The sequence below is a fragment of the Mustelus asterias genome, chromosome 11 (assembly GCF_964213995.1).
Source record: "Mustelus asterias chromosome 11, sMusAst1.hap1.1, whole genome shotgun sequence".
NCBI classification, from domain to species: Eukaryota; Metazoa; Chordata; class Chondrichthyes; order Carcharhiniformes; family Triakidae; genus Mustelus; species Mustelus asterias.
Window position 1 is genome coordinate 419987 of NC_135811.1, and position 57398 is coordinate 477384.

At 48.0% G+C, this 57398-nt stretch overlaps 1 protein-coding gene and 1 long non-coding RNA gene across 3 annotated transcripts; both read left to right on the forward strand.

Moving 5' to 3' along the window:
* Nucleotides 1-1508: 1508 nt before the first annotated feature.
* aldh18a1 (aldehyde dehydrogenase 18 family, member A1) lies at nucleotides 1509-39492 on the forward strand. 2 transcript variants are annotated; one of them, XM_078222971.1, is made up of 15 exons: nucleotides 1509-1654; nucleotides 7206-7310; nucleotides 7446-7598; nucleotides 7903-7993; nucleotides 11225-11349; nucleotides 16987-17131; nucleotides 21496-21569; nucleotides 22223-22322; nucleotides 23346-23566; nucleotides 25169-25306; nucleotides 27611-27806; nucleotides 30696-30817; nucleotides 31257-31443; nucleotides 32068-32163; nucleotides 38181-39492. In XM_078222971.1, the coding sequence occupies exons 1-15, from the start codon at nucleotides 1535-1537 to the stop codon at nucleotides 38354-38356; spliced, it is 2049 nt and encodes a 682-aa protein (XP_078079097.1). In that variant the 5' UTR covers nucleotides 1509-1534; the 3' UTR covers nucleotides 38357-39492. The 2 variants fall into 2 exon arrangements, with proteins under 2 accessions (XP_078079097.1, XP_078079098.1); XM_078222972.1 differs by having other exon boundaries at nucleotides 1511-1654; nucleotides 7900-7993.
* Nucleotides 39493-40301: 809 nt separating this feature from the next.
* Nucleotides 40302-45186, forward strand: LOC144500300 (uncharacterized). Its single transcript, XR_013498961.1, has 2 exons — nucleotides 40302-41276; nucleotides 43983-45186. It is a non-coding gene; the product is annotated as an uncharacterized LOC144500300 (long non-coding RNA).
* The last annotated feature ends 12212 nt before the right edge of the window (nucleotides 45187-57398 follow it).

A 57398-nucleotide genomic window follows, 5' to 3' on the forward strand; every position in this document is an offset into this window, starting at 1 on the left:
GGAGATTGATAAAGGAGATTGAGGGGAGATTGATAAAGGAGATTGATAAAGGAGATTGAGGAGAGATTGATAAAGGAGATTGAGGGGAGATTGATAAAGGAGATTGAGGGGAGATTGATAAAGGAGATTGAGGGGAGATTGATAAAGGAGATTGAGGAGAGATTGATAAAGGAGATTGAGGAGAGATTGATAAAGGAGATTGAGGGGAGATTGATAAAGGAGATTGAGGAAAGATTGATAAAGGAGATTGAGGAGAGATTGATAAAGGAGATTGATAAAGGAGATTGAGGAGAGATTGATAAAGGAGATTGAGGGGAGATTGATAAAGGAGATTGATAAAGGAGATTGATAAAGGAGATTGAGGAGAGATTGATAAAGGAGATTGAGGGGAGATTGATAAAGGAGGTTGAGGGGAGATTGATAAAGGAGATTGAGGGGAGATTGATAAAGGAGATTGATAAAGGAGATTGATAAAGGAGATTGAGGAGAGATTGATAAAGGAGATTGAGGGGAGATTGATAAAGGAGATTGATAAAGGAGATTGAGGGGAGATTGATAAAGGAGATTGATAAAGGAGATTGAGGAGAGATTGATAAAGGAGATTGAGGGGAGATTGATAAAGGACATTGAGTGGAGATTGATAAAGGAGATTGAGGGGAGATTGATAAAGGAGATTGAGGAGAGATTGATAAAGGAGATTGAGGAGAGATTGATAAAGGAGATTGAGGGGAGATTGATAAAGGAGATTGAGGAGAGATTGATAAAGGAGATTGAGGAAAGATTGATAAAGGAGATTGAGGAGAGATTGATAAAGGAGATGGAGGTGTACAGGATTCTGACAGGTTTGGATAAGGTAGACTAGGAAAATCTCTTCCCATGGGCGGCACGGTGGCACAGTCTCGGGTCACTGTCTGTGTGGAGTTTGCACGTTCTCCCCATGTGTGCATGGGTTTCCTCTGGGTGCTCCGGTTTCCTCCCACACTCCAAAGGTCTGGTTGATTGGCCTCTTAGTGTCAGTGGGATTATCAGGGTAAATGCATGAGGTTACAGGGATAGGGCCTGGGTGGGATTGTTGTCAGTGCAGGCTCGATGGGCCGACTGGCCTCCTGTAGGGATTCGATGAGCTCACGGTACAGGGAACAGGGAAGACAGATAGAAGATTCCTGTAGCAAGTGGGACTGACCCAGAACTGACTGCCCACGAGGGTGGTGGAAGCAGAATTGATCATTCCAGGCACGAGTCCCGTTATTGGCGTCCCGCTACTTGACCAGTGAGGCGGGGTGGGAAAATCGCACCCCGGGCCTCCCCAATACCTGGTACATTTGCAGCAAGACTTCCCTACTCTCACACTCCAAGCCGTTTGAGATAAGGGCCCACGTTCCATTGGAATTCCATTAACATTCCTGTGCAGATGTTTTACGGAGGTAAAGGTGCTATCAGTTTTAGAAATGATCTGTTAATTAAGAAACAGCAGTTTGTGATGTTCTTTGTCTTGTCCTTTAAGGTGTCTGTCCTACAAAACCAAGGCCGGGAGATGATGATTGTCACGAGTGGAGCTGTGGCTTTCGGAAAACAACGGCTCAGGCATGAAATCCTGCTTTCCCAGAGTGTCCGACAAGCATTGCACTCCGGACAGAACCAGCTGAAAGACATGGTGAGCTGGGAGGGGGACGGCAACTCAAAGCAGTTTCAGGATGTGGAGAAATGGGAAAATAATGTTGTCTTCTTTCTGACAATTTAGCTTTTGTGTTTTTCTCTCCACTCGCTGCAGGGTTTTGAGAAACAGGAAGAGAATACTGAAGCTCTCTCTAGCCTGACTGAACTCTCTGCTCTGTTACACACAGTCAGTACTGAGTGTCCTTGTAGACCAGGTTTGTCCAAGATCAGCCTGTGGGCTGGATGTGGAATGGGCCACATGGTTCTCCCAGTGGAGATAATGGGGGCGATTCCGCTGCACTGCTCGAGTAGATCAGCGGACCGGAGGACATCTGCGGAGCCGTGTTGTGGGCTTCCCACTGGGCGCCAAGGCCTCCGCGCATCTCCGAGACCAGGATTTTGATCACAATCAGCTCCGTGCCAAAAATCAGCACTGCCCACGGGGCACCCCCTTACCCCCGACCTCCCGCGAGAGGGGGGTTGGGGGCGAGAGGGCCTCAATGCCCTCTCTTCCCAGCAGCGGGGTTGGACCGCCTGTTCCCTGTTAGTGGAGAGCAGTAAACCATCACGGCCAGGGGTGGTGGAGGAAATTAAGTCCCAGGCCCACGAATCATTCAGTCTGGGATGGAAACAATGTGGTCCTGGAAATTTGTAAGTATTCCCTGTCCTTTTCCCCCTTTTCCTCATCTACATGTTGCCGTTGGCGACATCTTCCAGGAATGCTGCCTGCACCCAGGTTTACACCGTCACTATTTCTACATTGTCAGACTGTTACACAGTCAGCAACATGACACAGTGGTTAGCACTGCTGCCCCACAGCGCCAGGGACCCGGGGTGGCACGGTGGCACAGTGGTTAGCACTGCTGCCCCACAGCGCCAGGGACCCGGGGTGGCACGGTGGCACAGTGGTTAGCGCTGCTGCCTCACAGCGCCAGGGACCCGGGTTCGATTCCCGGCTTGGGTCACTGTCTGTGTGGAGTCTGCACATTCTCCCCGTGTCTGCATGGGTTTCCTCCGGGTGCTCTGGTTTCCTCCCAAAGTCCAAAGATGTGCAGGTTAGGTTGATTGGCCGTGCTAAATTGCCCCTTAGTGTCAGGGGGTTTAGCAAGGTAAATATACGGGGTTACGGGGATAGGGCCTGGGTGGGATTGTTGTCAGTGCAGGCTCGATGGGCCGAATGGCCTCCTTTGGGAAGACTCGGACATTGAGTGGGACTTTTCACCCCCTGCGGCCACAGAGATGCTCCGCCATTGGCCAGCGATGGGATCTTTCGGTCACACTGCTGTCAATGGGGTTTCCTGTTGTTGGTCCCCACAGTTAGGGTGGGGGGGGGCACTGGCAGTGGGACTGGAAATTCCCGCCAGCGGAATCGGAGCGGGCGAGGGTCCGACACGGAATCGGAGCGGGCGAGGGTCCGACACGGAATCGGAGCGGGCGAGGGTCCGACACGGAATCGGAGCGGGCGAGGGTCCGACACGGAAATCCCACCCGAGTGAGGCCATAAAATCCCGTCCATTCCTCTGCTTCTCTCTCTGTTGACGCTCCCTGGCTGCTGAGTATTTCCAGGATGATGTGATGTTGTTTCATTGTCACTCCTCTTTGCTCTGACCTATATTCACTTCCAGACCCAACCAGCTCAAACGTTACATCCTTACCCTTGTTTCTCCGAGCCCTTTCATGTCATTTCCCTCCCTATCTCTGTAACCCAGCTCTACAATCCCATCCTGGTATTCCCCACTCCTCCTGCGAATGCCTCTTTTGTATCTTTCCTCCCTTCCCTCCAGCATTGGCAGTGGTGCCTTCAGCAGGCTCTGCACAGCGGGAATGTGTTCCCGAATCCTATCCCTCCAGCTTTCACAACCTCCTTAAAATACACTCCTCTGATCACAACAACTGCTTCCCCCTCCTTATAACTTCTTTGTCTCAATTCCCATTTATTTGATGGTACATTAAAGGTGCTATACGAATGCAAATTCTTGTAGTGATTTGAACAACACTTTGGAACATTTAGCACAGGAGGAGGTCACTCAGCTGCTGAGGCCCTGCTCTGTGTCCAATCGAATTAGCCAGTTTACCTTTGTATTTGTTTGATTAATGGGAGATTCAGCAGAGAATATTTAAAATGATGGAGGGAATGAGGAAACGCAGTCAAAACATACCATTGATTGAAGAATGTGGGAGATTAAATGCCAGAGATTCACCGAGGGAATGGGATTTTCTGTTTACACACAGGATGGTGAAACTGTGGAATGCACAATTGGGACAACTGACACCAGGGTCAACATTCAGAAAGAGCTTTGGGGTGGGTTTAGCTCAGTTGGCTGGATGGCTGGTTAATGCTGCAGAGCGATGCCAACAGCATGGGTTCAATTCCCTTACCAGGCCCTGCCTTCTCAACCTTGCCCCTCGCTTGAGATGTGGTGACCCTCAGGTTAAATCACCACCTTCAGCCTATGGTCGTCTGGGACTGTGGCGACTTCACCTTTAGGCAGGTCGGTGGATGACTGAAGCCTCTCAACATCTTATATACCTCTATTAGGTCACCTCTCATCCTACGTCTCTCCAAGGAGAAAAGACCGAGCTCCCTCAGCCTATCCTCATAAGGCATGCCACTCAATCCAGGCAACATCCTTGTAAATCTCCTCTGCACCCTTTCAATCTTTTCCACATCCTTCCTGTAATGAGGCGACCAGAACTGAGCACAGTACTCCAAGTGGGGTCTGACGAGGGTCTTATATAGCTGCATCATTATCCCCGGACTCCTAAACTCAATCCCTCGATTGATAAAGGCCAGCACACCATACGCCTTCTTAACCACCTCCTCCACCTGCGGGGCCGATTTTAGAGTCCTATGGACCCGGACCCCAAGGTCCTTCTGATCCTCTACAGTACTAAGAGTCTTTCCCTTTATATTGTACTCCTTCATCCCATTTGACCTAACAAAATGGACTACTATGCATTTATCTGGGTTGAAGTCCATCTGCCACTTCTCCGCCCAGTCTTGCATCCTATCTATGTCCCTCTGTAACTTCTGACATCCCTCCAGACTATCCACAACCCCACCAACCTTCGTGTCGTGGGCAAACTTACCAACCCATCCCTCCACTTCCTCATCCAGGTCATTTATGAAAATGACAAACAGCAAGGGCCCCAGAACAGATCCCTGGGGCACGCCACTGGTGACTGACCTCCATATAGAAAAAGACCCATCTATACCCACTCTCTGCCTCCTTTGGGCAAGCCAGTTCTAGATCCACAGGGCAGCAGCCCCTTGGGTCCCATGCCCTCTCACTTTTTTGAGAAGCCTTGCATGGGGGACGTTATCGAACGCCTTGCTAAAATCCATATAAACCACATCTACCGCTTTCCCTTCGTCAATGTGTTTAGTCACATTTTCGAAGAACTCCACCAGGCTCGTAAGGCACGATCTGCCTTTGACAAAGCCATGCTGAGTATTCTTGAGCATACTAAACCTCTCTAAATGCTCATAAATCCTGTCCCTCAGGATCTTCTCCATCAGCTTACCAACCACTGAGGTTAGACTCACCGGTCGGTAATTTCCTGGGCTATCCCTATTCCCCTTCTTGAAAATAGGAACCACGTCCGCAATCCTCCAATCCTCCGGCACCTCTCCCGTCTCCATCGACGACGCAAAGATCATCGCCAGAGGCTCTGCAATCTCTTCCCTTGCCTCCCACAGTAACCTGGGGTACATCCCATCTGGACCCGGCGACTTATCTATCTTGATGCCATTCAAAGATTCCAGCACAACCTCTTTGTTAAATTCCACATGCTCAATCTTTTCAGTCCACCCAGGTCCTTCTCCTCTGTGAAAACCGAGGCAAAATACTCATTCAGCACCTCTGCCATTTCTACTGGTTCCGTACAGATTTTCCTGCCTTCACCTTTTATGGGCCCTATTTCTTCACGTCTCATCCTTTTACTCTTCACATATTTATAGAACGCCTTAGGGTTTTCCTTAATCCTACCTGCTAAGGCCTTCTCGTGACCCCTTCTGGCTCTCCTAATTTCCTTCTTTAGTCCCTTCCTACAAGCCGTATACTCATCTCGATCCCTATCTTTGCCAAGCTCTCTGAACCTTTTGTACACTTTCCTTTTCTTCTCGACTAGGTCCCGCACAGCTTTCGTGCACCACGGTTCCTTTAACCGACCAACTCCTCACTGTCTGCTCGGAACGTTGTCCTGTAGAACTCTAGACAGACATTCCTTGAAAAACTGCCACCTCTCTTCAGTACATTTCCCCAAGAATACCTCCTTCCAATTCACTCCTCTAATTTGCTGCCTTATGTCTTCATATTTCCCCTTACTCCATATAAACGCTTTCCTAGCTTGCCTGATCCTCTCTTTTTCCAATGCAAGCATAAAGGAGATAGAGTTATGATCGCTATCCCCAAGATGCTCTCCCACTGAGAGATCTGACACCTGTCCAGGTTCATTGGTCAGTATCAGATCAAGTACAGCCTCTCCTCTTGTAGGCTTGTCCACATGCTGTGTCAGGAAACCCTCCTGAACACACCTAACGAACTCCTCCCCATCCAATCCCCTTACCCTCGGGATATTCCAATCTATGTTTGGGAAATTAAAGTCTCCCATCACAACAACTCTGCTATTACTACATGTCTCAAGGATCTGTTTCCCTATCTGCTCCTCCACCTCCCTGTTACTATTGGGCGGCCTATAGAAAACTCCCAGCAAAGTGATCGACCCCTTCCCACCCCGAACTTCCACCCACAGAGACTCTGTAGACAATCCCTCCACAGCACACACCTTCTCGACAGCTGTGACACTATCGCTGATCGGCAGTGCCACTCCACCCCCTCTCTTGCCTCCCTCCCTGTCCTTCCTGAAACATCTGAATCCCGGCACCTGAAGTATCCAATCCTGTCCCTGAGATATCCAAGTCTCCATAATGGCCACCACATCATACTTCCAGGCATCGATCCACGCTCTGAGCACATCCCCTTTATTCACTATACTCCTGGCATTAAAGTAAACACATCTCAATCCTTTGGTCTGAGCTCTCCCCTTCTCTATCCCCCGTCCATCCTCCCTCTTGCACTGTCTATAACCCTTCTCTGTTTGCGAGCTAACTTCCTCGCTCCCAGTCACCTCGTCTCGATCACCCCCCCCCCAACCTATCTAGTTTAAACTCTCCCCAGTGGCCTTAGCCAACCTTCCCGCCAGGATATTGGTCCCCCTGGGATTCAAGTGCCACCCGTTTTTTGTGTACAGGTCACACCTGCCCCTAAAGAGGTCCCAATGATCCAGGAACCTGAATCCCTGCCCCCTGCACCAGTCCCTCAGCCACACATTCATCCTCCACCTCACTCCATTCCTGCCCTCACCCTCCCGTGGCACAGGCAGCAATCCTGAGATTACTACCTTTGCTTTCCTCCTTCTCAGCTGTCTCCCTAATTCCCTGTACTCTCTTTTCATGACCCCTTCCCCCTTCCTTGAAGATTTGTAGTGAGTGAGTGAGTTGCACAGTGTATTAATTTCTGTGTGACAGAGTTTGTTTTGCGTTGCAGACAGTTCCTGTGCTGGAAGCCCGTGCCTGCGCTGCAGCTGGTCAGAGTGGTCTGATGGCTCTGTATGAGGCCATGTTCACACAGTACAGCATTTGTGCTGCTCAGGTTGGTGGATATCCTGACAATAACCGTTTGAGAATAATCTGTTTCAATCATTTCTGCAATTTGGATTTGTTCCTTTCTAATGATTGGGTTTGAAAATGAGCAAATGAACGTTCACACTTTGCTGTTTATCCCCAGATTCTTGTAACAAACCTAGATTTTCACGATGAGCAGAAGCGGCGGAATTTGAGCAGCACGCTTCATGAACTTCTCCGAATGAACATTGTTCCAATCATCAACACCAACGATGCAGTCGTTCCACCTCCTGAACCAAACAGTGACCTGCAGGGGGTAGGTGGAGCCCCAGAACTCTGAACATTTGGCAGAGATTATTCGGGAGTTAATCAAATGTTTCTCATTGTTCAGATGAAATTCAGTTGCTAGATTTTGTCCACTGAATCCATCCAATCGGATTATAGCCTGAGCAGATCCCATTTCCTGAAGTTCTTACAGAGATGGTGAGGTCAGAGTTGTTGCGTCGTGAAGAGTGGGAAATGATGAACACTTGGAAACATTTCTCTTTTGGTTTGAGATTATCTGTCTAAAATTGAGCTTGGTTTCTTTCTCAGTGTGATTTTCATTTCTGTTTTAGCAGGTGATCAGTGTGAAGGATAATGACAGTCTGGCAGCAAGACTAGCTGTGGAGATGAGGGCAGACATGCTGATTGTCCTGTCTGATGTGGAAGGTGTGTATGAAGCGGGTGACAAGGTCACCAGTCGGGGCAGTCTCTGGAGTCTGTCGGGAACATCAGGCACAGCCAGTGGCTCAGTCATTCCAGCTGGCAGGCCAGGGAAGTTACAGTCGGTGCTAAATTAACCAATTATCATTGGATGATTTGATAGAGGTGGTTAAAAGAACAAACAAAGAAAAGTACAGCACAGGAACAGGCCCTTCGGCCCCTCCAAGCCTGCACCGTCCATGCTGCCCGTCTGAACTAAAAAACCCTTCTGCCCTTATTCGGCCCATATCCCTCTATTCCCTCCCTATTCATGCACCCATCCAGATGCCTCTTAAATGTTGCTAATGTGCCTGCTTCCACCACCTCCTCTGGCAGCGCGTTCCAGGCACCCACCACTCTCTGCGTGAAAAACCTCCCCCCACACATCTCCCTTAAACTTTCCCCCGCTCACCATGAACCTGTGCCCCCGTGAAATTGACACTTCCACCCTGGGAAAAAGCCTCTGACTCTCCACCCTGTCTGTGCCTCTCATAATTTTGTAGATCTCTCTCCGGTTTCCCCTCAGCCTCCGTCTTTCCGTCTTACTTGTGACACTAATAAATAAACTTTACTGAGGAAGCTTTACACTGTTGGAAAAGCCAGATTTCCACTAAGATGTTAAAGTGGGCCTTGTGCGCCTTCCCACAGCACTGTTTTGAAGAAGAATAGTGACGTTCTCCTGGTGAATGTTTATTCCTTAATTGACATCCCAAAAACAGGTTATCTCTTCGTGGTCACGTTGATGTTTGTGGGAGCTTGCTTTGCACCAATTGGCTGTTTGAATAAACAGTGACTGCACATGGACTGATTGGTGCAGCCAATGGTTGTTTCAGTTAGTAATCTCCTGTGTGATACAGCGATTGGTTACATTCTGTTAATTTGATTTCGTGAACTAAATATTTCCATTAGGAAGGGAAGGCATGGCCAGGATTCCCATTCCCAATAGAAATGCACAAAGTGCGGATCCCGGAAATCTGAAATAAAAACAGGAAATACTGGATAAACTCAGCAGATCTGGCAGCATCTGTGGAGAGAGAAACAGAGTTAACGTAGACAGAGTTAATGTAACTCTCTTTCTCTCTACACAGATGCTGCCAGACCTGATGGGTTCTTTCAGAACTTTCTGACGTTATCCCCAGCCCAATGCCATTTATTGAGGGTGAGGATGGGCCCTGGGTGAGGGTGGGCCCTGGGTGAGGGTGGGCCCTGGGTGAGGATGGGCCCTGGGTGAGGATGGGCCCTGGGTGAGGATGGGCCCTGGGTGAGGATGGGCCCTGGGTGAGGGTGGGCCCTGGGTGAGGGTGGGCCCTGGGTGAGGATGGGCCCTGGGTGAGGATGGGCCCTGGGTGAGGATGGGCCCTGGGTGAGGATGGGCCCTGGGTGAGGATGGGCCCTGGGTGAGGATGGGCCCTGGGTGAGGGTGGGCCCTGGGTGAGGGTGGGCCCTGGGTGAGGGTGGGCCCTGGGTGAGGATGGGCCCTGGGTGAGGATGGGCCCTGGGTGAGGATGGGCCCTGGGTGAGGATGCCAGCTACTGGTGTTGTGGAATTTTACCCGCCAAGGAGACAGGGGTTGAAATTGGCGAAGGCCAAGGGTGTGGGCATTTACCACAGCAGATACAATGTGTGATGTGGAGTCTGGTTAGAAGGGAAAGACCATCTGTCTTCAATTTTCTCCAAGGCATCTTAATCACTATCATTGGGATTTTGAAAGCAGACACTGAGTTGTGGGATGAATTTGAAAAGGAAATGTGGATCTGTTAGCTCCGACAGAGTCTGGTGAGCTGGGCTGTGAGCTGAAAAATTATAATTTTAGATAATTTAGCAAAGACAGGATGTATCTTGGTCTTTTTATAAAGTGTTAGCACAGCTTTTGATCTGACAATGTTGTCCTGTTTAGTGAGACAAGAGATAGATGTCATAGTCACAGAGTCATAGAGGTTTACAGCATGGAAACAGGCCCTTCGGCCCAACTTGTCCATGCCGCCCTTTTTTTTAAAAACCCCTAAGCTAGTCCCAATTGCCCGCATTTGGCCCATATCCCTCTATACCTATCGTACCCATGTAACTATCTAAATGCTTTTTAAAAGATAAAATTGTACCCGCCTCTACTACTACCTCTGGCAGCTTGTTCCAGACACTCACCACCCTCTGTGAGAAAAAATTGCCCCTCTGGACACTGTTGTATCTCTCCCCTCTCACCTTAAACCTATGTCCTCTAGTTTTAGACTCCCCTACCTTTGGGAAAAGATATTGACTATCTAGCTGATCTGTGCCCCTCATTATTTTATAGACCTCTATAAGATCACCCCTCAGCCTCCTACGCTCCAGAGAAAAAAGTCCCAGTCTATCCAGCCTCTCCTCATAAGTCCAACCATCAAGTCCCGGTAGCATCCTAGTAAATCTCTTCTGCACTCTTTCTAGTTTAATAATATCCTTTCTATAATAGGGTGACCAGAACCGTACACCCTATTATAGCCACGGTCATCGATCTTTACAGCACAGAAAGAGGCCCTTTGGCCATCGTGGTAACTGGTGTCTTCATTCAAAGGGTGGAGATTAGTTACTTTCAGAGATGCTGGTCACCCACTGGAGTTGGGAGTTAATATGGGGGAGTTAGGAAAAGTTATAACTTACATTCATTTAGCACCTTTAATGCAGCAAAACATCCGAGGCCCCTCCCAAGAGCTTAGTCAATTACACATTGGACCATACCACAAAAAGAGAGATTAGGAGAGGTGAGCGAAGCCTTGGTTAAAGATGCAGATTTTCAGGAACATCTTGAGGCGGGGGAGAGAGTTAGAGTGATTTAGGGAGCAACTTCTAAAGTTTACGGCATAGGCAGCTGAGAGCAAGGTTAGCAAATCGGGGATGTATAATACACAGAGATCTCTGGGTTGTAGAACTGCAGGGGGTCACAGAGATAGTGAGGGGTGAGGTCATGGAGTAATTGGAACACAAGGGGGTGAATTTTACCGTCCCGCCCGCCACGGGAATCGGAGCGAGTGAGGGGCGGAGCATGGAAAGGTCTGGTGACCTCGGGGGGATTTTCCAGTTTCACGGCTGGAAAATTCCACCCATGGATCAGAATTGTGAAATTAAACTCCAGTGTTCAATCTTGCTTCCACAATTTCTGGATTATTTGTGATTCTGGATTGAGTGTTTGAGATTTGTGAGTAAAAGTGCTTTTCTTTGTTTCAGGGCTTTTTGATAGTCCGCCTGGATTGGACGATGCTAAACTTATTGATATCTTTTACCCTGGAGACCAGCAATCCATCACTTTCGGCACAAAATCCAGAGTGGGACTGGGAGGCATGGAGGCAAAGGTGGGAGAGAGGCTGTAAAAAAGAAATGATTGAATGACAGTCAGGAGAGATGGAATTCAGTGATTCAATACCTTCCCAATGTTTCTTACCTCCTCAGTGTCTCAGACAATTAGAAGCCTCTTTGTCCCTTATTTTGTTGTTCTCTGCCCCTCCCTTTCCCTATCTTCAGGGTTTCAGCATATTTATTTATCCAGCCATCCCTAAAGCCTTTCAGATTCAATTCATAGAATCCCTGCAGTGTAGGAGGAGGCCATTCGGTCCATCAAGTCTGCACTGACTCTCCAACAGAGTATCCTGTCCAGGTCCTATCCCCATAGCCCCACGCATTTACCCCACTAATCCCCCTAACCTACATGTCTTTGGACACTAAGAAACAATTTAGCATGGCCAATCCACCTAATCTGCACATTTTTGGAGTGTGGGAGGAAACCGGAGCACCCGGAGGAAACCCACGCAGACACGGGGAGAACGTGCAGACTCCGCACAGACAGTGACCCAAGCCGGGAATTGCTGAACTGTTTGTTAATCATGTTTGTTAATCAATGATACAAAGATTGGAGGTGTAGTGGACAGTGAGGAAGGTTTTCAAAGCTTGTAGAGGGATTTGGACCAACTAGAAAAATGGGCTGAAAAATGGCAAATGGAATTTAACGCAGACAAGTGTGAGATATTGCACTTTGGAAGGACAAACCAAAGAAGAACGTACAGGGTAAATGGTAGGACTCTGAAGAGTGCAGTTGAACAGAGGGATCTGGGAATACAGATACATAATTCCCTAAAAGTGATGTCACAGGTGGATAGGGTCGTAAAGAGTGCCTTTGGTACATTGGCCTTTATAAATCGGAGTATCGAGTATAAAAGTTGGAGTGTTATGGTAAGGTTATATAAGGCATTGGTGAGGCCGAATTTGGAGTATTGTGTACAGTTTTGGTCACCTAGTTACAGGAAGGATGTAAATAAGATTGAAAGAGTGCAGAGAAGGTTCACAAGGATGTTGCCGGGACTTGAGAAACTGAGTTACAGAGAGAGATTGAATAGGTTGGGACTTTATTCCCTGGAGCGTAGAAGATTGAGGGGAGATTTGATAGAGGTGTATAAGATTTTGATGGGTATAGATAGAGTGAATGCAAGCAGGCTTTTTCCACTGAGGCTAGGGGAGAAAAAAACCAGAGGGCATGGGTTAAGGGTGAAAGGAGAAAAGTTTAAAGGGAATATTAGGGAGGGCTTCTTCACGCAGAGAGTGGTGGGAGTGTGGACTGAGCTGCCGGATAAAGTGGTAAATGCGGGGTCACTTTTAACATTTAAGAAAAACTTGGACGGGTTCATGGATGAGAGAGGTGTGGAGGGATATGGTCCAAGTGCAGGTCAGTGGGACTAGGCATAAAATGGTTCGGCACAGACAAGAAGGGCCAAAAGGCCTGTTTCTGAGCTGTAATTTTCTATGGTTCTATTCCACTTTGTTGCTTTGTTTTCCTCACGTGTAATTGATCGACCTTCTCCTGTGCCAAGTGGCTTGGTAGCTCTTTGTTCCATCTTCAATTAGATCGTGGTTAATCTGTACCTCGACTCCATTAACTCCCCGTTTCTCCAGAAACGTTGATATCTTTACCGATCACTTTCGGCCAAGTGGCTCCAATTGTCCTCCCACATCCGCAGCCTGTTGGAACAGACACTTCCTGATTTCCGCTGCCCTCTGTGTGAAAAACGTGCTTCCAGATTCTGTGCCTGAATGACCTCACTCTAATTCTAAGATTCTTCTTGTTTGTTCCCCACCAGAGGAAGTAGTTTCTTCGTATCTCCCTTATTGAATCTTTTCATGTTTCAATATCTCAATGAGATCAGCCCTCTGGGTTCTATTCCGAGGGAATTGCAATTTGATGCAACCTGTCCCCATTCTCCTCATTCTCCTTCAATCATACTCCCTCTCTCGGTCTGCTTTTTTCAGTGAGACTCCAGTCAATCTGGATGAACCCGGCAGGGAATGCGGGTTTGAGCAGTGGGCGATTGGGCAGTGTCTGGGATGGTATTTGGAAGATTCACACTAAATTCTGGGAGAGACAGTGGCCAGATTTTCCCGGTAATTCCCGCTCCGCTACCACAGCAAACTGAGCGCCAAATTCTCCACTCACTGCAGTGAGAGCAGAGAATCCCGCCTGTGTGAACAGCCGGGAAAATCCAGCCCCTTAAAATCCGATTTAGAGCCAGAGAATAGAACCATCGAATCCCGACAATACAGAAGGAAGCCATTCAGCCCATCGAGTCTGCACCGACTCTCAGTTTCTCGCTGGCGTGGGCACTCAGTCCCAGTTCGGGAGAATCGGGGCCTCCTGCTTCCACCCCCAGGCCCACCCCCACTGCCCAATCTCCACAATCCCCCACATTTACCAAGGCCTGTCCGCTGAAGCGGTGCCTGGGGAAGTGCAGAGATTGCAGGGATAATGGCAAGCTCTTCCTCATGGGAGTTAGAGAGTTGTTAGAGCTGGATTGAGGGGAACTGAGTCCAGGATGAGAATGTGTTCCAGGTTCTGTACAGGAAGTGTTTCTGAGTCTTGCTGGATGCTGATGTTTGCTCTCCGTTCCGAGAGCGGCTGTTCTGGAGCACTGAGCAGGCTTCTCCGAGCTGGAGGCTGTTTCCAAACACAATCTGCACTCAGATATTTGGAGCTGTCTGTTTATTTCCGGTGATCGTTCTGTTTCCTTTCTCCCCGCCCCATACAAGTGAAACACACACAGGGTCCTGAGGAGTCTTGCAGGGTCGAGGTGGAGAGGAGCTTTTCTCTAGTGCGATAACCTAGAACTCGGGGTCACTGTTTAAAAATAAGGGGTCGCTCATTTAAGGCAGAGATGAGGAGAATGTTTCTCTCTCGGAGTGCGGAGAGTCTCTGGAACTTTCTTCCTCAAAAGGTGTTGGAAGCAGAAAGCACGATTCTCCTGAACTGGGGCCAAGAGCCCACTCCAGTGAGAAACCAGGAGAATCTCCAGCTGGCATTGGTCGCGTCCAGCAGCTGGATTCCCTCACCTAATAGATGCTAATTTATTCACAGCCGACAACCCACTGGCCAGCCCCGCTGCTCCGAGACTGGGCTGCATTTTAAAATGGCTCTGGATGAGAAGGTGATTGGGGCCGGCAGCGCGGCCTGGGAGGGTCGCAGTGCGGTCTGGGAGGGTCCCAGCGCGGTCTGGGAGGGTCACAGTGCGGTCTGGGAGGGTCACAGTGCGGTCTGGGAGGGTCGCAGTGCGGTCTGGGAGGGTCCCAGCGCGGTCTGGGAGGGTCGCAGTGCGGTCTGGGAGGGTCGCAGTGCGGTCTGGGCGGGCCACAGCGCGGTCTGGGAGGGTCATAGCGCGGTCTGGGAGGGTCACAGTGCGGTCTGGGAGGGTCCCAGCGCGGTCTGGGAGGGTCGCAGTGCGGTCTGGGAGGGTCACAGTGCGGTCTGGGAGGGTCACAGTGCGGTCTGGGAGGGTCGCAGTGCGGTCTGGGAGGGTCGCAGTGCAGCAGCGCGGTCTGGGAGGGCCACAGCGCGGTCTGGGAGGGTCACAGTGCGGTCTGGGAGGGTCACAGTGCGGTCTGGGAGGGTCCCAGCGCGGTCTGGGAGGGTCGCAGTGCGGTCTGGGAGGGTCGCAGTGCGGTCTGGGAGGGTCGCAGTGCAGCAGCGCGGTCTGGGAGGGTCCCAGCGCGGTCTGGGAGGGTCGCAGTGCGGTCTGGGAGGGTCGCAGTGCGGTCTGGGAGGGTCGCAGTGGTGGTCAGTTTCAAACCCACTTTCCCACCGACTCCCGATTATCCTGGGCAGCGCCATTCAGCATCGGAGCTCGTGAGCCTGGAGAACCCACCCCTTAGTCCTTGAATATTCCTGAGGCAGAGTTGGATAGATTCCTGATTGACGAGGGGGTGAAAGGTTATCGGGTGTGAAAGGTTATCGGGGGTCAGCAGGAATGTGGGGTTGGGATTACAGTCAGATCAGCCATGCTCTTATTGAATGGCAGAGAAGGATTGGAGGGGCCTCCAGCTCCTAATTTGCATGTTTGTCCGCACTGATTGCTGGTTCTGTTCAACAACAGAGCCTGAAACTGAGGAATGAAGTTATTTTCTATCATTGTTGTTGATTGAATTTCAGTTCAATCCATAAGAATCCACTTGTCGGTGAGTAAATAACTCGGGCGGGATTCTCCAGCCGAGCTTGTCTGCAAACCGGAGATTCCCGTCTGACTTCAATAGACCTTTACATCGTCCACCCCTCGTCCGCCAGAATTCCAGTCGCGGGTGGGATGGAGAATTCTGGCCCTGGTGTTTTGACCTTTTTTTGTGTTTTCTTAATTCATTCACGGGGTGTGGGTATCACTGGCTAGACCAGCATTTATTGCTAATCCCTAGTTGCCCTTCAGATGTTCGTGGTGAGCTGCCTTCTTGAACTGCTGCAGTCCCTGAGGTGTAGGTACACCCACAGTGCTGTTAGAGAGAGTATTCCAGGATTTTGATCCAGTGACAGTGAAGGAACAGCGATACATTTCCAAGTTAGGATGGTGACTGGCTTGAGGGGGAACCTCGAGGTGGGGATGTTCCCGTGTATCTGCTGCCCTTGTCCTTCTAGATGGTAGTGATTATGGGTTTGGAAGGTGCTGTCTAAGGAACCTTGGTGAGTTCCTGCAGTGCATAGATCCATAGAGTCATAGAGGTTTGCAGCATGGAAACAGGCCCTTCGGCCCAACTTGTCCATGCTGCCCTTTTTTTTAAAAACCCCTAAACTAATCCCAATTGCCCGCATTTGGCCCATATCCCTCTATACCCATCGTACCCATGTAACTGTCTAAATGCTTTTTAAAAAAGTAAAATTGTATCCACCACTACTACAACCTCTGGCAGCTTGTTCCAGACACTCACCACCTTCTGTGTGAAACAATTGCCCCTCTCGACACTTTTGTATCTCTCCCCTCTCACCTTAAACCTACGCCCTCTAGATTTAGACTCCCCGATGTGTTGTACCAGTTTGTAGATGGTACACACAGAGCCAGAGAATAGAACCATAGAATCCCTGCAGTACAGAAGGAAGCCGTTCAGCCCATCGAGTCTGCACCGACTCTCAATTTCTCGCTGGCGTGGGCACTCAGTCCCAGTTCGGGAGAATCGGGGCCTCCTGCTTCCACCCCCAGGCCCACCCCCACTGCCCGATCTCCAAAATCCCGCGCATTTACCAAGGCCTGTCCGCTGAAGCTGGTGCCAAACCCTTTTTCCCGCTGACTCCCACTGAGCGTCAGTGGTGGTGGGAGTGAATGTTTGTGGATGGGGTGCCAATCAAACAGGATTTTCTGTTTGTTTCTCTATGCTGTATATCTTGGTTTGTACCTTGTGTCTGGACTCCAGGCTGATTGTGAAGGATATTGGATTGTGCTCAGCCAGTGTGCTATCAGGTAAAAGGGATTTGTTTTTACCTGATTACCAGGGAAAGGTGAATATGATTGATGGATGGTGAGTGGATGATCCACCGTTTGGAAGAAATTTGAATAATAAACCTGTCCTTTGAAAAAAGTGATACCAACAAGAAGCTGTCACCTGTCTTTCACCTGCTGGTGTTTCACTGGGGAAGCTTATAGTAACAGTCTGAAACATGGTACCCACTGTACTTGGTGATGTGTATGTTACAGGTGAAGGCAGCTCTGTGGGCCCTCCAGGGAGGAACGTCTGTGGTCATAGCAAGTGGGACCCACCCAAAGGTGACTGGTCATGTGATCACTGACATTGTGGAGGGCAAAAAAGTTGGAACTTTCTTCTCGGAGGTCAAACCTGCAGGTGGGTGTGGACAGTGTGCGGCTGCGGAGGGGTGAGAGGTTAAATTTACCACTTTCTCCGTTACTTCCCGTGGATCTGTCAGTGCATTCCAGACTCGGGAAGAGAACATTTTCTCCTCGTACTCTCCTTGAGTTTCTGAAAAATGATCATTCAATTAACAAATAAAGTAACAAATGAGAAAGTTACAAAAGACAATTTACTCTCGACGAGCGGTGAGAAAATGATCACATCGTCACAGCAGACACGACGTTACTAACACTCACTTCAGGCTAAAGCAATGAAAAGAAAGGCTTGCATTTCTTTGGCATTGGAATATAGTCAGTGCTGCAATGATGAATCATAATGCTGAGATAAATATTGCCCAATGCAACGCGGAGAACTCCCCTGCTGATCTCAAATAGTGTAATGAGGAGCTTTCCTGTCATAGAGGTTTACAGCATGGAAACAGGCCCTTCGGCCCAACTTGTCCATGCCTCCCTTATTTATTTAAACTCCTAAGCTAGTCCTAATTGCCCGCATTTGGCTCATATCCCTCTATACCCATCTTACCCACGTAACTATCTAAATGCTTTTTAAAAGACAAAATTGTACTCGCCTCTACTACTACCTCTGGCAGCTTGTTCCAGACACTCACCACCCTCTGTGTGAAAAAAGTGCCCCTCTGGACATTTTTGTATCTCTCCCCTCTCACCTTAAACCTATGCCCTCTAGTTTTAGACTCCCCTACCTTTGGGAAAAGATATTGACTATCTAGCTGATCTGTGCACCTCATTATTTTATAGACCTCTATAAGATCACCCCTCAGCCTCCGACACTCCAGAGAAAAAAGTCCCAGTCTGTCCAGCCTCTCCTTATAACTCAAAATATCAAGTCCCGGTAGCATCCGAGTAAATCTTTTCTGCACTCTTTCTAGTTTAATAATATCCTTTCTATAATAGGGTGACCAGAACTGTACACAGTATTCCAAGTGTGGCCTTATCAATGTCTTGTACAACTTCAACAAGACATTCCAACTCCTGTATTCAATGTTCTGACCAATGAAACCAAGCATGCTGAATGCCTTCTTCACCACTCTGTCTACTTTCAAGGAGCTATGAACATGTACCCCTAGATCTCTTTGTTCTGTAACTCTCCCCACGCCCTACCATTAACTGAGTAAGTCCTGCCCTGGTTCAATCTACCAAAATGCATCACCTTGCTTTTATCTAAATTAAACTCCAGCTGCCATTCGTCAGCCCACTGGCTCAATTGATCAAGATCCCATTGCAATCGGAGATAACTTTCTTCACTGTCCACTATGCCACCAACCTTGGTGTCATCTGCAAACTTACTAACCATGCCTCCTATATTCTCATCCAAATCATTAATATAAATGACAAATAACAGTGGACCCAGCACTGATCCCTGAGGCACACCGCTGGTCACAGGCCTCCAGTTTGAAAAACAACCCTCTACAACCACCCTTGGCTTCTGTCAAGAAGCCAATTTTGTATCCATTTAGTTACCTCAGCCTGGATCGCGTGAGATTTAACCTTATGCAACAACCTACCATGCGGCACCTTGTCAAAGGCCTTGCTAAAGTCCATGTAGACAACATCAACTGCACTGCCCTCATCTACCTTCTTGGTTACCCCTTCAAAAACCTCAATCAAATTTGTGTGACATGATTTTCCACTCACAAAGCCATGCTGACTGTCCCTAATCAGTCCTTGCGTCTCTAAATGCCTGTAGATCCTGTCTCTCAAAATACTTTCCAACAATTTACCCACCACAGATGTGAGGCTCACTGGCCTGTAGTTCCCAGGCTTTTCCCTGCAGCCCTTTTTAAACAAAGGCACAACATTTGTCACTCTCCAATCTTCAGGCACCTCACCCGTGACTATCGATGATTCAAATATCTCTGCCAGGGGACCCGCAATTTCCTCCCTAGCCTCCCACGTTGTCCTGGGATACACTTCATCAGGTCCCGGGGATTTATCTACTTTGATGCGCTTTAAGACTTCCAGCACCTCCTTCTCTGTAATATGTACACTCCTCAAGACATCACTATTTATTTCCCCAAGGTCCCTAACATCCATGCTTTTCTCAACAGTAAATACCGATGAGAAATATTCATTTAGGATCTCACCCATCTCTTGTGGATCCGCACATAGATGACCTTGTTGATCCTTAAGAGGCCCTACTCTCTCCCTTGTTACTCTTTTGCCCTTTATGTATTTGTAGAAGCTCTTTGGATTCTCCTTTGCCTTATCTGCCAAAGCAATCTTGTGTCCCCTTTTTGGCCTCCTGTTTTCTCTCTTAACTCTACTCCTACACCCCCTATACTCTTCAAGGGATTCACTTGATCCCAGCTGCCAATGTATGTCATGTGCCTCTTTCTTCTTCTTGACCAGGGCCTCAATATCCCGAGTCATCCAGGGTTCCCTACTTCTGCCAGCCTTGCCCTTCACTCTAAGAGGAATGTGCTTAGCCTGAACCCTTGGTTAACACACTTTTGAAAGCCTCCCACTTAGCAGCTGTCCCTTTGCCTTCCCACAGACTCCCCCAATTAACTTTTGAAAGTTCCTGTCCATCTGAAAGTGTTAGCCGATCCTTCAATAACTCATCAAAACATTGATGCTCCAACACAGCAGCATTCCCTCTGGCCTGCACTGGAGTGTCAGCCTGGATTCTGTGTCCAGTCTCTGAAGTAGATGTATTAAATGTTTACCTTTCCACCTTCCTTTCTTAACCCTCTTGTCCTGAGGTGGTGGTGAGTTATATCGAGGGGTTACTCTTCATTGACAAGCCTAATCATTGGGCGACAGTGGGCTTAGTGAGAGCCAATGTCTGAGACCCATCTCAATTTGCAGCCTCTGTTTATTGGCTTTATGTCTGCTGCTGATCCTGCGCTGGGATACGCTGCTGATCCTGCACTGGGATCCGCTGCTGATCCTGCACTGGGATCCGCTGCTGATCCTGCGCTGGGATCCGCTGCTGATCCTGCGCTGGGATCCACTGCTGATCCTGCGCTGGGATCCGCTGCTGATCCTGCGCTGGGATCCGCTGCTGATCCTGCACTGGGATCCGCTGCTGATCCTGCGCTGGGATCCGCTGCTGATCCTGCGCTGGGATCCGCTGCTGATCCTGCACTGGGATCCGCTGCTGATCCTGCGCTGGGATCCGCTGCTGATCCTGCGCTGGGATCCGCTGCTGATCCTGCGCTGGGAGCCGCTGCTGATCCTGCGCTGGGATCCGCTGCTGATCCTGCACTGGGATCCGCTGCTGATCCTGCGCTGGGATCCGCTGCTGATCCTGCGCTGGGATCCACTGCTGATCCTGCGCTGGGATCCGCTGCTGATCCTGCGCTGGGATCCGCTGCTGATCCTGCGCTGGGATCCGCTGCTGATCCTGCGCTGGGAGCCGCTGCTGATCCTGCACTGGGATCCGCTGCTGATCCTGCGCTGGGATCCGCTGCTGATCCTGCGCTGGGATCCGCTGCTGATCCTGCGCTGGGATCCACTGCTGATCCTGCGCTGGGATCCGCTGCTGATCCTGTGCTGGGATCCACTGCTGATCCTGTGCTGGGATCCGCTGCTGATCCTGTGCTGGGATCCGCTGCTGATTCTGCGCTGGGATCCGCTGCTGATCCTGCGCTGGGAGCCGCTGCTGTGCAGACCCTGTGCTGGGATCCGCTGCTGTGCTGATCCTGTGCTGTGATCCGCTGTTGTGCTGATCCTGCGCTGTGATCCGCTGCTGTGCTGATCCTGTGCTGTGATCCGCTGCTGTGCTGATCCTCTGCTGTGATCCGCTGTTGTGCTGATCCTGTGCTGTGATCCGCTGCTGTGCTGATCCTGTGCTGGGATCCGCTGCTGTGCTGTGATCCGCTGTTGTGCTGATCCTGTGCTGGGATCCGCTGCTGTGCTGATCCTGTGCTGTGATCCGCTGCTGTGCTGATCCTGCGCTGGGATCTGCTGCTGTGCTGATCCTGTGCTGTGATCCGCTGTTGTGCTGATCCTGTGCTGGGATCCGCTGCTGTGCTGATCCTGTGCTGTGATCCGCTGCTGTGCTGATCCTGCGCTGAGATCTGCTGCTGTGCTGATCCTGTGTTGTGATCCGCTGCTGTGCTGATCCTGTGCTGGGATCCGCTGCTGTGCTGATCCAGTGCTGGGATCCGCTGCTGTGCTGATCCTGTGTTGTGATCCGCTGCTGTGCTGATCCTGTGCTGGGATCCGCTGCTGTGCTGATCCTGTGCTGGGTTCCGCTGCTGTGCTGATCCTGTGTTGTGATCCGCTGCTGTGCTGATCCTGTGCTGGGTTCCGCTGCTGTGCTGGGATCAGTGTACCGATGGGATTAACAATTCTAATCTCTGTTCTTGCTGCCAGGCCCCACCATCGAGCAGCAGGCAGAGATGGCACGGACGGATGGGAGGATTATGGCTTCTCTGCAGCCTGACCAGGTTAGTCACATATTTAATTCTTTGTTTCCAGTCTGTGGTTAACTGAACAGGAAGCTCCGATTTCATTTTTGGAAGTTGAATCCGTGATCAGGAGCTACTTTCTATAAATCTGTAATTATTTTGAATTGTGAATTTTGTGTTGTCACCTGTTAATTCCTTCTTTAATTTAACTCCAATCTTTCACATTGTGGTGTCTGCTCTCAGCACAGTGATCCTGGCGATGGGAGTTGAAGTGAGGTTCCGTCAGGGTGCAGAGACACCAGAGTTTCTAGAATGATTCAGTAACAGCGCCACCATCAGCATTCCCTCCCCCAGCCATTCCCAGTTTTTGTTGGGAGGGGTGTGCTTTGGAAGGCACAATGTTCAGGGATATTGGCTGCACCGCATTCTGCATCGAACACAAACTGCTGACAGCCAATCTAATCATTGCCCTGTCCACAGCAGAATGGGTAATGTTTGGAAATGAAGCAGTTGGAGATGTGCAGGACTAATACAGGAAGCACTTGGCCACTGCTGTGTCTCCCACCTTGACTGTATGTCCAAGATAAGGACCCCCTCTGTGTGGGGTGTCAGGAGGTTCAGATACAATTCTGGGATTAAAGCTCTGTCGTTTGTGTTGGCTGTATTTTGATTCCTCTCTTTTTGTTGTGCAGAGAGCTGAGATCATCCATCGACTGGCCGACCTCCTAACAGACAATAGAGACGAGATCCTGAAAGCGAACAAAAGAGACGTGGAGAAAGCAGTGGCCTTGGGTCAGAGCAAGGGTCTTATTTTTGGCATTATTATCTGTGATATAATCTGAGAGATTTGGGAAAATGTGCATCTGTCACTCTGAGCATTCCCAAGCTTCAGGTGAATCCATGCAATTCTAGTTTATTAACCCATTGAAGTCAACATCCTGACACTGTGCAGCTTATAAACTCAGCGTGACTTGTCTTATTCTTGGCCTTTCACCTACACCTTCTCAACTATTGAACTGTATAAGCAGTGATGTGAGAGCAGAGCCCAGCACACTATCAGACTGTTCAGACCAACTCCACAGAAAGAAATCCTTTGGTTCAACTGAGGAAACTCATGACTCACAACACGGATATACCCCAGTGATGAAGAAGGATTCTAGGAAGGGGATAAATCAACTATGGCTAACCAAGCAGGTTAAGGATAGTATTAAACTGAAAGAAAAAACATGTAGCATTGCAAAAGATTAGTGTAAACCAGAGGATTGGGAAAGTTTTGAAAATCAACTAAAGATGAGCAAAAAAAACAGAGGAAGAAGATAAACTGTGGGTAAGCTAACAAGCAATATAAAAACAGATAGCAAGAGCTTCTTTAAATATATAAAAAGGAAGAGAGAGGCCAAAGTGAACATAGGCCCTTAGAAAATGAGACTGGGGAAATAATAATGGAAATCAGGGAATGGCAGAGGAGTTAAACAAATACTTTTGTCAGTCTTCAAGGTGGAAGACACTAATAGGTGTGATAGGGGAGGAAATAAATAAAATATCCATCACGACAGAAAATGTACTGGGAAACTAATGGGGCTAAAGGCCAATAAGTCCCCTGGACCTGATGGGTTGTATCCCAGGATATTAAAGGAATTAACTATCGACGTAGTGGATGAGTCCCCTGGACCTGTGCTCAGTGGAGTTTAGAAGAATGAGCGGTGACTTTATTGAGATATATTGGATTCTCAGGGAGTTTGACAGGGTAGATGCTGAGAGGTTGTTTCCCATGAAAAATGACTTTTACGTATCTTTTCTCTCTCTGTGGGGCAGGCCGGCTGTCGCAGCCACTCTTAAAGCGATTGTCCCTCACTACAGCAAAGTTAAACAGCCTGGCCATCGGTCTGCGTCAGATTGCAGCATCTGCTCAGAACAGCGTGGGTCGCCTCATCCGGAGGACCAGGGTTGCAAAAGGACTGGATTTGGAGCAAATAACCGTTCCCATTGGTGTCCTGCTGGTGATTTTTGAATCTCGTCCAGACTGTCTCCCCCAGGTGAAACGATTTATGGATTGGAATGTGTGCATTGGTCAGTTGGGTAGTGAAACTAAGGCAGTGGAATGTCAGACAGGAGAAGTTGAAGAGTACGGATGGAGCAAGAGTGAAAGATTGTTCTGGTGGCAGCTTGTAAAGCAAGGCAAGGCAATCAATAACAGCATCATCCTCGTCCTTTTCCATCCTGGGAAATCAATCACTCAGCAGTTTGATTCATTACGCCATGCCGTCACACCTAAAGTCTGAGTGACTTGCTCTGACATTTCAGTTACATTTAAGGCAGACCAGGTGAGGACGGCAGATTTCCATCCCCAAAGCGACATTAGTGAACCAGATGGGTTTTTTCACAATGGTTTCTTGGTCATCATTAAACTTTCAATTCCAGATTTTTATTGGATTCAAATTTCACCATCTGCCGTGGTGGGATTGGAAATCTGGTCCTCAGATTTTGCCCTGGTCTCTGGATTACTGGACCAGTGACAGTACCATGACACCACTGCCTCCCCGCGCAATGTGGCTATTGCTAGGAAGGTGAACCGTGTTTGAGATCTCATTGTAAAAAGGAACTTAAGAGCAGGGGGAATGTGCACAGCAGATTCACCAGGATGGACGATATGGTGACGAGGGATTTAAAACCGAGACTGTTAGAGCGAAGGAGATTTGATTGAGGTTTTTAAAATTATGAAAGGATTGAAAGCGAGTCGGGAAAATCTCTGGGGATGGGGCATGGTGATGAGGGTCATAAATTTAAAATGATCACTGAAAATGATGAGAGGGCTGAGGAGAAATTTTCTTGCACAATGGTTTATCGGGGCTTGGAATCATTTACCCACCAGGATTTACTGAGGCAGAGACACGGCATGTTTTACGGGGAAATGAAGCTGCAAAGGAGATGTTATGGTGAAAGCACCGCGTGCAGAGCCAGCACAGACACAGACTGGCTGAATGGCCTCCATTGTGCTGTGAAGCTCTGGTTACTGTCCAATCCTGGCAGATTTGGAGGTCCCAGAAATGAGCTGGAGAACATTTTGCATTCAAATTTCTGTTTTTGAGAGATTTATTTCCAGTGGCAAGCTGCAGCAGAGGAATAGAAAACAGATTATTGATTGTATTCTTTCTGGGTCGGGAATCCACCTGGAAGCCTGAGGAACAGAGCACGGCAAGGATCATTCTGCACATTTAGAATTTCATATTGAGGAATGGAAGAAATAAGAAGAAAATTACATTTATATTACAACTCAGCATGTTTCAGAGACCTTCATGTTAAGCAAGTGACTTCTGAAGAGTACCTCTAGCTTGTTATTTAGTCAAATAATAATTAAAGAATTTTTCGTAATAGGTGAAGTTTCAACAACATGATAATCTCCATTCTGTCACACTTTTACAGTAATTAAATCTTCCAAAGTCACTTGTACTGTACCCTCAGGAAGCTGGCTTATTCCCTTTGGAGATGTGGCCAGTGAACAGTAAACGATTTTACAAGTTTATTGATGCACTTGTGTTGGTAAAGTGTTAAGCTACATGTCCAGACTGATAGCAACATATTCAATCTGATGTAATGGAACATGATTGGGAATGTGAGCATTTCTTTCCATTTTATAGGTTTCTGCATTAGCAATAGCGAGTGGGAATGGCCTGTTATTGAAGGGAGGCAAAGAAGCAAGCCACAGCAATCACATCCTGCACCATTTGACCCAGGAAGCACTTTCCCTGCATGGTGTCAAGGACGCAGTTCATTTGGTAGGTGCTGATTGAAGCCTTTGGTTAAGTGACCATGAACTGACCATGTTGTTGATTCAGGTTCTATCCCGTCGCATTTAGGAACTCCGTTGTTAATTTCAGGTCTTGCATGGCCGATTCCCAGTGTAGGTCAGGAAGTACAAAGGTGAATGGAACCTGCTGAAACAAAGAGCAAAGAACAGTACAGAACAGGAACAGGCCCTTCGGCCCTCCTCGCCTACATCGACCATGCTGCCTGCCTAAACTAAAACTGTATGCACTTACAGAGTCCGTATCCTTCTATTCCCATCCTATTCATGTATTCGTCTAGTTGCCCCTTAAATGCCGCTATCGAACCCGCTCCCACCACCTCCCCGGACAGCGCATTCCAGACACTCACCACCCTCTGTGTCAATACCTTGCCTCGCACATTTCCTCTAAACTTTCCCCCACGCACCTTAACCCTATGTCCCCAAGTACTTGACTTTTCTGCCCTAGGAAAGAGCATCTGACTATCCACTCTGTCCATGCCTCTCAATCTTGTAAACCTCTATCAGGTCCCCCCTCATCTCCGTCGTTCCAGTGAGAACAAACCGAGTTTCTCCAACCTCTCCTCATAGCTAATACCCTTCAGACCAAGCAACATCCTGGTAAATCTTTTCTGTACCCTCTCCAAAGCCTCAACATCCTTCTGGTAGTGTGGTGACCAGAATTGAACACTATATTCCAAGTGCGGCCTAACTAAGGTTCTATAAAGCTGCAACATGACTTGCCAATTTTTAAACTCAATACCCCGGCCGATGAAGGCAAGCATGCCGTATGCCTTCTTGACTACCTTCTCCACCTGCATTGCCACTTTCAGTGATGCTATGGACTGTATACTTCGGAGAAGTTGAGGGAGTGAAGATGAAGAATGGAAACCAGCCAGCCGAACAAAAGAATAGTTGAGTCAGGATCTGGGTGTGGAGATGAGGGTTTCAGTTGGAGGTGAGTGATGTAGGTAGAAGGATGTCGTTTGATTTGAACCTGAAACTCAGGTTGATGTCACCAGGATGCCGCGATTGTGAACAACCCCTGAGGAGCTAACAAGACAGCACAAATTGGAGGCCATCAAAAAAAGAATTCTAAGGAAGTCGAGGAGAAATGTTCCACATGGGGGCATGGTTATAAAATGGAATTCTCTGTCGTAAAGCTTCGCTGAAGCAGAAACTGCAGAGAATTTTAAAAAGGAAATTAAAGATTTGCCTAAAAGTGGAAATATTTGATTGGGGATATCAGAGGGTGTGGGGAGTGAGGTAAGCAGGATGAAACTGGGTGAAACATTGAAGGGACTTTAGTGTAAGCAGGCAAACAAAGAACAAAGAAAAGTACAGCTCAGGAACAGGCCCTTCGGCCCTCCAAGCCTGTGCCAATCATGATGCCCTAACTAAATTAAAAGAAAACCCTTCTGCCCTTACTCAGTCCGTATCCCTCTATTCCCTCCCTATTCATGGACCCATCCAGGTGCCTCTTAAATGTGCCTGCTTCCACCACCTCCTCTGGCAGTGCGTTCCAGGCACCCACCGCTCTGTGAGTGAAAAACGTCCGCCGCACATCTCCCTTAAACTTTCCCCCTCTCACCTTGAACCTGTGCCCCCGTGTAATTGACACTTTCACCCTGGAAAAAGCCTCTGACTATCCACCCTGTCGATGCCTCTCAGCATTTTGTAGACCTCTATCAGGTCTCCCCTCAGCCTCCGTCTTTCCAGTGAAAACATTCCTAGTTTATTCAACCTCTCCTCATAGCCAACACCCTCGAGACCAGGCAACATCCTGGTGAACCTTCTTTGCACTCTCTCCAAAGCTTCCACATCCTTCTGGGAGTGTGGTGACCAGAACTGCACACAATACTCCAAATGCGGCCGAACCAAGGTTTTATATAGCTGCAACGTGATTTCCCAACTCTTGTACTCAATGCCCCGGCTGATGAAGGCAAGAACGCCATATGCTTTCTTAATCACCTTGGCCACCTGAGTTACTACTTTTAGGGAACTGTGGACCTGCCCAGATCCCTCTGTATGTAAATGTTCCTAAGGGTTCTGCCATTTACAGTATAATTCACGCCTAAATTTGATCCTCCAAAGTCAATGCAAAATGCAATAGACATCCAATTATAAAGCACAGTGAGATCAGACTGGGTAACTCATGGGGAGAGGTGCCAGTGTGTATGTGATGGCTCAGTGTTTCTGTACAGAATATTCTGTGTTTCCGTGTAATTATTGGGCGAGTAGATTAATCGTGATTTCTGGAGAGTATTTCTTCAAAGGCTTGTGTTCTGTGTCTCAGGTTAGCACACGTGAGGAAGTGGAGGATCTCTGTAGACTGGACAAACTCATCGATCTGATCATCCCTCGAGGCTCCTCTCAACTGGTTCGAGACATCCAAAAAGCATCGAAAGGCATTCCTGTCCTGGGGCACAGTGAGGGGATTTGCCACGTGTATCTGGATTCCGATGCAAATATAGAAAAGGCCATCAAGATTGGTGAGTCCGCGAGCCAGACTGGAAAACAGGTTTCTCCCAAGTCTGAGAGTCCAGGTCAGAGAGCTTGGTGTCACAGTAAGATTGGAGTTTGCCCACAATATCACCACCCTGCCTCCACAGAAAGCCTTTAACTTTCCCCTGGGCAGCAGTGTGGAAGATTGCTGGTTACTGTGAGGCAAGTCAATTGCAAAATAAAATACAGACATCCAATTAGAAAGCTCTTTCTCAAAGTCCGCTGCATTTATAACAACAACTTGCATTATAGATTGAGGAAAAAGCCCCATTGTATTCATAACAATGTCATCAAATTAAATTAACTTTGAATCACATTAGGGCAGGTGACTGGAAGCTTCTCCAAGGAGGTTTTAAGTGAGAGAGAGGACACCAAAATTTCAACCAGTCTCTACCTCGAAATAGGAGAGGAATGGAGTGAGTGGCCACGCAGCAGGGTTTGTGGCTTCCATCTCCCTGATATTTAATTGGAGGAAATTTCTGCTCATTCAGTACAGGATGTCAGATAAGCAAAACTTAGAGACATTGAGGGTGAGGTGCAGGGAGATGCCATGTGATGCAGGGCAGCGAGTCATCAGTGTTTTACATGAAAATTGGCATTGGGTTTTCAGACAAAGCTGTCACTGGGCAGCATGGACAATAGAGAGGAGGCCCGGGGTCAACCCCCAGGGAAGACCGGAGGCCCGGGGTCAACCCCCAGGGAAGACCGGACGCCCAGGGTCAACCCCCAGGCAATACCGGAGGCCCAGGGTCACCCCCCAGGGAAGACCGGAGGCCCAGGGTCAACCCCCAGGGAATACCGGAGGCCCAGGGTCAACCCCCAGGGAAGACCGGAGGCCCAGGGTCAGCCCTCAGGGAATACCGGAGGCCCAGGGTCAGCCCTCAGGGAATACCGGAGGCCCAGGGTCAACCCCCAGGGAATACCGGAGGCCCAGGGTCAACCCCCAGGGAAGACCGGAGGCCCAGGGTCAGCCCTCAGGGAATACCGGAGGCCCGGGGTCAGCCCTCAGGGAATACCGGAGGCCCAGGGTCAGCCCTCAGGGAATACCGGAGGCCCGGGGTCAGCCCTCAGGGAATACCGGAGGCCCGGGGTCAGCCCCCAGGGAATACCGGAGGCCCAGGGTCAACCCTCAGGGAATACCGGAGGCCCAGGGTCAACCCCCAGGGAATACCGGAGGCCCAGGGTCAACCCCCAGGGAATACCGGAGGCCCAGGGTCAACCCCCAGGGAAGACCGGAGGCCCAGGGTCAACCCCCAGGGAATACCGGAGGCCCAGGGTCAACCCCCAGGGAATACCGGAGGCCCAGGGTCAACCCCCAGGGAAGACCGGAGGCCCAGGGTCAGCCCTCAGGGAATACCGGAGGCGATGATGTGGGAGCAGGAAGAGAAGCCATGCCAGATGAATCTCTGGCTATGATTGGATAGGTAAAATGGAAGCAGATGATAGATGTTCTCCCCAGTTTGAAATGTTAGAGAGGCACGGTGGCACAGTGGTTAGCACTGCTGCCTCACAGCGCCAGGGACCCGGGGCAGCACAGTGGCACAGTGGTTAGCACTGCTGCCTCACAGCACCAGGGACCCGGGTTCAATTCCAGCCTTGGGTCACTGTCTATGCGATGTTTGCACGTTCTCCCCGTGTCTGGGAAGCTTTTTCCCAGATCAGAAGTGACGTTCACGAGGGGTCACGGGCTCAAGGTGAGAGGGGCGAAGTATAACTCAGATATTAGAGGGATGTTTTTTACACAGAGTGGTGGGGGCCTGGAATGCGCTGCCAAGTAGGGTGGTGGAGGCAGGCACGCTGACATCGTTTAAGACTTACCTGGATAGTCACATGAGCAGCCTGGGAATGGAGGGATACAAACGGTTGGTCTAGTTGGACCAAGGAGCGGCACAGGTTTGGAGGGCCGAAGGGCCTGTTTCCTGTGCTGTACTGTTCTTTGTTCTTTGTCTGCATGGGTTTCCTCCGGGTGCTCCGGTTTCCTCTCTCAGTCTGAAAGACATACTGGTTAGGGTGTATTGGCCGTACTATATTCTCCCTGAGTGTACCCGAACAGGCGTCGGAGTGTGGCGACTAGGGGAATTTCACAGTAACTTCATTGCAGTGTTAATGTAAGCCTTACTTGTGACACTAATAAATAAACTACTTTACTTAGGTGTTGGAGGAGGATGGTGTGATAACTGCATCAAAGGATCATCGAATCGCCAGATTGCGGAAGGAGGCCTCCCGGTCCATTGAGTGAATCCCCTTTTATATTAGCAGCTGCCGGCCTCTCTTCATGCTTCCTGCTTGCTTTTCTTATGAGTTTTTTCACCTCCTCTCTGTCCTCCTATATTTAGCCCGATTCTCCATTGTATTTTCTATCTGACATCGGTCACACTCACACTTCTTCCTTTTTAATCTTCACCTCGATCCCTCTCGTCCGTAAGGGCACTCTGGATTTTTTTTTATCCTGCCTTTCCCCTTCAGGGGAATATAACTTGACGTGGCCCACAACACCTTTTCTTTTCTGCTTCATATAAAATATTTCACATTGATCAGTGCTGAATCCACATCTTTCTGCAGATAAATAACCAGAGCTTCATTTCCTAAGGCTACAGATGTAAATTCATCCAATCAACATCTGAACCTGTTCATTCCTGAAGCTGTGTAATCGCCACATGCAGCATCCTGAACTGGTCACTGATGTGTCTGGTGTACCACTGCCCAGGCCCTTTATATAGACACATTTCCCAGAGAGCTGCAGGAGTTCAATGCACCAGGAGTGAGTTGCTGGTGACTGTACAGACCAGCTGCTGCGATAGTCACAGCCTGCGGGCCAGGCGGGTAAAATTCCCACAGTATATTGAATGTTTAATAAAACCAGTTTCTGTTTGCAGTGCGAGATTCCAAATGTGACTATCCTGCAGCATGTAACGCTCTGGAGACACTGTTAGTCCACAGAGACCTTCTGAGGACACCCTTCTTTGACCAGATTATTGACATGCTGAGAGTAGAACAGGTAAGGATATTATTCCAAACAATTATTTATATAAATTAAACAGGGTTTACTAAAATCCTGGGGACTGGGAAATGATGATAAGGCAGAAACAGGCATCCTATCTTTATGGACATTCAATAAGGACAGGGCGGGACTCTGCTGTGATGCACACTATAGCCAAATAGCACCAGTTATGGCTGGAAAATGGCAATGTGGGTAAATTATGGAATGGATATTGCCAATCCTGGACCTGTGTAATCAGCTGGATGGAGTGGAACAGATATGGAAAAGGAAAAGAGTGTTAGTTGCTGGGTTAATCACTCAGGCCTTCGTTACCACCCTGTGTTTTATCCAGTGATGCTGAAAATATATTTTCGTCTTTCAATCAGGGTTTGTGCTGTAAGAGACCCGTAAGCTCAGAATGATGTCATTGCGTCGAATGAATGCTTTGTATTTCCAGGTAAAGATACACGCTGGGCCCAGGTTTGCATCATACCTGACATTCAGTCCCTCCGAAGTAAAGTCCCTGCGTTTAGAGTACGGGGATCTGGAATGCTGCATCGAGGTTGTGGACAGTGTGCTGGATGCAATTAGACACATACATAAATATGGCAGTTCCCACACCGACGCAATTGTTACAGAGAATGGTAGGTAACGTCACTTTATACTAATATTGCTGTGTTCCTCATAACCAACACTAAACCAGTGTAATAACTCAGGAGGTCCGACTGGAAAGGAATATAGTTTATCTACAGAAAGCAGAGTAAAATCACTACCTAGGTATACACACACTGGTTCCCACCTAGGACTACAGTTCAGCAGGCCCAGTCCTGGGCCTGTCTTCTAAAAAAACTCATGTAATGAATTCCAGCTGGGCAGACCATTGCCTGTTATCAGGGGAACCTGTACTCAGCAAGCCCCAGAGGGAGATCAATTGGTGATTCCCCATGGATCTCGGGGGGGAATGGGGAACCAGCAGATACTGAAGACCTGAAAGAGACATTGAGAATACTAAAGGATACAATGGATGAAAATGGACGGTCTCTGCTGAGTTATTCAAATTAATGTTACAACCAGGGTTCAACATTTTTGTCTTAAATATTATTCACTGACAAACTGCTGTATAGTGTTCAAACAGTGAGAAAGAAATGCATTTATCAATTAAACCTTTCACTGCTACCCCTCTGAGTTACAACCAGCTTTGGACAAACTCACACACTTACTGACACAGCTGGGCGAAGTTTATGATTGAAAGTTCATTTGTTTTAAAGAGGAGACGGCTGAATACTTCATGCAGCATGTCGACAGCGCCTGTGTCTTCTGGAATGCAAGCACTCGCTTCTCTGATGGATATCGTTTTGGATTGGGTAAGTCACACTCACAGATAATGTAGATTTATGTTTGGAACTTAAAGCTGTCTGGGGTAATGATTCACACAAAGCTTTTACAGTCAGTTTTTATGTTCCCCACTAGCTTACTTTCATACTCTATTTTTCCCTTCTTAATCAATCCCTTGGTCCTCCTTTGCTCAGTTTTAAACTGCTCCCAATCCTCAGGCCTATTGCTTTTTCTTGCCAATTTGTATGCTTCTTCTTTGAATCTGATACTATCTCTAATTTCCTTTGTAAGCCATGGTTTGGCCACAATTCCCTTCCCACTCTTGCACCAAACAGGAATAGACATCTTCAGGTGTTCGCCTATTCATTCTTTAAATGCCGGCCATTGCCTGTCCACTGTCTTTGCTTTCAGTAATGTTTCCCAGTCCATCATGGCCAATTCATGCCTCATACCATCATAGTTCCCTTTACTGAGATTCAGGACCCTGGTCTCAGAATCAACTACGTCATTATCCATCTTGACAAAGAATTCTACCATATTATCATCCCCAAGGGTTCTCTCTCAACTAGATTGCCAACTAATCCTTTCTCATTGCACAACACCCAGTTCAAGATGGCCTACTCCCTTGTTGGTTCATCAATGTATTGCTCCAGAAAACCATCCCGTTTACACTCCAGAAATTCCTCCTCTATTGTACTGTGACTAATTTGACCCTCCCAATCTATATGTAGATTAAAGTCACCCATAATCACAGATGTTCCATTAACACATGCATCTCTGATTTCCTGTCTAATGCTTTTCCCAACATTACCACTACAGTTTGGTGGTCTGTATACCACCCCAGCAATGTTTTTTACACTTTGTTGTTTAACTCGACCCATACAGATTCCACATCATCTATGCTAATATCTTTCCTCAATATCGTATCAAAATCATCTCTGATCAACAATGCAACTCCACCACCTTTTCCTTTCTGTCTGTCCTTCCTAAATACTGAATAGCCCTCAATGTTTAGTTCCCATCCTTGCTCACCTTGGAGCCACGTCTCCATAATGCCAACTATATCATACCCCTTTACATCTATCTGTGCAACTAATTCATCCATTCTGTTTCGAATGCTGAGCATTCAGGTACAAGACTTTAAGGTGAGCACCTTTAATATTTCTTTTCCCTTTCCTACTATTTTTTACTTGGTTCTTATCTGACTCTGGCCCTTGATTTTTTGCCTATCACTTTCCTTATTCTCCTTACTGTCTTTTGCTCGGATTCCTAATTCCCCTGCTCTGAATCCTTGCAAAGGTTCCCACCCCCCTGCCATATTAGTTTAAACCCTCACCAACCCCTCTAGCAAGTACCCCCAAGGACATCAGTCCCGATCCTGCTCAGGTGTAATCCGTCCGGTTTGTACAGGTCCCACCTCCCGCAGAGCCGGTCCCAATGCCCCAGGAATCTGAAACCCTGCCCCTTACACCACCTTTTCAGCCACGTATTCATCCTATGTGTCCTGCTGTTTCTACTCTGACTGGCAGGTGGCACCGGTAATCCTGAGTTCACTACCTTTGATGTTCTACTTTTCAGCATTCAGCATATCTTTTACCAATTGAGGTATTTAAACATGACAAAGTATTATTCTTAACATCTCGCTATCTCTATAGTTCGAATGTAAGCAATATCCCCACAGACATAAATCCTTCTTCAGAATCAGTTAGCACAAAAGAAAACATATAGGTTCACGTGGATGCTACATTTCCAGCCTTTTCACTTCTCTGCACAGATACAGAGAGAGACACCTGCCTTCTGACTCCCACACAGCAGCCTCCAGAGAAAGAAACTTATTTCCTGGCAGATTCCAGTCTCCAAATCCAGAGAGACAAATCAAGAGAATAAATGGGTCATTTTCAGGTTGGCAATCTGTAACGAATGGAGTGCCACAGGGATTAGTGCTGGAGCCTTAACTATTTGCAATCTACAAATTTGGATTTGGATGAAAGGAGCTAAATTAGCCAGTTACACCAGGATAGGGAGGAAGGTAAGTTGTCAGGAAGAGGTAGAGTGTCTGCAAAGGTATATAGACAGAAAAATAGTAAATTATTTAAATGGAGAGGGATTGCAGAACTCAATGATACAGAGGGACCTGGGTGTCCAGGTACATGAATCACATAAAGTGAGTCTGCAGGTACAGCGAGTGATTAGGAAGACAAGTGCAATGTTGGTGTTTATTGCAGGGGGAATGGAATATAAAAGTACGGAGGCTTTACAGCAGCACCCTGATCTCAAAGGTAATTTAAATCCCCCGCCCCGACAGAGATCGGACAAGGGGCACACCCTCCAACTCACACACACAGAAGAGGAACACTTCCTCCCACCACGCCAACATTGCCCTTGGCACTGCCACCCTGGCACCCTCTCTCCATTGCCCTCCCCGCCTCACCTCACTTTATCCACCCCCTTTCTCTCTCTCTCTCCACCCTCCTTACTCTCTGCCCCCTCCCCCCACACCTCTCTCTCCATCCCTCTCTCTTCACCCTTCCCTACACCTCCTCCCTCTCTCTATGCCTATCTCTCTCTCTTCTCCCTTCCCTCTCTTCCACTTGATGCTCCTCGATTGATTCATCCTCTCTCACTCTCTCTATGCCCCTCCATCTCTCTGTGACCCCACTCTCTCTCCACCCTCCTCTCCTTCCATGTCCCTCCCTGTCACCAATTCTGCTTCACCTCCCTCTGCACAGCCTCTCTCTCTGCACCCCATCCCCCTCTCTGCACCCCCTCCCCTCTCTGCACCCCCTCCCCTTCTCTGCACCCCTCCCCCTCTCTCTGCACCCCCTCCCCCTCTCTCTGCACACCATCCCTCTCTCTGCAAAGAACAAAGAAAATTACAGTACAGGAGCAGGCCCTTCGGCCCTCCAAGTCTGCACTGACCATGCTGTCTGACAGAACTAAAACCCCCTGCCCTTCCGGGGACCATATCCCTCCATTCCCATCCTATTCATGTACTTGTCAGGATGCCCCTTAAAAGTCACTGCCGTATCCGCTTCCACTACCTCCCCCAGCAACGAGTTCCAGGCACCCACTACTCTCTGTGTAAAAAATCTGCCTCGTACATCTCCTTTAAACCTTTCCCCTCGCACCTTAAACCTGTGCCCCCCTAGTAATTGACTCTTCCACCCTGGGAAAGAGCTTCTGACTATCCACTCTGTCCATGCCTCTCATAATCTTGTAAACTTCTATCAGGTCGCCCCTCATCCTCTGTCATTCCAGTGAGAACAAACCAAGTTTCTCCAACCTCTCCTCATAGCTAATGCCCTCCATACCAGGCAACATCCTGGTAAATCTTTTCTGTACCCTCTCCAAAGCCTCCACATCCTTCTCGTAGTGTGGCGACCAGAATTGAACATTATATTCAAGTGCGGCCTAACAAAGGTTCTATAAAGATGCAACATGACTTGCCAATTTTTAAACTCAATGCCCCGGCCGATGAAGGCAAGCATGCCGTATGCCTTCTTGACTACCTTCTCCACCTGCATTGCCACTTTCAGTGACCTGTGTACCTGTACACCCAGATCCCTTTGCCTATCAATACTCCTAAGGGTTCTGCCATTTACTGTATATTTCCTATCTGTATTAGACCTTCCAAAATGCATCACCTCACATTTGCCCTCCCCCTCTCTGCACCCCATCCCTCTCTGCACCCCCTCCCTCTCCCTGCACCCCCTCCCTCTCCCTGCACCCCCTTTCTCTCCCTGCACCCCCTCCCTCTCTCTGCACCCCCTCCCTCTCCCTGCACCACCTCCCTCTCTCTGCACCCCCTCCCTCTCTCTGCGCCCCTCCCTCTCTCTGCACCCCCTCCCTCTCTCTGCACCCCCTCCCTCTCTCTGCACCCCCTCCCTCTCTGCGCCCCTGCTCCCTCTCTCTGCCCCCCCCCTCTCCCTGCACCCCCTACCTCTCTCTGCACCCCCTCCCTCTCTCTGCCCCCCCTCTCTGCCACCCCCTCCCTCTCTCTGCCCCCTCCCTGCACCCCCTCCCTCTCTCTGCACCCCCTCCCTCTCTGCGCCCCTGCTCCCTCTCTCTGCCCCCCTCCCTCTCCCTGCACCCCCTCCCTCTCTCTGCACCCCCTCCCTCTCTCTGCCCCCCTCTCTCACTCTGCCCCCCTCCCTCTCCCTGCACCCCCTCCCTCTCTCTGCACCCCCTCCCTCTCTGCCCCCCCTCTCTCTCTCTGCCCCCCTCCCTGTCCCTGCACCCCCTCCCTGTCTCTGCCCCCCCTCTCTCTCTCTGCCCCCCTCCCTCTCCCTGCACCCCCTCCCTCTCTCTGCACCCTCTCCCTCTCTCTGCACCCCCTCCCCCTCTCTGCGGCCCCTCCCTCTCTCTGCCCCCCTCCCTCTCGCTGCACCCTCTCCCTCTCTCTGCACCCCCTCACCCTCTCTGCGGCCCCTCCCTCTCTCTGCCCCCCTCCCTCTCTCTGCCCCCCTCCCTCTCGCTGCACCCTCTCCCTCTCTCTGCACCCTCTCCCTCTCTCTGCACCCTCTCCCTCTCTCTGCGCCCCCTCCCTCTCTCTGCACCCCCTCCCCCTCTCTGCACCCCCTCCCCCTCTCTGCACCCCCTCCCTCTCTCTGCACGCCCTCCCTCTCTCTGCACGCCCTCCCTCTCTCTGCACCCCCTCCCTCTCTCTGCACCCCCTCCCTCTCTCTGCCCCCCTCCCTCTCTCTGCAGCTCCTCCATCTCTCTGACTCCTCTGCCCAGTCTCTCTGAGCCCTCTCTCTCTGCCCACTCTCTCTCCTTACCCTCTCTTTCTCTCTGTACCCCTTCTCTCTGTCTCTCCCTTTTTCATTGCCCACTCTTTTTCTCTGCCTCCACCCACCCTGTCTCTCTCTCCCCCTCTGCCCACTCTCTGCCCATCTCTCTCACTCGCTCCACCTGCTCTCTTTCTCCATCTCCTTTCTCTCTCTCTCTCTCTCTCTGTCTGTACTCTCTCTTCACCCTCCCTCATTCATTCCTCTCAGTCCATCTGCACTCTCTCTGTGTCCTTTTGCTCTCTCTCTGTCTCTCCCCCACATCTTTCTCACACTCTGCTGCCCTCTCTCCCTCCCTCTCTGACCCTTATCTTTTGCTGCCTCTCCTCCCTCTGTCCCCTCTCTCCGTTCACTCTTTCTGTCCGCCCCTTCTTTCTCTTTGATCTTCCTCACTCTCCACCCCTTCTCCTCCACCTCACTCCCTGCATTCTCTCCCTGACTCTCCTTTCTCTCTCCAGTTCAGTTCTCTCTGCCCCCTCTCTCCATTCCCTCTCTCTTTCTCTGACTGATCTCTCTTCGTGTTCTGTTTTTCACTTGACCCTTTCTCTACTCCCCTCTTTCTCTGTTCCCTCTTTCTATTTATCTCTGCATCTTCTCTCCTCCATCTTTTCTTTCTTTTGTCAGAGTCGTGTCCTCACCCAGCTTTGCTGAATATCTTTGTGTGTGAACCTGTGCTGTGAATGACATCTGGCTATTTGATCATGAGGGTCATCACGTGTCAATATGTTCCTGTCCCTGCCCACACTTTGAGGAGGAGCACTGGGCCATAGAGTCATAGAGGTTTACAGCATGGAAACAGGCCCTTCGGCCCAACTTGTCCATGCCGGCCAGTTTTTACCATTAACCTCGACCCAATTGCCCGCATTTGGCCCATATCCCTCTATACCCATCGTACCTATGTAACTATCTAAATGCTTTTTAAAAGACAAAATTGTACCCGTCTCTACTACTGCCTCTGGCAGCTTGTTCCAGACACTCACCACCCTCTGTGTGAAAATATTGCCCCTCTGGACCCTTTTGTATCTCTCCCCTCTCACCTTAAACCTGTGCCGTCTAGTTTTAGACTCCCCTACCTTTGGGAAAAGATATTGAGTATCTATGAATTGAAAGGCTCCTATTGAGGCTGGCCTAGTCTAAGGCTGCAGTGTACGAAACAGCCGCTAACTTCCTGAGGGGAAGTGGTGTTGTATTCACACAACTCTGAAGTGGGAAGATATCAAACTCTTCTTGTCCAAAGCTGCATTTTCTTTGTGTTGCAGGTGCGGAAGTTGGAATCAGCACGGCTCGTATCCATGCCCGTGGGCCAGTGGGGCTGGAGGGCTTACTGACCACCAAGTGGCTGCTTCGTGGGGAGGGTCAGGCAGTGAGTGACTTTGCCGAGCAAGGCAGCATGAGCTACATACACGAAAACCAACCTGTACCAAACAGAACATAAACACTTCCCCGGAGAAGCTGTCACTCCCTGCAAGCAGCTGATCACCTGTGCTGAATTTCCCTTTCAATGTTACCGGCAGACATTTACCCGAGGGAACAGTCTGTGATTCTCCATCAATGTTTTCCAGATTTACTAAGCTAGGTTTAGAAACCAAACCTCAGAGTCTCTGTGTTCCTCACATGCTGGCTATGGCTATGTCTACACGCAGTCCACTTTGTCAGGTTGATTGTGAAGTTACTCCCGCTGCCTCTCTCTGAATTCTCCAATCTGCTGCTTCGAATGGATTTAGCAACTCAGGCATTTAACATAGAACATAGAACAGTACAGCACAGAACAGGCCCTTCGGCCCACGATGTTGTGCCGAGCTTTATCTGAAACCAAGATCAAGCTATCCCACTCCCTATCATCCTGGTGTGCTCCATGTACCTATCCAATAACTGCTTAAATGTTCCTAAAGTGGCTGACTCCACTATCACTGCAGGCAGTCTTTTCTCTGCGTAAAGAACCTACCTCTGATATCCTTCCTGTATCTCCCACCAGTGAACCCTATAGTTATGCCCCCTTGTAATAGCTCCATCCACCCGAGGAAATAGTCTTTGAACGTTCACCCTTCATCATTTTATAAACCTCTATTAAGTCTCCCCTCAGCCTCCTCCGCTCCAGAGAGAACAGCCCTAGCTCCCTCAACCTTTCCTCATAAGACCTACCCTCCAAACCAGGCAGCATCCTGGTAAATCTCCTCTGCACTCTTTCCAGCGCTTCCACATCCTTCTTATAGTGAGGTGAGCAGAACTGCACACAATATTCCAAATGTGGTCTCACCAAGGTCCTGTACAGTTGCAGCATAACCCCAACGCTCTTAAACTCCAACCCCCTGTTAATAAAAGCTAACACATTATAGGCCTTCTTCACAGCTCTATCCACTTGAGTGGCAACCTTTAGAGATCGGTAGATATGGACCCCAAGATCTCTCTGTTCCTCCGCAGTCTTCAGAACCCTACCTTTGACCCTGTAATCCACATTTAAGTTAGACCTACCAAAATGAATCATCTCACATTTATCAGGGTTAAACTCCATTTGCCATTTTTCAGCCCAGCTTTGCATCCTATCTATGTCTCTTTGCAGCCTACAACAGCCCTCCACCAATCTTGGTGTCATCAGCAAATTTACTGATCCACCCTTCAACCCCCTCCTCTAAGTCATTAATAAAAATCACAAAGAGCAGAGGACCAAGCACTGATCCCTGTGGCACTCCGCTAACAACCTGCCTCCAATCCGAAAATTTGCCATCCACCACCACCCTCTGTCTTCGATCAGACAGCCAGTTACCTATCCAATCGGCCAACTTTCCCTCTATCCCACACCTCCTCACTTTCATCATAAGCCGACCATGGGGGACCTTATCAAACGCCTTACTAAAATCCATGTATATGACATCAACTGCCCTACCTTCATCAACACACTTAGTTACCTCCTCAAAAAATTCTATCAAATTTGTGAGGCACGACTTGCCCTTCACGAATCCGTGCTGACTATCCCGGATTAATCTGCATCTTTCTAAATGGTGGTAAATCCCATCCCTAAGGACCTTTTCCATCAATTTACCAACGACCGAAGTAAGACTAACCGGTCTATAATTACCAGGGTCATTTCTATTCCCTTTCTTAAACAGAGGAACAACATTCGCCATTCTCCAGTCCTCTGGCACCATCCCCGTGGACAGTGAGGACCCAAAGATCAAAGCCAAAGGCTCTGCAATCTCATCCCTTGCCTCCCAAAGAATCCTAGGATATATTTCATCAGGCCCAGGGGACTTATCGACCTTCAGTTTATTCAAAACTGCCAGTACACCCTCCCTCCGAACATCTATTTCCTCCAGCCTACTAGCCTGTAACACCTTCTCTTCCTCAAAAACATGGCCCCTCTCCTTGGTGAACACTGAATAAAAGTATTCATTCATCACCTCGGCTATCTCTACTGACTCCATACACAAGTTCCCACTACTGTCCTTGACCGCCCCTAACCTCACCCTGGTCATTCTTTTATTCCTCACATAAGAGTAAAAAGCCTTGGGGTTTTCCTTGATCCGACCCGCCAAGGACTTCTCATGTCCCCTCATGACAACTACCCTGTGACCCCCACACACATCCATAATCTGCTTAGCAATTTCTTCCTCCACATCTCTATTACTATTTGGGGGCCTATAGTAAACTCCTAACAACGTGACCGCTCCTTTCCTATTTCTAACCTCAGCCCATATTACCTCAGTGTGCAGATCCCCCTCGAAGTGCCTATCCGCAGCCGTTAAACTATCCTTGATTAACAATGCTACTCCTCCACCTCTTTTACCAGCTTCCCTACACTTACTGAAACATCTATACCCCGGAACGTCCAACAACCATTCCTGTCCTTGTTCTACCCACGTCTCCGTAATGGCCACAACATCGTAGTCCTCTTTCCTCTTTAAAGCGACCAGTGGATTGATTCTCCTGCAATGAGACAGTGTCCAGGGCCAGATTCATCAAACTGAGAGTTCATGTGTTCAAAACTCCACAATTACACCTCAAACAAAAGCTCAAAGAGAATTGAAGAGGAAAATACCAAATGACACCAATCAGATTGTTGTTAACAGAGACACTCCTTCCGAAGGCAGCACCCATCACACTGATGTGAATAAGTCATTCGCTGAATTTCTGAAGTTGCTTCCATTATTCAGTCTGTGGCATCAGGACTTCCCGACAATGGATCTGTTGTTTTGTTTGAACCGTACGTTGCCCCACTTCTGTGACCAGCCTGACCTCATGGAGGGGTTAGGAGAGGAAGGCCATGCATCCCCAATCTGGCAGGAGACTGGGACGTGGGGTTGGTTCGGCACAGATCTAACCCTGTCCGCATCAGGGGCACAAGAAGAATTACTGAGGTACAGCCAGCAATTGGATGGGAAATGATATGTTTGCTTTTATTGCAAATGCTAAGAAAAGGACAATTGCTGCAATGACATTGGAGTTGCTGAAACCACACCAGGAATATGTGCAGTGGGCTCCATACCTAAGGGAGGATAAGTGTGCCTTAGAGAAGGGAGTGCAACAAAGGTTCACTCGGTTGATTCCTGGAATAAGGGTTATTTATGAGTAGAATGGGCCGATATCTCAAGTATTTATGAGCAGTGATCTCATTGAATATATAAAATGACCAGAGGGATTTGACAGGGAAGATGTTGAGAGGTTGTTTCCCCTGTTTACAGAACTAGGGGCATGTTCTCAGGAGTTTGGTCATTTGGACCTGAGATGAGGAGATGTGTCTTCACTCAGAACATTTTGAATTCTCTGTCTTGGAGATCTGTGGGTGCTGAACTGTTGAACATATTCAAGGCTGAGAACATTCAGGGAATATTGAGGGCTTTAAGGAAAAGGGGGAGAGAGTGGCTTTGAGGACAAAGAGTATCCATGAGGGTATTGAATGGTGGAGCAGTGTTGAGGGGCTGTATAGGCCAATCCTCCTCCTGTTGCTTATGTTCACCCTTGGATTAAATGTAACAAAGCTCCTCTGACAAGAGATTGGTGCAAAGCTTTGATAATGCCATGTCAGAGAGAAGATTTGAATGGCTTTAAAGCTGGACTGAAGGATGGATAAAAGTCCAATATCAGAGGAAGAAAAGTAAATGGTTCTCCAGCGTTAGTCCGGGTCAGTAACCTGGAACTTACCCATTTCTTGTTGGAAGTTGGGGAAATTGGGTTATTACAGGGCAAGTGAAGAGAAAGGGCAAAGTACAGATAAACATCCCATTCAATTAGTCTTAGTATTAATGATAATACTGGATGAAACCATAGCTACCCAGAGGTTAGAGTGCTGAATAGGCACTTGAAAGAAAGACTTGCATTTCTGTGGCATCTTTCACCTTTGGGGAGGCAGTGTGTGCTGGTATTGTCACTAGACTAGTAATCCAGAGACCCAGGATACTGCTCTGGGGACCCGGGTTCAAATCCCACCACAGCAGATGGTGACATTTGAATTCAATAAAAATCTGGAATTAAGAATCTCCTGATGACCATGAAACCATTGTCAATTGCTGTAAAAAAAAATCTAGTTCACTTAAGTCCTTTAGGGAAGGAAATCTGCCATCCTTACCTGGCCTGGCCTATATGTGACTACAGAATCACAGCAATGTTGTTGACACTTAAATGCCCTCAGAAATGCCCGAGCAAGCCACTCAGTTGGAGGGCAATTAGGGATGGGTGATGAATGTTGGCCCAGCCAGTGACACCCATATACGATGAGTAAGAAAAAATGAGCATGGGATTTCCCAGTGAAGTGCTTTCGTAGTCTAGTCATAGAGTCATAGAGGTTTACAGCATGGAAACAGGCCCTTCGGCCCAACTTGTCCATGCCACCCTTTTTTTTAAAACCCCTCAGCTAATCCCAATTGCCCACGTTTGGCCCATATTCCTCTTTACCCATCGTACCCATGTAACTATCTAAATGCTTTTTAAAAGATAAAATTTTACCCGCCTCTACTACTACCTCTGGCAGCTTGTTCCAGACACTCACCACCCTCTGTGTGAAAGCATTGCCCCTCTGGACACTTTTGTATCTCTTCCCTCTCACCTTAAACCTATGCCTTCTGGATTTAGACTCCCCTACCTTTGGGAAAAGATATTGACTATCTAGCTGATCTGTGCCCCTCATTATTTTATAGACCTCTATAAGGTCACCCCTCAGCCTCCTACGCTTCAGATAAAAAAGTTCCAGTCTATTCAGCCTCTCCTTATAACTCAATCCAGCAAGTCCCAGTAGCATCTAGTAAATCTTTTCTGCACTCTTTCTAATTTAATAATAACCTTTCTATAATAGGGTGACCAGAATTGCACACAGTATTCCAAGTGTGGCCTTACCAATGTCTTGTACAACTTCAACAAGACGTCCCAACTCCTGTATTCAATGTTCTGACCGATGAAACCAAGCATGCCGAATGCCTTCTTCACCACCCTGTCCACCTGTCACTGTTGTTAATGTAGCCAATTTGTGCACAGCAAGATCCCACTAACAGCAATGTCCCAATGACCAGATAATCTCTTTCTGAGATGTTGAGACATCACCATTAGCCAGTACACCAAGAGTAACCTCTCTGCCACTCTTCAAACAGTGCTTTGGGACCTTTGACACCCACCTGAATGGGTAGACGGGGTCTTGCTTTAACATCTGTTTGAAGGGTTGCACCTCCTATAGTGCAGCACTCCTTCAGGATGGCACAGGAGTCACAGTGTTGATTTTTGTGCTCACATCTCGAGTGTAATTTGAATCCACCACCTTCTGATTTGAACAAAGGTGTTTCTTACTGAGCCAAGACTGGCAACTTGGATAGGATTCGAGAAGAACACACATACCGGGATTTTAGCACCTCGCCCGCCCGAGGCCAACAGAGAATGGCGTTCTGCGAGCCTCGGGCGGGGTCGGTAAAATTCCGGCCACAGTCTGTCCCTGCTTGACCCACGTTGTTCTAACCATGGAGAATTTACTCTCAATAGCCAGAGTCCATTGTGATAGTGTAGATAATAGAATCAGTATTTAAATCTCATCCACTAGCGGTTCCATTGAAAACTAACAGATCGACCTGATTCTTTGACAGATACATGACTGCAGCTCGGAAAAGAAAGATTCCTCCCGTGGTGCCATATTTCAAATAGAGAACAGCAGTCACCTCTCCAGCATTTTGGTGAGGAGTTGTTTATTGAAGCTTGTAGGATTGCTGGAATTTACGGGGATTGAGACCGGAGTTTCTGATAGCAATGGTGAAGTCGTTTTGAGGAAGAAGCAGTGAGGAGTTTGAATTAGAGTTGAGTAATTATGGAACAAGGGGAATCACATCAGAGTTTCCAGGGGTTACCCTTCAAACTGCAACTAGATTTCCCAGAACATTTAACCAGCCCACAGCTGCCAGGAAGGGGTTTTGGTTTCTTTGCTGCCTTCTCCCACTTTATCACGTTGTGAATTTTGGTGCTCTCTGCAGTGACTCGGTGAGTTTTAGACATTTTGGGTGGAATTCTCCCATTCTGGGAGTCAGTCCTTGGCACGGCAGCAATGTGGAGTGTTTCTGGCTGCAGAGACCAGCAGGAAACAAGCTAAACCTCCAGGCCTCAACCTCATAAACTAGGTAGCCAGTGGTTCCATGGCGGGCCAGGCCTGAAGGCAGAGGGTCTGCACCATGTTGAAAAGGCACCCAACTGGCCCACTATTGAAGACACCAGGGGGAGCTCCTGAGAAAGATGGATCTCCAGGAATATTCTGAGGCTGGAAGAAGGACTCCCTCCAGGACACTGAATCTGGAAGGTCCACCTCTAGATGTTCCCCTGACCTACTGCTGTGGTGTCCCACAGACCAGGATCACTGACAGCCTCCATCCTGAACCCTGGAGGCAGCCCCAGCCATTGCTCAGGTGAGTCCCAACATCTGGATGCCAGGTTGTTCCAGATGTGTTTCACACCAGTGTGTTTTCCCGCTGGTGCTGTGGAGAATCTGGAGTGGGTGGTCGATCTTCACCTGCAGCCCATTAACACGATGTAACTGAGTTTCACGCTGGCCTCCAGCAGGGTTCCCGAGCCGTCACGATAGGCACCAGCAGACAATTCCATGGAAAATTCACACTGGCGTAAAACCGATTTTTGGGTCTCCCGCCAATCTCTTTCCCCTGCCCGTCATTGAACCTGCTGGTGGCGGGATGGGAGAATTCTCCCATTGTGATTTGATTCTCTCGATTACAGGAAAATTAACGGTTTTAGAATATTTTGTATTTCTTATAGAATAAACTTTTTAATAAACGTGAATCGGTTGTACCTGCTTAATCTCTGCATCTGTTTACAAAAAGATCTTATTTATATAGCACTTTTAAAGTAATGAAATGTCCCAAGGCATCTCACAGGAGTGTCAGAAAACAACATTTGACACAAAACCAAAGGGGATGACACAAATCTTGATTAAAGTGTTAGGTTCAAAGGAACATCTTAAATAGTGGATGTGTTTGTTGTCATCTTCCAAAATTCTGTAGATTCTGGAACAGTCCCGGCAGATTGGAGGGGGTCAAATGTAACCTCGCTATTTACAAAAGGGGGGAGGGAGAAAACAGGGAATTACAGACCGGTTATCCCAACATCAGCAGGGAAAATACTCGAGTTTATTATAATGGATGTAGTAACAAGACACTTAGAAAATATCAACAGGATTAGACAAAGTCACCATTGATTTATGAAAGGGAAACTATGTTTGACAAACCTACTGGAGTTTTTGGGGATGTAACTAGTAGAATAGATTAGGGTGAACCAGTGGATGTGGTGTATTTGTATTCTCAGAAAGACTTTGATAAAGTCCCACATAAGGTGTTAGTGTGCAAAACTAAAGCACATGGAATTGGTGGTAATGTATTGGCATGGATTGAGAATTGGTTAGCAGACAGGAAACAGAGTTGGGATAAATGGGTCTTTTTCAGAGTGGCAGGCAGTGACTAGTGGGGTCCCGCAGGGTTCAGTGCTTGGGCCAGCTATTCACAATATATCAATGACCTGGACGAGGGAACCAAATGTAATATTTCTAAGTTTTCTGATAATACAAAACTTGGTGGGAATGTGAGTGGGGAGGAGGATGTAAAGAGGTTTCAAGGTGATTTAGACAAGTTGAGTGAGTGGGCAAATGCATGGCAGATACAGCATAACCTTGATCAATGTGAAGTTATCCACTTCAGATGGAGAAATGCCAGAGTATTATTTAAATGGTGATAGATTGGGAAATGTTGATATTCAAAGGGACCTATGTGTCCTGGTACACCTGTCAAGCAAAGCAAGCATACTGGTACAGCAAGCAGTTAGAAAGGCAGGTGGAATGTTGGATTTGAGTACAGGAGCAAGGACATCTTACTTGGGGAACACTTCAGCGGTCACGGGCATTCAGCCTCTGATCTTCGGGTAAGCGTTCTCCAAGGCGGCCTTCACGACACACGACAGCGCAGAGTCGCCGAGCAAAAACTGATAGCCAGGTTCCGCACACATGAGGACGGCCTCAACCGGGATATTGGGTTCATGTCACACTATCTGTACACAATCTGTTTCTGGGGGTTACAGATAGTGTGACATGAACCCAGGATCCCGGCTTGCAAAATCCCAGCTTGCAAAATCTCACTAACTGTCCTGGCTGGAGACAATACACATCTCTTTAACCTGTGCTTAACCCTCTTTCCACTCACATTGTCTGCACCTTTAAGACTTGATTACCTGTAAAGACTCGCATTCCAACCATTATCTTGTAAATTGAGTCTGTGTCTGTATATGCCCTGTTTGTGAACACAACTCTTCACTCACCTGATGAAGGAGCGACACTCTGAAAGCTCGTGCTACCAAATAAACCTGTTGGACTTTAACCTGGTGTTGTGAGACTTCTTACTGTGCTTACCCCAGTCCAACACCGGCATCTCCACATCATTACTGCAGCTGTACAGGGCCGTGGGGAGACCACAACTGGAGTACTGTGTGCAGTTTTAGTCAAAGAAAGAGTGTAGTGAAGATTGATTAGACTGATTGATGGGATGGCAGGATTGTTGCACAGTAACCCTGATTTAGATGTCATTACTTTCTCCCTTACTCTGACTTCACCTATTAATTTATTATTCTCTATACCAGTGCTTTCTATCTCTCCCAGTACTCTGTGCACCCTGGGATTCCTCTCTAATAGTTCCTCTTGGTTCCCTCACTCCTGTTGCGTTAGTTTAAAGCCCTCCCAACAGCACCAAAATGCCCCATTGACCTCAGTCCCAGCTCTCCTCAGGGGCCAGTTGTCCGGCTTCCAACTCCCCCAGAGCCAGGCCCAGTTTCCCAGGAATCTAAAACCCTCTCTGCAGCACCATATTTCCAGCCCCTCATTCTGCCTTATCCTCTTATTTCTGTGGCACTGCGAGTGATTCTGAGGTGCTGCTTGCTAATTTTCTACCCAGCTCCCTAAATTCTGATTGCAGGCCTCACCCCGCTTCCGAGCGAAGTCATTTGTGGAACAAACCCTCTGGCCGTTCACCCTTCCCCAGAAGAATGTCCCGCAGTCACTCTGTCCTTGACCCTATCAACACACCATCCTGGAGTCACGTTATGGAGTCAGAGAGGTTTACAGCATGGAAACAGGCCCTTCGGCCCAACTTGTCCATGCCGCCTTTTTTTAAAAACTCCTAAGCTAATCCCAATTGCCCTCATTTGGCCCATATCCCTCTATACCCATTGTACCCATGTAACTGTTAAACGCTTTTTAAAAGATAAAATTGTATCCGCCTCTACTACTACCTCTGGCAGCTTGTTCCAGACACTCACCACCCTCTGTGAAAAAATTGCCCCTCTGGACACTTTTGTATCTCTCCCCTCTCACCTTAAACCTGTGCCCTCTAGTTTTAGACTCGCCCACCTTTGGGAAAAGATATTGACTATCTAGCTGCTCTGTGCCCCTCATTATTTTATAGACCTCTATAAGATCACCTCTCAGCCTTCTACGCTCCAGAGAAAAAAGTCCCAGTCTATCCAGCTTCTCCTTATAACTCAAACCATCAAGTCCCGGTAGCATCCTAGTAAGTTTTTTCTGCACTCTTTCTAGTTTAATAATATCCTTTCTATAATAGGGTGACCAGAACTATACACAGTATTCCAAGTGTGGCCTTACCAATGTCTTGTACAACTTCAACAAGACATCCCAAAGTTTACAGCCAAAGAAACCCCTGTCTGTTCCTCTAACGAATCCCCGATCACTGTTGCTCTCCCCTTCTTCCTTCCCCACTGAACAGCCAAGCCACTCGTGCTACCACAACCCTGGCTCTGACGCCAATACTCTGAGAAACCCGCTTCCCAAATGGAAAATCAATTTCTGAGCAGAAGCCTGCGGACTCCTGCACCATCTGCCTGCATCTCTTGGACTGCCTGATGGTCACCCACCCCTCTCTGCCTCCAGACCCCCAAGCTGCAATGTGACCACCTCTCTGAGTGTGCTCTCCATGTATCTCTCAGCCTCACGGATGTGTCACCGTGACTCCAAGGCAGCTGGGGTTGGCGCTGCTATTCTCTGTACAGTTTTTCCTTGTTAATAAATATCCTTTCTAATCCTGATGAAGCCTGTGAATCTGAATTATTACAGATGAGAATTCTAAAAACATAATTATAACAAACAAGTAATGTTTGTCCAGAGGTTTTTATTGGCTTACATCACTTCAAGCTGTTGTTTTGGTGACATATCTCCCTTCATGTCTTTTTAACTGTACACAGTGATGCTTTTGATGTAACTTGAGGTTAGAATACATCACAATAGTGACACATGCTTCGCAGATTTGGATCATCTTGAAAGACTCTGTTACTTGATACAGCATTGTATAATTATTGTTGCCTAGGAACAGTATAAAGAGATGAGATCATAACCACATGGGGAAACAGTGATAGTTCAGCTAATTGGCTGTAAAATGCTGATCTTTTACAGCAACATCTTGCGTAACCTTTTTGTTGACTGTTCATTTAACCCTTCAACCTCCAATTTTTTGATTGTGCTCTCAGTAATGGCATCACTTTTGATTTGATTTATTATTGTCACATGTATTAGAATACAGTGAAAAGTATTGTTTCTTGCGCACTATACAAAGCATACCGTTCATAGAGAAGGAAAGGAGACAGTGCAGAATGTAGTGTTACAGTCATAGCTAGGGTGTAGAGAAAGATCAACTTAATGCAAGGTAAGTCCATTCAAAAGTCTGACAGCAGCAGGGAAGAAGCTGTTCTTGAGTCGGTTGGTACGTGACCTCAGACTTTTGTGTCTTTTTCCCAAAGGAAGAAGGTGGAAGAGAGAATGTCCGGGCTGCATGGGGTCCTTAATTATGCTGGCTGCTTTGCCGAGGCAGCGGGAAGTGTAGACAGAGTCAATGGATGGGAGGCTGGTTTGCGTGATGGATTGGGCTACATTCACGACCCTTTGTAGTTCCTTGCGGTCTTGGGCAGAGCAGGAGCCATACCAAGCTGTGATACAACCAGAAAGAATGCTTTCCATGGTGCATCTGTAAACGTTGGTGAGAGTCATAGTGGACATGCCAAATTTCCTTAGTCTTCTGAGAAAGTAGAAAAAATAGGGTTGTTGTAGTGGGGGACTTTAATTTCCCTGGCACAGACTGGAAAGTGCTTAGAGCTGGGGGTCCGGACGGGGAGGAATTTGTAAAATGCGTACTGCAAGGTTCTTTGGAACAGTATGTAGATAGCCCGACTCGAGAGGGGGCTATACTGGACCTAGTTCTGGGAAATGAGCCCGGTCAGGTCGTCAAAGTTTCGGTAGGGGAACATGTGGCAAATAGTGACCACAACTCTGTTAACTTTAGGATAGTAATGGACAAGGATGAGTGCGGTCCTACGGGCAGGGTGCTAAATTGGGGGAAGGCTGACTATAGCCGGATTAGGCAGGAATTGGTGGATGTTGATTGGGAGAGGATGTTCGAGGGTAAGTCCGCGTCTGGCATATGGGAGTCTTTTAAGGAACTATTGATAAGGCTGCAGGATAGGCATGTGCCTGTAAAAAGGAAAGAAGGGAAAGGTAGGATTCGAGAGCCGTGGATAACCAGGGAAATTGAGGATCTGATTAAAATGAAAAGGGAGGCGTACGTTAAGTCCAGGCAACTGAAAACAGATGGAGCTCTGGAGGAATACAGAGAGAGTAGGAAAGAACTCAAACGGGGAGTTAGAAGGGCAAAAAGAGGTCACGAGATGTTCTTGGCAGGCAGGATTAAGGAGAATCCTAAGGCATTCTATTCATACGTTAGGAACAAAAGAGTTGTCAGGGAGAAAATCGGACCTCTCAGGAACAAAGGAGGGGAATTATGCTTAGAACCCAAGGGGAGATCCTAAATGAATACTTTGCATCGGTATTCACGAAGGAGAGGGGCGTGTTAACCGGGAGTGTCTCGGAGGGAGGTGTTGACCCGTTAGAGAAAATCTCCATTACAAGAGAGGAAGTGTTAGGTTTTTTAGAGAACATTAAAACTGACAAAGCCCCAGGGCCTGATGGCATCTATCCTCGACTGCTCAGGGAGACGAGAGATGAAATTGCTGGGCCTCTGACGGAAATCTTTGTCGCTTCTTTGGACACGGCTGAGGTCCCTGAGGATTGGAGGATAGCGAATGTGGTCCCGTTGTTTAAGAAGGGTAGCAGGGATAACCCAGGAAATTATAGGCCGGTGAGCTTGACGTCCGTGGTAGGGAAGTTGTTGGAGAGGATTCTTAGAGACAGGATGTATGTGCATTTAGAACGGAACAATCTCATTAGTGACAGACAGCATGGTTTTGTAAGAGGGAGGTCGTGCCTTACAAATTTGGTGGAGTTTTTTGAGGAAGTGACAAAAACTGTTGATGAAGGAAGGGCCGTGGATGTCGTCTATATGGATTTCAGTAAGGCATTTGACAAAGTCCCACATGGCAGGTTGGTTAAGAAGGTTAAGGCTCATGGGATACAAGGAGAAGTGGCTAGATGGGTGGAGAACTGGCTTGGCCATAGGAGACAGAGGGTAGTGGTCGAAGGGTCTTTGTCCGGCTGGAGGTCTGTGACCAGTGGTGTTCCGCAGGGCTCTGTACTGGGACCTCTGCTATTTGTGATATATATAAATGATTTGGAAGAAGGTGTAACTGGTGTAATCAGCAAGTTTGCGGATGACACGAAGATGGCTGGACTTGCGGATAGCGAAGAGCATTGTCGGGCAATACAGCAGGATATAGATAGGCTGGAAAATTGGGCGGAGAGGTGGCAGATGGAGTTTAATCCGGATAAATGCGAAGTGATGCATTTTGGAAGAAATAATGTAGGGAGGAGTTATACAATAAATGGCAGAGTCATCAGGAGTATAGAAACACAGAGGGACCTAGGTGTGCAAGTCCACAAATCCTTGTAGGTGGCAACACAGGTGGAGAAGGTGGTGAAGAAGGCATATGGTATGCTTGCCTTTATAGGACAGGGTATAGACTATAAACCTGGAGTCTGATGATGCAGCTGTATAGAACGCTGGTTAGGCCACATTTGGAGTACTGCGTCCAGTTCTGGTGGGCCGCACTACCAGAAGGACGTGGAGGCGTTAGAGTGCAGAGAAGGTTTACCAGGATGTTGCCTGGTATGGAGGGTCTTAGCTATGAGGAGAGATTGGGTAGACTGGGGTTGTTCTCCTTGGAAAGACGGAGAATGAGGGGAGATCTAATAGAGGTGTACAAGATTATGAAGGGTATAGATAGGGTGAACAGTGGGAAGCTTTTTCCCAGGTCGGAGGTGACGATCACGAGGGGTCACGGGCTCAAGCTGAGAAGGGCGAAGTATAACTCGGATATCAGAGGGACGTTTTTTTTTTACACAGAGAGTGGTGGGGGCCTGGAATGCGCTGCCAAGTAGGGTGGTGGAGGCAGGCACGCTGACATCGTTTAAGACTTACCTGGATAGTCACATGAGCAGCCTGGGAATGGAGGGATACAAACGATTGGTCTAGTTGGACCAAGGAGCGGCACAGGCTTGGAGGGCCGAAGGGTCTGTTTCCTGTGCTGTACTGTTCTTTGTAGAGGCGTTGGTGGGGCTTTCTTAACTATAGTGTCGGCATGGGGGGACCAGGACAGGTTGCTGGTGATCTGGACTCCTAAAAACTTGAAGCTCTTGACCCTTTCTATTTCACACCCACTTGTCAATATGACAAAAATACATTCTAAGCTGGAATACAAAAGCACAATACCGCAGATGCTGGAAATTTGATATAAAACCAGCAAATGCTGGAAATGCTCAGGAGGGCAGCATTTGTGGCAGGAGGAAAGGAGTTAAGCTTCAGGCTGATGATCTTTCACCAGAACTCCCGATATTCTGCACCATCCCACTGACCCACTGACCCTGTGCTTACCGGCCTACTTTGGATTCCAGTCCAGCACTCTTCTATCTAACTTTTCAGTAGAGTGGTCGAGCTTTAAACCACATTGTGTAACGTGTGGTCTTTACAAGTACATTATTAAACGTGTGGAATTGACCAAAATCACCAGAGACTTTGGTAAGATAGGTTTTTAATTGACTGGCACAAGAAAGTGACAAATTGCAAAAATATCAAACCTTGTTCTATTTGATTTGATTTTGAGTCATGTTTTGTGCTGCGATGACAAATTGCACAATGATAAATTCATCTTCTGGCTCGAAACATACACTCACAGCATCTAAAACTAAGCTGGGCTGAGGGGGATGGAATGCAGCAAGTTGGACATTGCCATTTTATTGCCAGTTATGCACAGCCCATGTTAGCGGGGTTTTCTGATGAGGTGGCAATTATACTCAGGAAACCAATGTCACAGTATAAAGGTAAAACTTTATTAAAAACCAGTGATCAATGGGAGAAATTATATCGATGGTCTCAGGTACAGAATATCCAGACCACTCGAATAAGTTCTGATGTTATCAGTAAAAAACAGAACAGTTATACGTTTTCTTAATCTGATTCTCCACCTTACATTCATTTAAAAATAATTTCATTTAATGCTCATACATCAATATAAATCTTGGTCAGATATTTCAGCCAATTGCTCAGTACTTTCCAGCATAATGGTTTCTCATTTGTCCATTTACAAACCGGATGTAACTCCCATCTTGACTAAAGCTACTTCCTTGTTGCCTGGATACAGTTGACGTAAAGGTCAAGATGGGGGTTCCCACTGGCTCACTGCCAAACTGAATAGACATGTTTTCCTGTGTGCAGGGCCATGTCTGCTCTGTCTGGGCTGTTAATCAACTATTCATATTGTTGCAAAGTATGGAATGGTCTCCCAGATGTGAGTTTGTTAACTAATGGGTTCCCAGGTCTTTGTCTCCAAACTATTCAACTTTCCCATCATGCCTTTCAGTACCTTGCATTGACTGAAATATTTAATCAGAGTAAAATACTTTGAAATGCATTAAAAATAACAACTTATATGTCTTAAATTCATTGTTACTTGTTTTAATTATCTTACTGCATTAATATGTGGGTAAGTTATCATTCCTCTTCCTACTGTTAGCTCTGTCAGTGTCTGTATTCTGCCTAAAATAATCGCAGGCAGCTCATGATGCTCATTGGGCCAAATTTGCAAAATATTGCAAATGAACAATTAAACTACAAAAAAGTGTAAAAAATGAGTGTCTAACAGACTTCCCATCCAGAGGCAGCACTTTCTAAAACATATGTGGATTTTGGGAAGGAGGTAGAAGTAGGCTGTCAGGAGTTGGGAGACTGAGATTGGAAGCTGTGGAAGGAAGATCTCCAGAGGAGATGAGGTTATAGAGTCATAGAGGTTTACAGCATGGAAACAGGCCCTTCGGCCCAACTTGTCCATGCTGCCCAGTTTTTACCACTAAGCTAGTCCCAATTGCCCGCATTTGGCCCATATCCCTCTATACACATCTTACCCATGTAACTGTCTAAATGCTTTTTAAAAAACATAATTGTACCCGCTCTACTACTACCTCTGGCAGCTTGTTCCAGGCACACACCACCCTCTGTGTGAAAAGATTGCCCCTCTGGACCCTTTTGTATCTCTCCCTTCTCACCTTAAACCTATGCCCTCAATTTTTAGACTCCCCTACCTTTGGGAAAAGATGTTGAACAAAGAACAAAGAACAGTACAGCACAGGAAACAGGCCCTTCGGCCCTCCAAGCCTGTGCCGCTCCTTGGTCCAACTAGACCAATCGTTTGTATCCCTCCATTCCCAGGCTGCTCATGTGACTATCCAGGTAAGTCTTAAACGATGTCAGCGTGCCTGCCTCCACCACCCTACTTGGCAGCGCATTCCAGGCCCCCACCACCCTCTGTGTAAAAAACGTCCCTCTGATATCTGAGTTATACTTCGCCCCTCTCAGCTTGAGCCCGTGACCCCTCGTGATCGTCACCTCCGACCTGGGAAAAAGCTTCCCACTGTTCACCCTATCTATACCCTTCATAATCTTGTACACCTCTATTAGATCTCCCCTCATTCTCCGTCTTTCCAAGGAGAACAACCCCAGTCTACTCAATCTCTCCTCATAGCTAAGACCCTCCATACCAGGCAACATCCTGGTAAACCTTCTCTGCACTCTCTCTAACGCCTCCACGTCCTTCTGGTAGTGCGGCGACCAGAACTGGACGCAGTACTCCAAATGTGGCCTAACCAGCGTTCTATACAGCTGCATCATCAGACTCCAGCTTTTATACTCTATACCCCGTCCTATAAAGGCAAGCATACCATATGCCTTCTTCGCCACCTTCTCCACCTGTGTTGCCACCTACAAGGATTTGTGGACTTGCACACCTAGGTCCCTCTGTGTTTCTATACTCCCGATGACTCTGCCATTTATTGTATAACTCCTCCCTACATTATTTCTTCCAAAATGCATCACTTCACATTTATCCGGATTAAACTCCATCTGCCACCTCTCCGCCCAATTTTCCAGCCTATCTATATCCTGCTGTATTGCCCGACAATGCTCTTCGCTATCCGCAAGTCCAGCCATCTTCGTGTCATCCGCAAACTTGCTGATTACACCAGTTACACCTTCTTCCAAATCATTTATATATATCACAAATAGCAGAGGTCCCAGTACAGAGCCCTGCGGAACACCACTGGTCACAGACCTCCAGCCGGAAAAAGACCCTTCGACCACTACCCTCTGTCTCCTATGGCCAAGCCAGTTCTCCACCCATCTAGCCACTTCTCCTTGTATCCCATGAGCCTTAACCTTCTTAACCAACCTGCCATGTGGGACTTTGTCAAATGCCTTACTGAAATCCATATAGACGACATCCACGGCCCTTCCTTCATCAACCGTTTTTGTCACTTCCTCAAAAAACTCCACCAAATTTGTAAGGCACGACCTCCCTCTTACAAAACCATGCTGTCTGTCACTAATGAGATTGTTCCGTTCTAAATGCACATACATCCTGTCTCTAAGAATCCTCTCCAACAACTTCCCTACCACGGACGTCAAGCTCACCGGCCTATAATTTCCTGGGTTATCCCTGCTACCCTTCTTAAACAACGGGACCACATTCGCTATCCTCCAATCCTCAGGGACCTCAGCCGTGTCCAAAGAAGCGACAAAGATTTCCGTCAGAGGCCCAGCAATTTCATCTCTCGTCTCCCTGAGCAGTCGAGGATAGATGCCATCAGGCCCTGGGGCTTTGTCAGTTTTAATGTTCCCTAAAAAACCTAACACTTCCTCTCTTGTAATGGAGATTTTCTCTAACGGGTCAACACCTCCCTCCGAGACACTCCCGGTTAACACGCCCCTCTCCTTCGTGAATACCGATGCAAAGTATTCATTTAGGATCTCCCCTATTCCCTTGGGTTCTAAGCATAATTCCCCTCCTTTGTCCCTGAGAGGTCCGATTTTCTCCCTGACAACTCTTTTGTTCCTAACGTATGAATAGAATGCCTTAGGATTCTCCTTATTCCTGCCTGCCAAGAACATCTCGTGACCTCTTTTTACCCTTCTAACTCCCCGTTTGAGTTCTTTCCTACTCTCTCTGTATTCCTCCAGAGCTCCATCTGTTTTCTGTTGCCTGGACTTAACGTATGCCTCCCTTTTCATTTTAATCAGATCCTCAATTTCCCTGGTTATCCACGGCTCTCGAATCCCACCTTTCCTATCTTTCCTTTTTACAGGCACATGCCTATCCTGCAGCCTTATCAATAGTTCCTTAAAAGACTCCCACATGCCAGACGCGGACTTACCCTCGAACATCCTCTCCAAATCAACATCCACCAATTCCTGCCTAATCCGGCTATAGTCAGCCTTCCCCCAATTTAGCACCCTGCCCGTAGGACAGCACTCATCCTTGTCCATTACTATCCTAAAGTTAACAGAGTTGTGGTCACTATTTGCCACATGTTCCCCTACCGAAACTTTGACGACCTGACCAGGCTCATTTCCCAGAACTAGGTCCAGTATAGCCCCCTCTCTAGTCGGGCTATCTACATACTGTTCCAAAGAACCTTCCAGTACGCATTTTACAAATTCCTCCCCGTCCGGACCCCCAGCTCTAAGCACTTTCCAGTCTGTGCCAGGGAAATTAAAGTCCCCCACTACAACAACCCTATTTTTTCTGCACCTATCCAGAATCTCCTGACATATCCTTTCCTCCACTTCCCGTGGGCTGTTGGGTGGTCTGTAGTACACCCCCAGCATAGTGACTGCACCCTTCCTGTTTCTGAGTTCCACCCACAGCGACTCAGTACATGACCCCTCTAAGTTGTCTACCCTCTGCACCGCGGTAATATGCTCTTTAACTAATATCGCTATTCCCCCACCTTTTTTAGCCCCTCCTCTGTCTCGCCTAAAACACTTATACCCCGGAATATTCAGCTGCCAGTCCTGTCCTTCTTTTGACCAAGTTTCCGTCACCGCAACCACATCCAAATTCCGCATAAGCATTAAGGCCCTAAGTTCGTCTGTTTTACCCGTTACGCTCCTCGCATTGAAGCAGATGCACTCCAGACCTCCAGGCCCAGTCAGGTCATCCTCCTCCAGAGTGCTCCTCTTCTTAGCTAGCCTTGCCCTGGCCCCCAGCTCAACCCCAGCCTCAGTATTTACTGACCTCCTGTTTTGTTCCCCACCCCCCTGCCACACTCGTTTAAATCCTGCCGAAACACTCTAGCAAAACTCCCAGCCAGGATATTTGCTCCCTTCCAGTTGAGGTGTAACCCATCCTTTACAGTTGCCATCCTGACTTGAAGATTTCCCAGTTATCTATGAATTTAAAACCCTCCCTCTTGCACCAGTTTTTTAGCCACGCGTTCAACTGTAGAATCTCCCTGTTCCGAGCCTCACTTGCACTAGACACCAGGAGCAGTCCAGAGATTGCTACCCTGGAGGTCTTACTTTTTAGCCTAGCACCCAACTCCCTGAATTTCTCTCGTATGACCCCCCTGCTCTTCCTACCTACATCATTTTCACCAATGTGTACAATCACATCCGTTTGACTATCTTCCTTTTTAAATATGCTTCCTACCCTCTCGGAGACATCCAGTACCCCGGCAC

What these genes read in the sequence shown, in the direction of transcription:
- aldh18a1 (XM_078222972.1), top strand. Translation starts at nt 1,535, where the DNA reads ATGATGATTGTCACGAGTGGAGCTGTGGCTTTCGGAAAACAACGGCTC. An exon ending in ACAGCATTTGTGCTGCTCAG is followed by an intron (nt 7,311 to 7,445) that starts GTTGGTGGATAT and finishes GTTTATCCCCAG; the next exon opens with ATTCTTGTAACAAACCTAGA. An exon ending in GTCCAGACTGTCTCCCCCAG is followed by an intron (nt 23,567 to 25,168) that starts GTGAAACGATTT and finishes TCCATTTTATAG; the next exon opens with GTTTCTGCATTAGCAATAGC.